The sequence below is a fragment of the Mustelus asterias genome, chromosome 27 (genome assembly GCF_964213995.1).
Source record: "Mustelus asterias chromosome 27, sMusAst1.hap1.1, whole genome shotgun sequence".
Classification (NCBI taxonomy): Eukaryota; Metazoa; Chordata; class Chondrichthyes; order Carcharhiniformes; family Triakidae; genus Mustelus; species Mustelus asterias.
In genome coordinates, this window is record NC_135827.1 from 18751044 (window position 1) to 18811991 (window position 60948).

The following is a 60948-nucleotide window of genomic DNA, read 5'->3' on the forward strand; positions in this document are numbered from 1 at the left end:
ACTTACCTAAATCACCTTGAGACCTCTTAACATCCTCCTCACCACTCACCTTCCCACCAGGTTTCATGTTGTCAGCAAACTTGGAGATATTTTACTTCCCTCATCCAAATCATTGATGTATATTGTGAATAGCTGGGGCCCAAACATTGATCCCCGTGGGACCTCACTAGTCACTGCCTGCCACTTTGAAAAAGACCCATTTATTCCTACTCTCCCTTTCCTGTCTGCAACCAATTCTCAATCCATGCTAATATATTACCCCTAATCGCATGCACTTTAATTTTGCACACTAACCTCATAGGTGGAACTTTATCAAAAGCTTTCTGAAAATCCAAATCCACCACATCCATGTTTCACCCTTATCTATTCTACTTGTTACATGCTCAAGAAAGCTCCAGTAGGTTTTTCAAACAGGATTTCCCTTTCAGAAATCCATGTTGACTTTGTCTAATCCCATTGATATTTTCTAGGTGTCCTGTTATCATATCCTTTATAATTGACTCTAGAGCAAGCACTGTACATGGTGCTCCAGGTGTGGTCCCACCAAAACCCTATATAATTACATCAGAACTTCCTCTTATACTCCAACTCTTTTACAACAAATGCTAGCATATCATTTGTCTTGCTGGGCAGCATGGTGGGACAGTGGTTAGCACTGCTGCCTCACAGTGCCAGGAACCTGAGGTCAGGTGCGGCCTTGGGTGACTGGCTGTGTGGAGTTTGCACATTCTCCTCGTGTCTGCATGGGTTTCCTCCGGCTGCTCTGGTTTCCTCCCACATTTCAAAGATGTGCAGGTTAGGTTGATTGGCCATGCTAAGTTGCCTCTTAGTGTCAGGGAGGGTAAATAAGTAGGGCAATGGGGAAAAGTCCTGGATATCATTGTGGTTGGTGCAGACCCAATGGGTCGAATGGCCTCCTTCTGCATTGTAGGGATTCTATGATGTACTTAAATTTGTTCTTTGCTACTAATTATTTTCCTGGCATTTTTCATTCTCAGTCCACAATTTGCTATGGTTAGCCAAAAAGGAAGGAAATATAAGACTTAAAAACTGCAAGTTCGAGCATGTTCTGGAGATGACCCGATTGCTGTCAAAATAAATTCAAATTCTGAAAGTTGTAGGTTCAGATTGATGCTGTGAGCTACAGACTGCTAGCAGATTGAATCTCTTCATATAGCTAACTCTCACCAAGTAATGAAAGGGAGATGGTTATGATGGTAGATTTAGATGAGAAAAGGTGGGAGGAGGCTCAACTTGAGCATAACCACCAGTATAGACTGGTGGGGCTGAATGGCCTGTTCCTGTGCTGTATATCCTCTGGAACCTTCAGGAAGCTGAGAATCCCAACACCTAAGCTTTTTGGAGAGGTACCATAGAACGTTAGAGACATTTTAAATAAATTATGGACCTGATCGTTGTCTGGATTGATTTTGGGCCCAAATGTGACACTGTGCAGACATCGAGTCCACTTGAGGTTTGGGGTCACCTGAAATTCAATCTTGTGGCCTCCATTGACAGACAAATCGGAGCAAAGATGGGATTAGAGTTGGAACGGGAGTGGATAATCCCAGCAATTGTGGAGTTAAGAAACACTCATGCTTTTCGTGCCTCCAGAGGTAGCTGTTTCTTTTTAAATTATTTGGATATTTCAAAAATGTACTTATTATTTGGGGCCACAGAAGAATTGAGCAGATCCAGAACTTGCTCCTTCTCAACTAATTTTACAGAGGGTCCTCATGAGCCTGCCACATGTGGATTTCTGCTTTATATTCAATTTGATTTTCAACTGATTCCCCAATAAAACTTGTTTTAACTAAAACCCTCCTTAATGGGACGTTCATGGAACACAATCATGGTTTAAAGCTGTAAAGACATTTATTTCACTGGAAAACACAATATAAAATACAGTAATACATCTTGTGAATCAGTATTAACTGTGACCATACAGAGAATCTGAAAAGCAGCATTGTGCCAGGACAGTGATCAGTATACTAATCACTGGCTAGTGTCAAAATGTAAAAAAACCCTGTAAAAATGCATTTTTTGAATCAACAATGACCCATTTTTAATGGGTTATATTTTGTAAATTATCCAGTTTCTTGCCAGTTGTTCTTATTAATGTCCACATAGATGCTTGCATTTCAACTAAATAATTTTCTGTAAAAAATTAGATAATTTACTCAACCAAACAGCAAGTCCTTCTGCGTAGCTAGCTAATTTCAAATCATATAAACCTGCTTCGAATCATTTATCTGCAACTACATTTGGCTCAAAAGTGCCTAAGATGATGACCATAGACATCATTTTCCAGTGGGTGTTTGACTGACTTATACTGGCATCAAAATTCAATTTAAAAAAGTAATGGAAGAGGAATTGGCCCCAAGTTGTATCTATTACTCCACAATAGTCCCTTGCTGGCATAATTTGCAAAAGCCCAGAATGGTGATACAGACCAGTGAAAGGCTAATTCTAAAAATGTTCCTGTGTCATTATTGCACTTGTGAGCCACTCCTTTATTGTTGCAGTTGAACGCAAGTTTGCTATCAGTGGGGACAGACAATGGAACAGTGAAACCGTAAGACTTTTATCAGTACACACTGCTGCTGTGGACAGACTCTCAGTATAATTTCCAAACAATTACATTTGGATAGTCCACAACAAATTAAGAATTAGAAAAAGTAGGCAGCAAAGTCATTTCAAATATTACATTTGTTCTTGCTTTGTAATTCAATTTGATACGGTTGACATAATTAAGTGGTTGGTGTCCCAAAGTCATTTTTTGGTAGGACAATGTATTCCAGAGAATAGGTGATAACTTTTCATGGAGAGCTATCAATTCTTTCAAAGACCTTCCATGTTCAGAACTCTATTGTAGGCAGGATAAAATCCAGGTGGATTGAATTAGGCTGATATTGATGCAATAAACCTGGATTTTACAATGTAAACTCCACCTCATTTATAACAGCATTCAGAAGCCAGGCAGCTTGTGTTTTATTAAAAAATTGTAGCGAGTTTCTCAGAACACCGCATAAAATGGAACCTGAAAAAGTCAGGATCAGTACTTTAAACACACAAAACAAGAATTGAGAACCTTATAGAGTCAGGGTTTTATTATTAAAGCTTTTCATACTTCATCACCTTTTACTCTGAACAAGCTGGCAAGTAAGGGATTTAAATCAATTGCTTATCAGAGTCATTTCCTCAAGTTAATACTTCTGTAAATAACCTGAATCTAAAATTCATAAACTATTTTCTACTTGTACTACTCAATTTTTTTGTTCCGTGGATTAAAATAATTTGACCACGTTTACAGCTCTATATGTGTATATATATATATATTATATATATACACTTTCATCCATGTAACACATTACAAAACACCTGTTTTTTCCTATGATATTTCAAAGCACATGGTAAATTAAAACGCATAACAACAAGGAGCAGTTTACATTTTAAAATCATTATCCAGTTAAATATACCACAACCTCAATGCAATTAGCACAACTGGTATGACAGAAATCCTTAATATTTAGGGAAAATTAGTTCCAGAAGAAAACAATCAATTTAGAATCATAGAGCAATAGAACAAATATGTGATTGTAACAATTATTTATCCTTTAATTTTTGTGGTTGTTTTGATTTCATACTCAATGTCCGCCACGATTCCTAACATTGTCAGTGAAGAACTGAAATAATGTTGTCGCTACCAACCATAAATATTATATGTCCAAATAAATTCCTGGTGGTGACTTCAAGACAGTAATCTCATCGATGCTGATGACCATAAGCTGCTCAAGCTCCACCTTCATGGCTCATTGATATCAATGTTGTGAAGTTCCTGATTCCTCATCAATCTTCACTTAAAATGGATTTGCCATTTAAAATTGGATCAGGTGGAGGAAACTCATTATCAACAACTTTCTCTGGAGCTTCTTCCAACACCACACTGTAACTTTGATCTTCCAGGGAAGATCCAAGTAAATTTACTCCAGCTGCCCTTAGATCCGCAGCCATGGTAAATAGTTACATAGATCATGTATCAATCCAAATGAGAGAAGACGACCAAGAATGAGTCTCTGTCACAGAACACAAATCACCTGACTATGGAACTGGCATCACTTAGCTCATTGCTGTAGTCACCATGGATTTGTTTTCTTTCAATGTCTCATTTTTGTTTAGGTAAAATTAAGTTTGTTTCAAATATTAATCCACAGTGAGGAGCCTTGCCAATGACCCTGATGGGTCTCTTGAAAATGATACCATCATTCCTCCAGCTGACACACCTCGATGAGTGGCTCTTGGAATGTGCAGCATCATGTCTTGTAAACTACAATCACAATGCTACCAGATCCCACGTAAATACAATCACATGCAGACACAAACACACTATATACAAAAATGGGCTAGTTTCCAAAAATGGGCTAGATTCCAACTTGCTATGCTTCAGTGGGGGAGAAAAGGGATCGTTTTTATTTCCCCCCCCCCCAAAAAAAAATCATCTCATGATTTTTAGCGTTGTCCAGAAATAATATCTGACTTGCACAGAAAACTTCATGAACAGCAACATTGGAGTGTTTATTCCATTGAATGTTTAGACATTTGAGTGTAGATAATTTCCACAATTAATTAAAGTTTATTGGGCGGCACGGTAGCACAGTGGTTAGCACTGCTGCTTCACAGCTCCAGGGTCCTGGGTTCGATTCCCGGCTCGGGTCACTGTCTGTGTGGAGTTTGCACATTCTCCTCGTGTCTGCGTGGGTTTTCTCCGGGTGCTCCGGTTTCCTCCCACAGTCCAAAGATGTGCGGGTTAGGTTGATTGGCCAGGTTAAAAAGAAATTGCCCCTTAGAGTCCTGGGATGCGTACGTTAGAGGGATTAGTGGGCAAAATATGTGGGGGTAGGGCCTGGGTGGGATTGTGGTCGGTGCAGACTCGATGGGCCGAATGGCCTCCTTCTGCACTGTAGGGTTTCTATGACTAGAAGTTAGTGCTTCAAATCAGAGTTAGTGATAACTTATGTCGTGTTAAATGAAATTAGCTAAAAAGGAAATTGCTGATACCAACTTAATGTCTTGTTCATCAAAGCGAAGATTGGGAGCACTGAGTAATGAGATACCTCCACCAATTTTTCTTTGCATGGTTGGCCTCAAGGAATCCTATTGTTTTAATTGCCTGTGTGCAAATGATAGAGCGTGAGAGTTATTTACTTGTAGTTTGTGAATTTTCCGGTGACACAATCAGAGATGCATTTTGTGAAGGAGGTTACTGACCCCTTAGTCCGTCTGATTTCGGTATACTTTAATATGACGTGGGCGCTCTTAAATAACTTTATTATTGGCGAGTGCTACCGAGGGAATGGTTAATCTCAATAGAAAGTTCTGCAACGTGGAGTACCAATGACAGCGAAGACAGAGCTGGTATAGTCTGCTTTACCTGCAACCAAATAATTATTTCCATTACGCCTCCACTCCGAAATGGGGGTTAGTGCAGTTGCTAGAAATGTAAGATTTCAGGGTTACCTGATCTCAGCTATAATTTTCTGATAGTAAAATGCAAATTCCAAGAAAAGTCAATTGGAAAAAGAATAGTTATCTTTCCAGGAACATTTATGTTCACGAATCAAGACACAACAGTCTATTTCAAAATTAAGTTTGCCACTAAAGATGGATGGCAAGCTGGGTTAACTAAATGAGCACGTGGTTAGCTTGGTGCCAGCATATGTTTCGGGAGCACCTATAGATTAAAGCAAAATGGTGGGCATTCTAACATCTGTCAGTTGGAAGTCTTGGCATCAATGGATGCACCTTTCTCATTTAGTATTATGGGCTTTGAAAATACTCTTAGATCTGTGCCTTGAGCAAGGTGCAATATGAATGGGATATTGTTCTAGCTACATATGTCGCTTCATTCTAGCTTCTGCATTGGAGAACTCCCAACACATCCTTTAGTGCACCTGCTATTTAAACAATTGGGTCTCTATGGACTCATTCCCTCTATGGTTGATTGGGATTATGAATAACAAGTTTTCTTGGCTTATGTTTGAGGGAATTGCTTGATTTTCTTTCACCTGTACACCAGTAACAGATCCTAAACTCCTGTTGAACACAAAACATTAACTTGACACCGAGTTCTAGCACTTTTTCTTATTATTCCTGGATATCTAGTGTCCAGCCGCACCTGTCAAAAAGCACTTGCTGGATCCTGAAACCGTAGCTGATGGTTTGGGAGGGGGGCGGGGAGGATGGTGGCGAGTATGCGATAACTACCTTCAGAAGAGTCTTCTGGCAACCCTAGGTTTCAGTCGAGGGTGGGGAGAAACAACAAGCTGTTCAGAAAGCAAGAAAACCTAGAATAAGAAGGCTCTCAGTTTTAGTCTTTGAAAATGCTAAACAAAGTTCCACTTTCTCAGCATTATAAAACTACCGGTATGTCTCACGCTGGGATAATATTGCAGAGAATGTACGTACTTAGCAGACCACAAAATTAGAAATTTAAATGGCAGCCATTTACACCAGTGACATGAGATCTCCTGAGTGTAATTGCATTATTCCTTTTGGTTGACATTTAGTTGCCATGGCATTCCTTCAGTAATGCTGACTCTTAAAGTCACCAGAGAATCTAAATATAGGATGGACTGCAAACATAAAGTTGATCTGAATTAGAAGCTGTTGAGGAATGCTATAAATATTATGCTTACCTCATTCTCTGGGGGCAGATGCAGTAGGTCAGCTCACAGGAGTAGATTCAACAAACTTTCAAATGTTGACAATGACATTAATTAGAATATTTTAATTGTTCAAATTAATACCAAGATTTCCACAAGGTTTTGTTCTAAAACAAGTTGTGTTTTTGCTGTAATTTCTGCTCTGTTTAGCAATTTCCGTTGTTTGTACTCCCTTCAGATCCATGTTATTATTGACGAGGAAGCTGGAAGGGGCCAGCATGTGGTTAATACTGGGTAAAGCACACTGTTGACAAGTGCGGCCACAATGCACACTTCAGTTTAGGAAAGGACTATCCTGTCTGTTCTTCTTTCCCTCATTGCACTTGTGTCTAAGTTTGATCAACTCTTTGCCTGGAGAAGCTTGGATACTACTGTGAATCATGACTAGAACCAGAGGGCACAGGGACAGGCTAAAGGGACAATCCTTTAAAACAGAGATGAGAAGGAATTTCTTCAGCCAGAGAGGTGTGAATCTGTGGAACTCTTTGCCGCAGAAGGTTGTGGCGGCCAGGTCATTGAGTGTCTTTAAGACAGAGATAGATAGGTTCTTGATTAATAAGGGGATCAGGGGTTATAGGGAAAAAGCAGGAGAAAGGGGATGAGAAAACAATCAGTCATGATTGAATGGGGGAGCAGACTCAATGGGCCGAATGGCCTAATTCTGCTCCTCTGTGTTATGGTCTTATGGACTATAATTGAAAACCAGCTCCAACTTGGCAATCTACAACATAATGTACAACTTTTATAGATAGAAAATATTAATTATGTCCTCCAATAAACATACAATTCTAAACCACAGTATTTATTCAAACCAATCCATTTATTTCTGCCTTCCTATCTTCTGTTCTTGATATCAATATAATGGAACTCTTTCTCCCTGAAAAGGCAGTGAAAACAGAGTCTTTGAATATTAAGGCGGAGGTGGATAGATTCTTGGTAATAGGTTATTGGGAGTAGGCTGGATGCAGATTTGAGGTTACTATCAGATCAGCAGTGATCTTATTAAATGGCGGAGCAGGCTCGTGGGGCTGAATGGCCTACTCCTTGTTTGTATATATGAACATTGATAGGTACATATTTGACAAAGTCCCACATGGCAGGTTGGTTAAGAAGGTTAAGGCTCATGGGATACAAGGAGAAGTGGCTAGATGGGTGGAGAACTGGCTTGGCCATAGGAGACAGAGGGTAGTGGTCGAAGGGTCTTTTTCCGGCTGGAGGTCTGTGACCAGTGGTGTTCCGCAGGGCTCTGTACTGGGACCTCTGCTATTTGTGATATATATAAATGATTTGGAAGAAGGTGTAACTGGTGTAATCAGCAAGTTTGCGGATGACACGAAGATGGCTGGACTTGCGGATAGCGAAGAGCATTGTCGGGCAATACAGCAGGATATAAATAGGCTGGAAAATTGGGCGGAGAGGTGGCAGATGGAGTTTAATCCGGATAAATGCAAAGTGATGCATTTTGGAAGAAATAATGTAGGGAGGAGTTATACAATAAATGGCAGAGTCATCAGGAGTATAGAAACACAGAGGGACCTAGGTGTGCAAGTCCACAAATCCTTGAAGGTGGCAACACAGGTGGAGAAGGTGGTGAAGAAGGCATATGGTATGCTTGCCTTTATAGGACGGGGTATAGAGTATAAAAGCTGGAGTCTAATGATGCAGCTGTATAGAACGCTGGTTAGGCCACATTTGGAGTACTGCGTCCAGTTCTGGTCGCCGCACTACCAGAAGGACGTGGAGGCGTTAGAGAGAGTGCAGAGAAGGTTTACCAGGATGTTGCCTGGTATGGAGGGTCTTAGCTATGAGGAGAGATTGGGTAGACTGGGGTTGTTCTCCTTGGAAAGACGGAGAATGAGGGGAGATCTAATAGAGGTGTACAAGATTATGAAGGGTATAGATAGGGTGAACAGTGGGAAGCTTTTTCCCAGGTCGGAGGTGACGATCACGAGGGGTCACGGGCTCAAGCTGAGAGGGGCGAAGTATAACTCCGATATCAGAGGGACGTTTTTTACACAGAGGGTGGTGGGGGCCTGGAATGCGCTGCCAAGTAGGGTGGTGGAGGCAGGCACGCTGACATCGTTTAAGACTTACCTGGATAGTCACATGAGCAGCCTGGGAATGGAGGGATACAAACGATTGGTCTAGTTGGACCAAGGAGCGGCACAGGCTTGGAGGGCCGAAGGGCCTGTTTCCTGTGCTGTACTGTTCTTTGTTCTTTGTACAGCCTCTGTGAAAGCTCGGTGTACAACTGAAATATTTAAATGAACTTTAACATTTGATTTTGGGAATGAATGAATATGCAATCTGTTTTTCTACATTGTAAAAGCCTCAATAAATTTGCAGTTGAATCTAGTCTCAATTTAATTTCAGTATCCAGTTAAAGTGGAACAGGCCCTTAGTGAGCATAAAAACCGAAACAAAAACTCCAAACTGCTACTAATAGCTTGCAAGATGCACATTACTGCAATCTAATAACAATCATGAGCTACAAATATTGAAAATTAAATATTTTAATTTTGTTTTCACCTCTCCTGTACATTATTTGACAGACATTGAGGCCACAAGATCGCCTGTAGGTCTACACCTAGATTGCATTGAGATCAGATAGTTGGAAGTGTATAAGGAATGAACTTGGTTGACTTATTCACTGATCTTACCTTCTCTTGTTATTTAGATGCAATTATCCTCTGGTTAAGTATCTCTTCTAATATATTGCACAGGAATATGAGAAGGGAAAGAGAGAAATGAGCATTATCTGATCATTCTATGTCCCAGCATGTTTGAAAACCTGGCAATCTGCCAAAGAAAGTTTGGAATAAAATTGTAAAGATCTCTGCAGAACAGAGTTCGGAAACAAAAACACAAAATGCTGGAAAATCTCAGCAAGGTCTGACCGCATCTGTGGAGAGAGAATAGAGCCAACATTTCGATGACCACAGTCATCCAGATGACCAGACTTGAAATGTTGGCTCTATTCTCTCTCCACAGATGCTGTCAGACTGGCTGAGATTTTCCAGCATTTTGTATTTCTGTTTCAGATTCCAGCATCTGCAGTATTTAGCTTTTTTCTGAGTTCGGATCAAGGCATCCTTTTGGGGACACAGAGAATAATCTTTTTATGCTTATAGTTATGTAATACTTTGTTTTTAATAAATATGATGTGGGTGTCACTGGTAAGGCCAGCATTTATTTCCCATCGCTAATTGCCCTTGAGAAGCTGGCAGTGAGTCACCTCCTTAAACTTGCTGCAGTCTGTGCAGTGACCGTACTCCCACAGTGCTGTTGTAATGTGGAGATGCCAGCGTTGGACTGGGGTGGGCACAGTTAGAAGTCTCACATCAGGTTAAAGTCCAACAGGTTTGTTAGGAATCACGAGCTTTCGGAGCGCTGCTCCTTAACCTCCACTCACCTGATGAAGGAGCAGCGCTCTGAAAGCTCGTGATGCCAAATAAACCTGTTGGACTTTAACCTAGTGTTGTGAGACTTCTTACAGTGCTGTTAGGTAGGGAGTTCCAAGATTTTGACCCAGCGGCAATGAAGGAACAGCAGTAAATGTCCAAGTCAGGATGGTATGGCCTGAATGGAAATTTGGATCTCCCTATACGCCTTCCACCTTTGTCTTTTTCGGTGGTGGGGAGTTACGGGTTCTGGGAACTCAGTCTGCTTGATGCTAATATTTGGTGCTCAAAGCTCCCTTGCTCGGCACTGACATACCTTTTCTTAATGAAGACAAAATTCCCAATGTTAAATTGGCACCTCTTCCTGTTTGTTTTTAATTGGCTGTTTCTTTTCCACTTTAAATTCACCAAAACTCGAGCTTCAGTAAAATATTTTTGTACATTATGAGGAAACAACTTGTAAACTCTGTACATCTAATTCTGTGAGCTGATCTAATGAATTTTCAAATTGTGGATAAGCTTGACCTTAAAAACAAACAAAACAGTGAAACTGATTAGAGGCGAACAAAAAAAACAGCATCACTGAGAAGAGAGTAAGTGAAAAGGTACACTTATCTTTTTATGAGTAGACAATGGTTTTCATATCCCTTTGTCACATCTCAAACATTATATTTCAAATATCCAATAATCCCAGTAAGGCATAGCTGAACCCAAAATGTTAAATTTAGGTTTATTTAGTATCACAAGTAGACTTACATTAACACTGCAATGAAATTAGTGACAAATCTCCTAGTCACCACACTCTGGCGCCTGTTCGGGAACACTGAGGGAAAATTTAGCATGACCTAACCAGCACGTCTTTTGGACTGTGGAAGGAAACCAGAGCACCTGGAGGAAATACTGGGAGAACATGCAGACTCCACGCAGACAGTGATCCAAGCCGGGAATCGAACCCGGGTCCCTGGCGTTGTGAGGCAGCAGTGCTAACCACTGTGCCACCCGTATCATACTCAGAGTGGCGTGGCATGCCATGCAAAAATGACCTGATCAGCACCAATCTTGACGCAGTAAAATTATATCAATTTACAGTTGAATAAATCAACCATAGAATTTTCAAGTCAAGAACAACTAAATTGCATCTTTAATTTTATTTGAAGCTATATTGTTAATATTAAATGTACGATTTACACATTTAATTACTAAATATTTTTATTTCATTACTATTTTGAAGTGAGTTAATTTCAGAATAATATTTTTATGTCAGTCTGCTTATCTCGATTTGAGGGAAAAAAGTCTACCATCCTTGTTAATGCATGGCAGAATTTAATCAATGCCCCTGAATTGCAATAATTGGCACCAATTGCTGACCGTCTTTAACTTTGGGTGAAGGTATTTGGTTTGATCAAAATAAGCAATTTTGGGCAGCGTTCATCATTTACCTATCAGTCATTGTCTGTGGAGTGCTTTGGGTTAGGTGACAATGTGAAAGGTGCTGTAAAAATGCAAGGTCTTTCTTTACCGTCTTTAACAGTATTACTAGCAAGATTTTACTTCGAGTAAGTTTAGCCTAGAAGTTTAATAATTAACTCTCAAATCCTAAATATCATTTGCTCTGGTTTTCCGAATCATGATAGTATTTTACTGAGATTTATAAGCATTTTCTGATCAACATACTTGAGAATACTTTTCACTGTGACAGTTCTACACAAGGGGACATGTCAATAATGATGAGGATCCTCAGCCAGGTGTTCACAAAACCAGAAGTCTGACACTGATTTCTTTAAAGACTGCTGCTACAACATTCAGCAATCTGTGTCAATTACCTTGTTTAATAGCCAATTTTTAATGATCAAGGAATTATTAAAAAATTCTATTAGATTTAAGCATAACCTGCCATCTCTGTGGAATTGATATATAACTGTTGCTATCGAAAATCAGACAATACACCTTGTACTGTCTCTGAAATTATTTTAGGATATGAAAATGTGTGCTCTTCCGCAATATCTTTAAGTATTTCCAGATGAAGAGCTCCTTCACTCTAAGGCCCGAATGTTACCACTGTTCACGTCGGTTGGTGGAATTTTCCCATCCCGCCGCACTAAACACAGATTTGGCTGGCCCACCAAATTCTCTGACCTCGCTGCAGTGGGAGTGTGTCATGAACGGCAGGCAAGATCGTGCCCATTGTGTTCTATACAATTTGTTACATTTTATTTCTATAGCTATACAAATCTTTCAAAGTTGGATTATACTTTGTATGCTACATCCATCTTCGGTAAATACACCATGGACGGCGGTTAGCACTGCTGCCTCACAGCGCCAGGGACTCGGCCTTCAATTCTGACTGTGTGGAGTTTGCACAGTCTCTCCGTGTCTGCATGGGTTTCCTTCGGGTGCTCAGGTTTCCTCCCATGTGCGGGTTAAGTTGATTGGCCAAGCTAAATTGCCCCTTAGTGTCAGGGGGATTAGCAGGCTAAATGTATGGGGTTAGGGAATAGGGCCTGGGTAGGATTGTGGTCAGTATAGACTCAATGGGCCGAATGGCCTCGTGCTGTACTTAGGGATTCTATGAAACTACATCTATGAAACTACATCTCCAAATGCATGCTGTTGCATTGAGACAATATAAAGAAAGATGCTTTTTTTAGATGTTACTTATCACTTTACAAGATTAGCCTCACAATGTTTAGACTACTAACAATATTTGAAAAAGTGCATAAATGGGAAACTTGAGTGGTTAAGGTAATCGAAGTAATTAATAAGTTGGAGGCTCTTTATATTGAATCAAAGACAAAGGAATAATAGGTGTGAGTACAATTTTAAAACATTAGAAAAATATGAATTGTTTTAACAAGAGCTAGTTTTTTGATTCAAAACATTATGAAGGAATTGCAGTCTACTGAACTGGTGTGGAAAAGTGATTTAATGTGAAACAAATTGGATTAAATCTCACTCCTTTGCCTCTTATTTACTTCACTGTTGCTTACCGTAGTATTGCTGTTAGCTATCCTAGCTATTTAATTAGACACATATGTAAATGATAACACTAACAAATGTCATATTTTAGGAAATGCAGCAATTGGATGTACCAGCCCATAGAATAGAACCAATCATGCGATGTGATTTCCACACTTGCAATTTGAAACATCATACTCACAAATAACACTTGATTAGCAATGTGTCCAAATACCATAAAGGAACTACTGAGAGTAACTGATTCTTATAAAAATTTTCAGCAATTAGCTCTTTTAACACTTTTCTACAAAAGAAGTATTGATGGCTAAAAGATGATGGTCCTTAATAGGCCTCAAAATTACACAGACGATCAAAAAATTGGAACTGACCTTAAATTGTTCATCACAATACAATACAACCCCCCCTCCTCTTTCGCCACTAGTTTGATAATTGAAATATTCTAGCAATTTCAGTAGACCGCCCGTCTTTAAATGTGGCCAAATGCACGCGATTTGGAGCAGAAAATGACGCAAAGAACTCGTGTCCCATTCTCTCGTGGACAAAATAAAATTATTTGTCAATGATGTGAACTGAAAATTCTAATAAAACTCAGAAAAGCCAATGGACTTTCGGTGAGCCTACGCACCATTTGCAAACATACTCACATGTAGGCTATCAACTGGGAATTAAAGCTATCCAAATACCTCCTTTGGCCATTAAATTTGGAGGTTGGCTAATCCAAAAAAGTTAGAAATTAAAAAGTTCGAATGATGCATAAAGACCTCTTTGTAAGAGATACCTCAGACTTTAGGTGATAACTTGCCTATGGATTATAAATTGTGAGGAAGTTAGTGAAGGCTGCATGGAATCCAAACCAAAGAATTCTATAAACTTGTTTTTCTCTGCTTCACAACCTTTCAGTTGATCGCAATGCTAGTGGCTGATCTTCCTGGGGGTTGCAGAACCTAAACAAAGGAAAGTCAGTCATTGACTTTGAGAAGAGAAAGAAGTTGGACAAGGTACCAAATCTACATTCTACCCATATTTCGCAGCAAGGAAACTGCCAGAAGCATTTCATAATTCCATGGCAAGAGCCCATTAGGTACACAATAACAACTTGTATTAATATCGCACCTTTAACATAATAAACATTCCCAAGAAGTTTCACAGGAGTATTATCATATGAACTTTAACACCAAGCCTCCTTAAATAGTAGGACAGATGACCAAAGGCTCTTAGTCAAAGAGAGGTTTTGAGGAGCATCCTAAAGATGGATGGAGAGGTAGAGCGGAAAAGAGGCTTAGGAAAAGGAAGTACAGAGTTTCAGGCCTTTGCAGCTGAAAGTAGAACCACAACGGGCAGAATTGATGAGGCACAGGAATCTCAGAGGACTGCAGGGCTGAAGAAGGTTACGAAATAAGGAGGGGCTTGGTCATGGAAACATTTGAAAACCAAGATGGGAAACTTAAAATTGAAGCATTGCTTAACCAGGAGCCAATATAGTTCAGCGTTTCTATTAAACTTTAACATAACAAAGTAAAAATCTTTACTTTTGTGATTAATTTCTCTCTAATGAATACAATTAAATGCTGCTTTTTCCTTAGAAACACGATGAACTGAAGAAATGCGAAGAACTACAAATGCTGAAAATTTAAGCCAACCAGTTCTTCACTGAGGCAATGATCACAAAAGATGAAAGGTAAGCGATTTAACAATTCACACGACCATGTTTGATGTGATATCCTGGTCTGATTACGACTATCTGAGGAGGGTTAGAGAAGAATTTTCTAATCCTGCTTGACCTTGAGTTTCATTTCATTTTTATTTCCTCGTTCTGTGTATTGCAAGGCTGCTAGCTGGGAGGGGAAGGGATAGTAGGAAGTTTCCTATCGGGGGTTTTAGCCAGGCATCATGAAGTTGGGCAGGTCTTTCCAGCCAACATTTTTGTACATTTGTAACACATCCATTAGTTCAGCAAATGTTTCCCAAAATACAAGGTTAGCTTAACTCTTTGAGATGAGGCTTTCTGATATGTAATTATCTCACTTCTTACTTGCTAGCACAAAGACAACAGGTCAGATTCTCCGACCTCGCCCCCGGGTGGGATTCTCCGGTCGCGCTACAGTGAATGAAGATTTGGCTGAGTGCCAAATTCTTATGGCCGCAGTGACAGGACGTGAATGGCTGGAGAATTCCAGCTTATATTGATATTGTTGATTTTTCTCTTAGTTAACGGTTGGGAAATTCTCTGCATTAAAGGTATAACCAGTCTGAACTGAAGGAAGCAATTTTCACCATTGGTATACTTGGTGTATACGTTTCTGAGGTTCACCAATTAAATATAAAAACAGAGAATTTTGCACTCAGCATTAATTCTATGGAAGCAAAACCATTTCTTTGCAATTGATTGTTTAATTCTGAAAAACAGAGAGGTCAATATAATAAATTTACCCTGATTTATCAACTAAATGTTCAAATCACTGATTTTTGATAGCTTTGCTAAATGCAGGTCCACGTATACAAACTGGAGCTGCAGCTTAATGGGGCGTATCATTTGCGTACTGGTAGTAGAGCCTGGAAACTGTGTTGAAAATTCACCAGGGTTGAACTTTGACAAACTAACAGTTCACCTTCCGCAGTGCAATTCAGAAATACTTTTGTCTGTTTTTAACTAGGTAGCGCAGATTTAATTGATGTCATTGTGCACGACACTCACATTGGTAATAAATGACTGGTAACACACTCTGTGACCAGAAGTAGTGCATTAATGCCATCTGTGTAGGCAAGAACACATTCAGAAAAGACCAATTATATCATGTAACTTTGCATTAACAGATTCACATTTCATGTACTGCATCCATTCTGAAAATTTTGTCGCACTAGTGAGATTGTAATTGATGACCTCTCTGAAGTGTTCCACTGGGTAACACATGAAGATCTAGGTCCAGCTCCCTCATACAACTATTCATACAAATTAGATCAGTACAAGGCATGCCGAGGTTGTAAAACAAAGTGAACATGAACCAGCATCTGTACTGGAATGATAATTGCTGCTGATTTTCAAAACCCAAGGTGTATTTTCATATTCTAGAAACCTCATGAATACATCCTGGTGTAAGTTACCTTCCTCTGATGTGAAATAGACTCTTCGTTAAGATATTGGGGAAAATGTCAAATTGGTTCAGATGTTGAAAACCTGGTGAAGGCCGATCAGAGCGAAGTCTAGTGAATGGGAGATGCTATCAATTCTGGAAAGATTTATCACACATGCTGTCATTTTTTTAAAAAGTGTATTCGCAGACAGCAGTACACTTTTTGTCACTTTCCAAATTGAGTTCATATCTATATTTTTTCTCGCGTGGATGTTTTGTGGCTGGAGACAAGGACACAACTAAATGTGGAAAAAGGAGAGGGCATTTGGCTTTCCAAGCTCACTTCTTCCAACAGGTCATATACAATTTACACTTGTCGTCTTCCCAGACTGATCTGAGACATGGAAAACTTTGAAGAGAAGATCTGGAATTTCCTTCTTTCACCCCTGAAGCAGAAGTCTCAATCTAATATTAATTGTCTTTAACCAGTTATGTTCTACAGGTGGTATTCAGATCCACAACAGATTGCAATCTGATCTATGATCTGCAATCATAGCGTTCAGTGCAATGCTGGATCCCTCATTTATTCTGCATGCTCATTTTGAAACCTTTATTCCTCTGAGCATTACTTTAAAATTGTCTAACATGACATGAACTACATTTGATAGGGGCTAGTTGCAAATGTGTGTAGCTCTGTTGGAAAATAGTTTACTTTTCCTGCATTTAATTGGAGTGCTGCTGTGTGAAAATAAGCTTAACGTGTAAAATGTGAGAGTGGGATTATTTTAAATGTAGACTGTTTCAACAACATAGCTGCTGCTGGTGTGTACCTGAATCCCTGATCTGGTTTTCTCAGAAATTAAATAATCACCAGGTAAATAATTTAAACGGGTTTTAGAGTTCCCCTCAACGTACCCTGTGATAAAATATCATGTGTCAACTGGCAATTCTCCAGCTTTCTTTTCTCACTTTTCAGATTTAAATTCTTTATTTTGTTTTAGAAAAACCTCATTTCAGCCGCTTGTGTTCTTACCAAATGATCCACTGTCCAAAGTGAATGCGTTCCTACTCTTCCACAGGAACTGTGGAGTGATTCTCTTTGTTTCCAGATGGTATTGCCAGGTAGTCTATCCTGTAATGATAATTGAATTGGAAATCAATTTGAATCTTCAGAATGTTGTGAACAGAATATATATATATATATATGTGTGTGTGTATATATTTAACCACTGCCTTGATAACAGCTAAGTGCACACTTAGTTTTCATTATTGCCCAGTCAACTCCATGAAGTATCTTTCCTCATCTCTTTTATATAATATGATTTCAAAGAATCAGAGAATTCTTACAGTGCAGGAGAAGGACATTTGGCCCATCGAGCCAGCACCGACAACAATCCCACCCAGGCCCTACGCATTTACCCTGTTAATTTATTCTGACACTAAGGGGCAATTTAGCATGGCCAATCAACCAAACCTGCGCATCTTTGGACTGTGGGAGGAAACCTGAGCACCCAGAGGAAACCCACGCAGACCCAGAGAGACACAGACCCAGACACACAGTCACCCGAGGCCGGAATCGAACCCGGGTCCCTGGCGCTGTGAGGCAGCAGTGCTAACCACTTGTGCCACCATGCCGCCTGAAAGGAACCAAGAATATTGAAACTGAGCAATAACAAGGAGAATAACCGAGGGGATTTTCACAATAACTTCATTGCAGTGTTAACGTAAGCCTACTTGTGACACCAAAAAAAAACCCATTTATGTTATTGAACAAACTACAGCAAGAGGGAAATGAAATAATTTAAAAGAATAACTTTAAGTGCCTGACTCTAATGAGCAGACTAGATCCTGTGGCCTAGAAATTAAAGCATGCCTGAGGAATCTATCCCTGTGCCTGAATGGATAGGTCCGAGATGCATGTGATACTGGGCTCAGGCCTCATTATCATCGAGCCAGTGAGCAGAATCAAAGACAGGCTATTGCAATGATATTAAAGGATCAAATTTCTCAGCCTTTGTTTCCTGGGCTACTGGTTTTTATGCTGGATATTCACCCACAATCATGAAATTTGGTCGGAGATGTCTTTCTTTTAAGCTATATTTTTATGTCAAAAAATGAAAATTCGAATGTCAATAGAACAGCCTCTCTAAAATTGTCTGAACTTGATTATTTTGAACAGAAGTTGTTTCCTCCCCATTGATTGAGAGACCCAGGCTGCTGCCAACCCCTTAACAGATTCAATAGGAGTAGAACAAATGTCAATTCTCATTCTTCTCCCCTACTGAGCTCCTCGCAGGCCCCCAGCACAGTTAAAACATTGGCTATGAAACACGTGACTTTTAAAAATGTCATTAAATGATGTTTTGCCACGATTATTAAATTCATGCACAGCACCGGGATTCCAACAGCAATGTAACCTATGATTAACATACGGTAAAAGAAAACTGTAACTATTCACTTCCTTTCAAATGAGATTGTGAAACTACAAGTTTGAAAAAGACAATAGAGAGGCTTGATTTAGCTGGAGATGCAGTTGGTTCTGAATATCTGAATATAAATTATACTCATTGTGCCTGTGTTCTGCTGCCATTGAATAACAATGAACAAATATGGTCTAACTCTATTCTGTCCATAGAAATATAGTCCATATCTGAGTTAGCTGAAGGTGATGATGGTAAATGTTCGTCGATCCTTAGCTTCCCAGAATACTGTAGTGCAGAAGAGGCCCTTCGGCCCATCAAGTCTACACCGAAGCATGAAATGCCCTGACTTGCCCACCTAATCCCACTTACCAGCACTTGCCCCATAGCCTTGAATGTTATGGCGTGCCAAGTATTCATCCAGGTACTTTTTAAAGAAAGAGGCATCCTGCCTCCACCACCCTTCCAGGCAGTGCATTCCAGACCGTCACCACTATCTGAGTAAAAAATTCTTTCCTCAAATCCTCCTAAACCTCCCACCCCGTCTGAATCTATTGGATATCAGACGTGACATTAAAAAATTACATTTTCTTAGCTGTATCTTAAAAAACTCATACTCAAAATATGTGTTTAAATAACATGTACAGTGTCCTAAGGTAACTTACGCATTTTCCTGTACAGCTTCTTCTGATTTCAGTATCTTCCTATAGCAATAGATCATTTCTATAACAAGCCACAAAGTGAGGAAAACAAGGAGAAGATACATCATGATTTCTGAAATGTATGAAGTAAAATCTTCAAGGGCTAGAAAGAAATGGAAGCAAAGCAAGTTAGCTTTAAAGCTTACTCAATGTGAAATCCTCTCCTTTATTCAGCTAGACATGCCTCAGAATCAAAGCTCTATATCCCAACTTTCTGGGAAGCCTGTTTTCCCACTTTGTCTGGTGGGGATAGGTCCTGTTCAAGTTGAAAGCATGAAATGTAATTGAATGCTAGATGAATTATACACTGGGTGCAAGACACACGTTTCATTACTAAACTTTTGTCCTATTTAGTCTGAGATATCTCTGTTACTGGGATTATGATGTCTAAAACTCAATGGCTACTGGCAAATTATTTGACACTTAATGCCTCTGATTTACTTGAGGTGTTTCAACCAAGAGAGATTTTAATTTGAGGAATTTTTTGTGTGTGGTTGTTATGTAGGACATCAGCTCGAGAATTTTGCAACTTCACAGCTGCAACTGTTCTCATTTTCCTTCTCAATACGTGCGTTATTGCACCATTGTTGGCAGCACTCCCAACACTTTCCACTTAATCTGCCTGATCCCATTCCCATCCAACATCTCTTCCTCCTTCAGGTTCCATGCTCTAAGAGGGCATTGGCGATTGTTGACTTCCGTTGGATGGGTCAATGATTGCACTTGGCAAAGTATTGCAGTGGTTTGCCGTTTCCTTCTGCAGTATGGCTGAACCAGGAAACTCTCCCGTTCTTGCCCACTGCCGTTGGAAGGACTTACAGGCTGATAATCAACCTGTTTGGCCACATTATGAATGTACATTCCATGGCCATCAATGAGGCAGTCACTTTATGGCGGCATGAAGGCACAGCGATTAGCACTGCTGCCTCATAGAGCCAGGGACCCAGGTTCGATTCCCGGCTTGGGTCACTGTGTGGAGTTTGCACATTCTCCCCGTGCCTGCATGGATTTCCTCCGGGTGCTCCGGTTTCCTCCCACAATCTGAAAGACATGCTGATTAGGTGCATTGACCCGAACAGGTGCCAGAATGTGGCGACTAAGGGAATTTCACAGTAACTTCATTGCAGTGTTAATGTAAGCCTTACTTGTAACTAATAAATAAATAAACTTTTTTAAAAAACCTTTCACTGTTTTCCCTTTTCTCCTCTCGGGCACCGGGACTGCTGCAGCAGTTTTTTTTGATTAATCCATGGGATGTAGACGTTGCTGGCTAGGGCACCTCATTTCCCATTACGAATTGTCCTTGAGAAGGTAGTGGTGAGCTGCCTTCTTAAACCACTACAATTCATGTGGTGTAGGGACACCCAGGGCGCTGTTAAAGGAGTGAGTTCCCTGATTCTGACCCAGTGACAGTGAAGGAACAGCAATATATTTCCAAGTCAGGATCTTCAGTGGCTTGGAGGGGAACTTCCAGGTGGTAGTGTTCCCATGTGTTTGCTCCCCTTGTCCTTCTAGTAGGTAGTGGTCATGGGTTTGGAAGGGCTGTTTAAGGTCTCTGGGTGAGTTGCTGCCATGCATCTTGTAGATTGTACTCACTACTGCTACTATGCATCAGTGGTGGAAGGATTGAATGTTTGTGGAAGAGATGCTAATCAAGAGGGCTTTGTCCTGGATGGTATTGAGTGTCCTGAGCGTTGTTGGAGCTGCACTCAGCCAGGCATGTGGGGAATATTCCATCACACTCCTGACTTGTACCATGTAGTTGGGGAGTCAGGAGGCGAGTTACTCACCACAGTATTCCTAGCCTCTGAGCTGCTCTTGTAGCCACTGTGTTTCTTGTGGCTCATTCAGTTCAATTTTTGGACAGTAATCACCAGGGCATAAACTGTGGAGGATTCAATGATGGTAATACCATTGAATGCCAAGGGTGATGGTTAGCTTCTCTCTTGTTGGAGATGGCATTTGTGAGGCACAAATGTTACTTGCCTCTTGCCAGCCCAAGGCTGGGTATTGTCCAGGCCTCCTTGCATTTTGACATGGATTGCTTCAGGATTTGAGAAGCCATGATTAGTGCTGAATATATCATCAGCGAACTTCCTCACGTCTGACCTTATGATGGAAGGAATGTCATTGATGAAGTAGCTGAAGATGGTTAGGCCCTAGGATGTCTCAATGGCTGCTTAGCTGAACTCATCAAGCATAGCAAAGGCCTAAGGTCAAACATGGGACTTCCCTTGTCTATATGACTCACCATAGTTCTTGGGGCGAAAGGGATCAAAGGATATGGGGGGAAGGTGGGAACAGGCTATTGAGTTGGGTGATCAGCCATGATCATAATGAATGGCATAGCAGGAAAAAATGGCCTACTCCTGCTCCTATTTTCTATGTTTCATGTTGCAGTAGCTTGACATCTAATGGCATCCACCATAATGACATAATTATGGTATAGCTTGGCATCTAATGGCATCGCCATTATTTAATCTTGCTCCTCCATCCTTTATCTCAATAATGTTTTACCCACAAAGTTATTGAAGGTGTGAGTTGATCGTGGCAGATCAATGCAAGCAGGGTATCTTGGACCTGAGTGAACAAGGAAAATAACCTGGGATCCCCTTAAAAATGAGATTTAAAGATTGGGAAATAAATAGTGGAAGAACTGAGAAGAAAGGTAAAGGGTGTGAATTCAACATCAAATCAGGTTGAGAAAGAGAGGGGGAAATATATTAGATAAAGAAAAGGAGGGGGAAAGGAAAGTTTAAAAAAACAACTTAATATTGTACATTTTTAAACTTCCCCAAAACGTTCAAAATATTTGAAGGTACGAGATCGCTACACTTGTATTAGTTACTGTTCTGTGTCGGAGAGGTAGTTAGGTAGCTATTACAGCTTCAAAAGGTATTTACACTTGAAATTATTATCTCTAAATATCTGCAGCACATTTAGTTCTTATCTACTGTGCAAACACAGCTATTTCACAATAGTCATTACATGTCAATAGTGAGGCAGACGGCAAAATGCCACTTCCACAAGTTGATGGTGCAACTGTGATAGTAGCGTTTGGATATTTTTTGTTAACCATATTCCTCACCTGATGTTGCTGCACCATTTCTATATGAATACCAGCGGTGCCATTCGCCCCATCAATATTTTGACAGCAGAATCTAGCCCTATTCTCAAACACAGTTTCTCTTAAATTTAATCGGAGATGGCTTGGCATTTCCTAGCTTTCCCTCTCGTTTCTGCCCAAGTTGTGTGTCACAGAGATGTACTTTGCCCCTGTATTTATTTTTAACCTTACAAGTGAACAGCTTCTGACTTGAAGAAAGGAATCTGACCCTCCAAACAAATATATGTGCCGGAATTTTACCGCCTTGCCCACCTGAGACTCTTAAGATGCTGCCCAAGGCCAATGGAGAATGCCGTTCTGCAAGCATCGCCCGCCCTGATTCTGGGGCAGGCGAGGCGGTAAAATTCCAGCCATGTTCTGTGAATGAATCCAAATTTTTCTTGGATAATGTAATTTCTTTTCCTTAGGGGTATTAATGCCTGTGCAAAAACTCCTTTTGAGACAATGCTTCTTTGGCTGTTGCTTAGTTTTACTTATTTGTTCTTATTCTTAATTATCTTTGCTTACTGACTTCTTTAAGACTTCATATAATCTTATTCTGATTATCTTCTAACTGTCCCGTTTTTGCACAATCTTTCCTTTTATTTAAATTCTAAATAAATAAGAAATTATAGAATATTTACTCTCTGTTTCCAATGTTGTTTGTTGAGTGTAAGTCACAGGGTCTTGATGATAGCATGATGGAAAAAGTTAATATGAATATCTGGCAATAATGATTCACTATTAAATTATAATAGCTCAGTTTAGCCATTCAGAAATTAACAGTAAATCATCTTTATTGCCCTGTAATTATAATTTGATCAAAGAATTTCAATGTAATTTTCTGTTAGACGAATATTCACAATAACAGATAATCCACTTAATTGAATGATATCATTGCTATATCCAGGTGAAAGATAGAACGTACTCTTTTCCGTGTTGCATGTATGTTCGTGTCGCATCGTCTTTCCTGGAAATAAAAACTGTGGTGGCGTTCCCAAATTTTTAATGACGGTACTTCCTTTCCGTATACACCCTCCCCTGAAGATGCTGTTCTTGCCAAAGCACCATTCACGGCATTGTAACCTTTCGGTCTCTAGTAAAAGTGGTTATGCTTAAGCCTAAATAGTGCGGCAAATTTTAATTCCAGAAAACTGTTGGGTTTGGATTGAGTTGGGGGAGGGAATTAAATTTTTAATAGTCTGTTCCCTGACCCAACCCACGTCTAATCTGCCCATTGCTTGGTTTAACAGAACAGGAAGGAGAGCCTACCTTCTCCTAGGAGGGGGTTGACAATTTAAATATTGTAATGAGCTCTCGGCCCTATTTTTATTCATCATTTCAAATTTAACCTGGCTGCCTGTGTTTCCCATACCTTGGGGGAGAATAAAACCTGCTGTTAAACCAAAGTGCGGGTCTGCTGGGTCGGCAGGTAAGTGTCTTTAAATTTGCCAGCTGCATCACTCTCACCTTCGTACTAGCAATTGGATACCTCATCCTCCACACTTCCTTTTCCCTTCTCATTCTCCCATCAAGACCTTCAATTTGATTCCCCTCCACCCAGCCCCATCATCTAGCCGGAATTCTTTGATGCCATATGACCCGTCACTGCTGCCAGAGAAAATGGAGAATTTGGCACTCAGCAAAGGGACTGGAGAATCCCAGCTGTGGACAAGGTCAGAGAATCAAGCTCTAATCTCTGATCTCCATTGGCTAAGGCTACTGGTGAGACTTTAAACTAGAAAGGTTGGGGGGAGGGAATCGAAATGAGGGGACTGAGAGCGAGGAGGTTAGCTCGCAAATAGATAAGGAATGTAGACAGGGTAAGAGGGAGGTTAGACGAGTGAGGGAGAAGGGAAGTGCTCAGGCTGAAGGTCTGAGATGTGTCTATTTTAATGCCAGGAGTGTAGTGAATAAAGTGGATGAGCTTGGAGCGTGGATTGCTGCTTCGAATTGTGATGTGGTGGCCATTACGGAGACTTGGATGTCTCAGGGACAGGACTGGGTGCTTCAGGTGCCGGGTTTTAGATGTTTCAGGAAGGACAGGGAGGGAGGCAAGAGAGGGGGGGGAGTGGCACTGTTGATCAGGGATAGTGTCACGGCTGTAGAGAAGGTGGACGCCGTGGAGGGACTGACTACGGAATCTCTGTGGGTGGAGGTTAGGAACAGGAAGGGGTCGGTAACTTTGCTGGGTGTTTTCTATAGGCCGCCCAATAGTAACAGAGATGTTGAGGAGCAGATGGGGAAACAGATCCTGGAGAGATGTAGGAATAACAGAGTTGTCGTGATGGGAGATTTTAATTTCCCAAACATAGATTGGAATATCCCTAGGGCTAGGGGTTTGGATGGAGAGGAGTTTGTTAGGTGTGTCCAGGAGAGTTTCCTGACACAGTATGTGGATAAGCCTACTAGAGGAGAGGCTGTTCTTGATCTGGTGCTGGCTAATGAACCTGGACAGGTGGAGGATCTCTCGGTGGGTGAGCATCTTGGGGATAGCGATCATAATTCTATCTCCTTCACGATAGCATTGGAAAGAGATAGGGTCAGGCAGGCTAGGAAAGTGTTTCTCTGGAGTAAAGGGAAATACAGTGTCATCAGGGAGGAAATTAGACGGGTAAATTGGAAGGAGGCATTCTTGGGGAAAAGTACCGAAGGAAAGTGGAGGATTTTCAAGGAATGTTTGTCTGGAGCTCTGCATGACAACGTTCCGATGAGACAGGGGGGTGTTGGTAGGGTACGGGAACCGTGGTGCACGAAGGTTGTGATGAACCTGGTAAATAAGAAAAGAGAGGCGTACAGAAGGTTCAGAGAGCTAGGAGGTGTTAAGGATTTAGAGGAGTATACGCGATGTAGGAAGGAGCTTAAGAAGGAAATTAGGAGAGCGAGAAGGGGTCATGAGAAGACCTTGGCGGGTAAGATTAAGGAGAATCCCAAGGCTTTCTACAAATATGTCAAGAGTAAAAGGATGAGATGTGAAGGCATAGGACCCTTAAAAGGTGAAGGGGGAAAAGTTTGTGCGGAACCGTTAGAAATGGCGGAGGTGCTTAATGAATACTTTACCTCGGTATTCACGGTGGAAAGGGATCTGGGTGGTTGTACTGCTGGATTGCGGAGGACAGAAAGGATCGAGCATGTGGACATAAAGAAAGAGGATGTGTTGGAACTATTGAATGGCATCAAGGTTGGTAAGTCGCCGGGACCGGATGGGATGTACCCCAGGTTACTGTGGGAGGCGAGGGAGGAGATTGCGGAGCCTTTGGCGATGATCTTTGCATCGTCGATGGAGACGGGAGAGGTTCCGGAGGATTGGAGGATTGCGGATGTGGTCCCTATATTCAAGAAAGGGAACAGGGACAGCCCGGGAAATTACCGACCGGTGAGTCTAACCTCAGTGGTTGGTAAGTTGATGGAGAGGATCCTGAGAGACAGGATTTATGATCATCTAGAGAAGTTTAGTATGATCAAAAGTAGTCAGCACGGCTTTGTCAGGGGCAGGTCGTGCCTTACGAGCCTGGTTGAGTTCTTTGAAAATGTGACCAAGCACATTGACGAAGGAAGAGCGGTGGATGTGGTTTATATGGACTTCAGCAAAGCGTTCGATAAGGTCCCCCATGCAAGACTTCTTGAGAAAGTAAGAGGGCATGGGATCCAAGGGGCTGTTGCCTTGTGGATCCAGAACTGGCTTGCCTGCAGAAGGCAGAGAGTGGCTGTGGAGGGGTCTTTCTCTGCGTGGAGGTCAGTGACCAGTGGAGTGCCCCAGGGATCTGTTCTGGGACCCTTGCTGTTTGTCATTTTCATAAATGACCTGGATGAGGAAGTGGAGGGATGGGTTGGTAAGTTTGCTGACGACACCAAGGTAGGTGGTGTTGTGGATAGTTTGGAGGGATGTCAGAAGTTGCAGCGAGACATAGATAGAATGCAAGACTGGGCGGAGAAGTGGCAGATGGACTTCAACCCGGATAAGTGTGTAGTGATCCATTTTGGCAGATCCAATGGGATGAAGCAGCAGTATAAAATGAAGGGTACCATTCTTAGCAGTGTAGAGGATCAGAAGGACCTTGGGGTCCGGGTCCATAGGACTCTTAAATCGGCCTCGCAGGTGGAGGATGCGGTCAAGAAGGCGTATGGCGTACTAGCCTTCATTAATCGAGGGATTGAGTTTAGGAGTCGGGAGATAATGCTGCAGCTTTATACGACCCTGGTTAGACCCCACTTGGAGTACTGCGCGCATTTCTGGTCACCTCATTACAGGAAAGATGTTGAAGCCATTGAAAGGGTGCAGAGGAGATTTACAAGGATGTTGCCTGGATTGGGGGGCATGCCTTATGAGGATAGGTTGAGGGAGCTTGGTCTCTTCTCCCTGGAGAGACGAAGGATGAGAGGTGACCTGATAGAGGTTTACAAGATGTTGAGGGGTCTGGATAGGGTGGACTCTCAGAGGCTATTTCCAAGGGCTGAAATGGTTGCTACGAGAGGACACAGGTTTAAGGTGCTGGGGGGTAGGTACAGGGGGGATGTCAGGGGTAAGTTTTTCACTCAGAGGGTGGTGGGTGAGTGGAATCGGCTGACGTCGGTGGTGGTGGAGGCAAACTCGTTGGGGTCTTTTAAGAGACTTCTGGATGAGTACATGGGATTTAATGGGATTGAGGGCTATAGATAGGCCTAGAGGTGGGGATGTGATCGGCGCAACTTGTGGGCCGAAGGGCCTGTTTGTGCTGTGACTTTCTATGTTCTATGTTCTATGTCCATATAGTTTCCTATCACATCCAGGTCTTTAGATTCAAGTTCAATTTGGGTTTCCAATGCTCGACTGGAAATCTCTTCCCTCGACTCTGCTTTTTTTTTCTATAGAACCGCTACTGTGCAGAAGGAGGCCATTTGACCCATTAAGGCTGCACCAATTCTTCGAAAGAGTATTACTCAGGTCCCTCCCCACCCCTCACCTTTTCCCCGTAACCCTGGACATTTTACTATGGTTAGTCCACCTAACCTACACACCTTGGGACACGAAGGGACAATTTAGCGTGGCCAATCCACCCAACCTGCAAATCTTTGAACTGTGGGAGGAAACCAGAGCACCCAGAGGAAACCCACGCAGACATGGGAAGAAGTTGAAAACTCCATACTGACAGCCACCGAAGGTCAAGGCTGGTAAAGAAGACCAAAACTACCGTCAGTGTATCACCATGGACAAAATGGAAGTCACTGGGTAGCAAACAAAAAGACCACCCTGCTTTATTTTTGTCTCAAAGGCATTGAACCCAATTGCAGCACCAAATTGCTACCTTAGTTGAGATCAGCACAGGACAGACATTGAGTTTTGAGCTTCCAAATGTGTAAAGCTGAGAACAGCGCCATGTAAGTGCCTTTCCCCATTACAGGGTGCTCAAAATTCATGTAGCTTTTAAAGGTTAAAACATTATCAGTGCTGTGAATTAAATTCTGCAATTCTCAGCGCACGGAACTTAATCTCCTCACCGTCTTCATGTACTGTTAGCTGCACCTCTTTCACGTCTGTCACAGAAGGTCTGTGCATCTCATAATTAAAATACCGTTTGATTGTGCACCGATACAGACCACTGTCGTTAAGTGTAACATTCACTATGGTTATGGATACATCTTGTAGATCTTTACTTCCATTCCACAGAAGTCTGCCCTGATAAGGTCCTTTTACCTCTCGTGGCTCTCCGTTGTACTCATAAATCTGTCACAAAGACACAGATTTCATCAGGTGATGAACTGCTGAAATGCCAACGTTATACATTAGAATTAAATAAAAACAGAAAGAACTCTTCAATTCTGAAGACGAGTCTTATTGGACTCAAAACATTAACTCTTTCTCTTACCATAGATATGCCAGACTTGCTGAGTTTTTCTCGAACTTTCTGTTTTTACTTCAAAATACCAAGTATCTGCTGTAATTTGCTTTGATTATACTTAAGAATTTTATTCCCCTCAGTATTACCCCCCCCCCCCCTTACTCTAAAGGTGCCAACTCTTGCTGAGATGCAGTTGTCTCAACCACAAATAAACCAAGATGGTGAATATAGGGAGACTGACCATGGAGTAAGGTTACAGTCGAGCCAGATCCCATTTCCACCTAACGTTCGCACACAGATACAACGCTCCTTCCATCAAGGACTGAGTTTAGTGATGAGGACCGGGGAAATCGACCTTATTATTCCCTAGCCCGGGGCCCTTGAAGTTGATTCCAGCATCCTCAACTATCACCACAATGAGATTATGTAACCGAGCACAAACCTGCCATCAGTCTGAATTCCACATCCAAGTAACTGAGCCATTGGGAAGCTCTGGAGACTTTGAACCAAAGGGCTGGCATGGTGAGTACAAGTTAATGCAATGATATAAGTGTGGACTTGCTGAATAAAACATCGATAAACTAATGGAGCTGGTCCTTAAATGTTCCTAAAGATCAACACTGAAGAAGACAGACCACCAAAATCCACATTAAAAGATGTGCAGGAATTAAAATACAGGCCACTTGAAACACCACTATAAGCTAAAGCAGTAATATATTTACAAATGATACCTACAGTAATTTAATAGACATCTTCAGTAACGTAACAAAATATATTCATGGGACACTGGATATTGCAATCAGTTAGGAGATTGTAATTTCATCTGAGACCTGATTGCATATCAAGTTTACTGTCTGAAGCAAATTTTCTCCCTATCGCTTCATCAGTTGACTCTAAATTGATCCGTCAGACATGAAGATTAAAAATGTAATCTGTGTCACAACTGGCTGGGGAGTGATCCATGCCGAGACCAGTGGTATATTGTCAGCAGTATGTATTCCTCTGTGACGAGCACTAACCCAACATCCCCATTAATTTATACATTTATATGCAGTGAAATGTTTAAGTTACACTGTAGATATTCATTAATATCCGACACAATAGAGTAAAAATATACAGTGACTAATCAGAACGGCCACTGCATTTACTCAGATATTTTTAAAATTTTGTTTGAGTAAATGATGTGTTCAGTGGATTCTGCCTCATTGTAAAAGCCTTAATGATCATCTTACATCACAATCAATTCACAAATTTTAATGTACCAAATTATGACCCACATAATTCTTCTCTTGTGGCCTTCAAATTTAATATATTCCCTTCAATATTTAATTGATGTTTCTAATTGTTAATAATTATAAGGATAATCTGTTTTATGAGCTCTATTTCCATTCGATAGGCAAATATTTTTTAATTCCGTTTTGATTTTTGGTGAGCTATTTGAAAAAAGGGGTTGTCACGATTTAACTTGCTCTTGATCTTATTCTTTCTCTGATAGCTGCATCCACTTTTCCTATCAGGAAATACTGGATACTGATTGGGATTAGGAATGCAGAGGCATTAAAGACAATTATATCACCACTTCTGCTGATACCAGATAATTCCGCTTGGACCTGTGATTTTAGCCTGGGATCTGCTCTATTTGTAAAGCTCAGAGCCATCATAATTCTCATTTACTCACTCACCAGAAGAGTCTGTCCCCCATGGGGCTAGAGATTTGGCTCCATAATATCCTAGTTTTTAGTGCCACAGGTGCTGTTCTGTTTCCAGCATTACGTTGCAGGCCATCCTGGCCGCCACTTTGGTAAAGATCAATCAAAAGACCATGTCCTTTGCCCATATCAGAAGGTGTTAAGTCATTAACATATGTAAGTAAGGGTCTTGGCTGCTTCTGCTCCCTTTCAACTTTGATCCACATCTATGACCTAAAGATAAGTACTTACCATAAACATCACTGCTGTCAATCCTAAAATCTTGGGCCTCACACCTGACTCTGATCTTGAGGCCCCTGCCTCTTCATCTCCCACACACACTGAACGAGATCCCCCCCCCCAACAACAATACTGCAGATACCTGCGATATTCTTTTGTGATCTCCTAACTCCAACCCGATCACAATGGTAAGCCCATCCTTCCCAAGCTGCCCACTTGTCAGCTGTTAGCGCCCAAGGTGCCTCAAAATGGGAGCTGATGAATTTCCAGGCTATGATGTTTTAAAAGGACGTGTTTTTTTTTAAAAATTGTGTTTACGACATTTTCCTTCATTGCTTAAGCAGGTGAAAGACCTCAGTGCTGGAAGATGGAATGTTTTTCTACTTTTAGTATTGAGGTCTGCCAGATCAGTAACATCAGACCCAGGTACAGAGTAATCCTCTCGCCTTCATTTAACCTACCCATTGACAGAAGAATAGCCCACCCTGAAATGGAATGTGATTGCCAATTTAATAACTTGTGCCAGCCATGGACAGCTTTTGAAATGATAGCATCCAAAATTATTTAATGTGGGGTCTTTACAATTGATTATAAAACTTTCATCCAATCAATTTGCTTGAATTAAAATAAAGTCTTACTAAGAATGTAATTAATTATTAAGTCAGAGCATAATTAATATCTTGGTTATTTTGTGGTGTCCAAAACAGTACATCTCTAAGAGACATACAGTTGATGTGTATTTGTATATGTCAACAGTATGTAACTTCATCTTCCAAAATACGCATTTCCTCAATATACTGAGGACAAAACGGATGATGCAGTCAGTGGCAAAGGCCTTGAACAGCCTTTTCCGAGCAGAGATTTGGAAATGAACTCATCAATGGGTCAGGTGTTTTGCCTGCTTGTCCTGTTAGAGTCGCCAGCCCCCAGCTCTAGTTTGTGGGTCAAATAAAATGGCTTCGTGACTTGGTTCCAAGATCACGTGTTGCAGAATGCCAGTCCAACTGCGCTGTAATGCAGTCATCATTCTCTCTGTCTTGGCAATGAGCTATCTAAAGTTTTTTAAGTTTATTTATTAGTGTCACAAGTAGGCTTACATTAACTGCAATGAAGTTATTGTGAAAATCCCCTAGTCGCCATGCTCCGGCACCTGTTTGGGTACACGGAGGGAGAATTTAGCATGGCCAATGCACCTAACCAGCACATCTTTTGGACTGTGGGAGGAAACCGGAGCACCCAGAGAAACCCATGCACACACGGGGAGAACGTGAAGACTCCGCACAGACAGTGGCCCAAACCGGGAATCGAACCCGGGTCCCTGGTGCTGTGAGGCAGCAGTGCTAACCACTGTGCCACCATGCCCAGTGGTTCCCATGAATTCATCAACTTGGGGTACAGAAGCGATTTACCAGGTTGTTGCCTGGTCTGGAGGGCATTAGCTATGAGGAGAGGTTGGATAATCTCGATTTGTTCTCACTGGAACGACGGAGATTGAGGGGCAACCTGGTAGAGGTTTACAAGATTATGAGTGGCATGGACAGAGTGGATGGTCAGATGCTCTTTCCTAGGATAGAAAAGTCAAGTACTATCATAGAAATCATAGAAACCCTACAGTGCAGAAGGAGGCCATTCGGCCCATCGAGTCTGCACCGACCACAATCCCATCCAGGCCCTACCCCCACATATTTACCCGCTAATCCCTCTAACCAACACATCTCAGGACTCTAAGGGGCAATTTATAACCTGGCCAATCAACCTAACTCGCACATCTTTGGACTAGGGGACATAGGTTTAAGATGCGTGGGGAAATGTTTAGAGGAGATGTGCGAGGCAAGTTTTTTTACACAGAGGGTGGTGAATGTCTGGAACGCACTGCCCAGGGAGGTGGTGGGAGCAGGTCTGATAGCGGCATTTAAGGGGCATTTAGACAAATACATGAATAGGATGGGAATGGAAGGATACAGACTCCGTAAGTGGATACGGTTTTAGTTTAGGCAGGCATCATGGTCGGCGCAGGCTTGGAGGGTCAAAGGACTTGTCCCTGTACTGTACTTTGTTCTTTATCACAAATCAGGGTTCATTAAATTATGATATGGAAAGAATCAGTGGTAAATGGTGTTTCCTCAATCTTATACTTTTAGCTGATCGATTGAATTTGGTCCAATCATTTTTTATGAAAAAACTCAATGTAAGCTACATGAACAAGATGTTTTCATTGGCCCATTGTATAACTACTAGTTATGAAAACTGACCAATGCATTTAATAGATTTCTTTGTTACAAATTGTTTTATAGCATACAATCTATTTGCATCAGAATAAACACATACGGATATTTCCTTCCCATCATTGCTGATGTAGGTCCATTCGACCATGGTGTCTGTATTCACTTCTTCTCTCTTCATACAGGAAATGCAGGTGAGTTTCATGTTGGTTCCATGCAGAGCTTCAGTGTCTGACGGAACCTCGACACAGACTAACCAACAACCGCGGACTGTAAGAGACAAAGGCACAAATCAGTCTGAATTCACCTCAAGATTACTCTGAGAACAAGTTGCAGCAGAGCAACCCTGATTGCATAGCATAAGTTATATACACCTTAAAACTCTCTAAAACTTTGCAGCAATAATGTTCCTCAGATCAGTCTCAATAGAGTAATCCCATTGCAGCATTCTGACATATCTTCCATGCCATCAGTCTGTCTTTGTTATAAAATGATTAATTTGGATGGAATTATGATCAGTTTTGTTCTATACTCAGGTGGCTACAGCTGGAAAGAAAGTTGCACACTAAAGCAGTACTGAAATTATTTTTAGATTAGCACTAGAAAGAAAAGGAGGCTATTTTTGTGGGAAAAAAATTCAATCTAATGGTTAAGAAACTTACTCTTGTCACTAGGTGTAGCAGGAACATTGTAAATGTTTTTGAGTATCAGCTGTGACTCAGTTGCTAGCTCTCTCATCCATGAATCATTAGGTTGTCCCATTCCAGAGACTCAGCACAAATATCTAGGCTGACACTCCAATGGAGTATTGAGGGTGGGCTTTAAACATCCATGGTGCCACATTCACATAAGATGTTAATCCAAGGGCTATCTGCCCTCACAGGTAGACGTAAAGATGCCATGGCATTATAATTGAAGGGGAGTTCTTGTTACTCAACAATAAGTGGCTGCGATGGAAGAATCAATCCAGACTGGTCTTTTCGGTTCAAGCCAGTTTATTGTGAGACACTTCCTCAGTGTTACTAACTTACAAGAAGCTCTCCACCCAAAGTGTTCCAGCCATCTCTATTTATAGGACAATCAATGTCACATGTTTACCAAGCAATTCCCTTAACGAGATCATTGCCATACGCTGTGATTAATAGTACATTGACAGATTCCCTCTGTTTAAATTAAAGTTTTGAAAGAAGAAAAGAACATTCTTTTGAATCTAAACACAAATAAATGATCTCTCATTTCCACATATCATGTAATTCCTTTACCAACTGTACATAAGCCATTATAAAACAGAAATTAGTTTTTAATTTCATTATTACATAAGTCATCCTTCTTTTAATACATTTGGTAATTTCACAGCAGGCAATTCTTTTTGTGAAACAGTCTGATAGCTGGTGACATTTGTATTTCAGAGATTTCCCTTCTCTCTTACACCGGCCTAACCTATTCAGCCTTTCCTCATTTACATTCTTTGTTGAATGAACATTGTCCCAAAGAGACCGGTTGTTACAATAACATTCTATGGGTGAACCAATTTTTGGTATTTACCAGAGGTTTTTCCTGCTCTCCCTGTTGTGGTGACATCCCTCCACACATTGGCCCCTTCTGATAAATATGTTACCTTTATGCCCACTTTAGGCAGTTGCCCTTTTTGCACAAATCACATTATCCTATGCCTCAGTATTACCTTGTTTTTTTAGTCAGTCAATCTCGTGTCTACCATCATCTGCTCCTCATATTGACCCAGTGTATGTATGTGAAGTGTCTTCTCACTTGCTATGTGCTGTTCAGGACCTGTGAATGTATCGTCTGTACCAATCAACCATGAAGAAGGGACCCGAGCAATCTGATTACCGTGTTGTGTAGTTACTATTTCCCTTTTACTCTCTATTACCTTGCGAGGCCTTTCCACTCTTTTTGGCCTTCTCTTTTATAATATACCATATCTCCTTGCCGAAACTGTATTCCCGATGGTCTAATGAGATGCCGTAGAGCTCATCGAATTCTCCTCAAAACCTCAGCTTTAATTAAAGCTTTTCTGCTAGCATATGGTCATTTTGGATGCTAATGATAATAATCTGTATCTTGCTTCATTTGGGGTATGGAAATAACCCGGGTCCACATTTCAACTTCAGCTTTCCATTGCTGATATGGTTCAGAGTCAGAAAAAAAATGGTGGACAGTCAAAACTTGAAATTTTGCACCAACCTTCCACCATTCCATAACTTAAATTGTCAGCAACAGTACACTTGTTTTCCCCCAGAGAATTGAGACAAAAGGCTTCATATTCCACAGTCAATCGCCAAGCTTAAAGCTCATCTTCTGCTACCATTGTTGCTACCAACAAGTGGCTGCGATGGAAGAATTAATCCAGACTGGGTCGTTTAGGTTCAAGCTGGTTTATTGTGAGACACTTCCTCAGTGCTACTAACTTTTACAAGGAGCTCTCCACCCAAAGATTTCCTGCTGTCTCTATTTATAGGACAATCAATGTCACACGTTTACCAAGCAATTCCCTGGATCCATCGATTATTACAGCCAATCCTTTTGAGTTCTGATCCAAAGGCTCTTTTAACTTAATAGAGCGAGCAGCTGACATGATTAGCCTTAATCGCAACCAAAATGTCAATTCACAATTTACCTTGTATGTACTGCAGAAGAAAATGGAATATAATAAGCTCAGGGAGACAAAACTGTGGTTGGTTATTTAGTGTGGGACAGAACAGCAAATATCATTGTACAATCCCATACTTGGAAATTTAACGATTAACCATTCTAAAAACTGCCACAGAAGTATTGCCTTACTTGATCCATGTCTAACTATACACATTTCATGGTATATGACTCTATGCCTTGTTCATTCTCTGATCCTCGGAGAGAGCCAGCTTTAGATGTAATAGATTATTCTTTGTTATATGGGTCAAAGACATCTTTATTTAGAATATGCATTTCTTTATTTTCCATTCATATGATAGACTGATGAACTACGGGTCTAAATAAAAACCTTCTTTGACCATTCTGAGTATGCAAGGATGACATGAAAAAACTATTGGAACTTTCATCCGAAGTGGGTTTCAGTACATGATTCCTGTCATCCCTTTTCCGCTGGGGAAATGCATTTGGACACTGATCAATGTTTCCATTGCAGTGTTTCTTTGGGTATTTTTATTTTTTTCGAACATCTTTATTTTTTCAGAAGCATTTTCCGGGATTTCTTTTTCCAAAATCTTGGTCAGCATTGCTTTTACCGAACCTTCAGTTCAATGAAAAGTAGCATAAGAAGATTTATGCATAATTAATTCCAATAATTTTTTTAAAAAACATGTTTAAGGACACGTGTGGACATGAGTAAACAATTAGGAATGTCTATTGATTCATTTTGACCAATAAAGACCCTAAACTCTCCCAGCATGGAATTACAACGTTGAATTATTCCCGAGTGTTTGCCTCCACTGCCTTTCACAGATAGCTAGATATACTAAACCAATCATTATTAAACATGTTTTTCTTTGATTTTAAAAAAAATGTTATCTTGTGTCTCACCACACCTTATTCTCTGGGCCGAAGGGCAGACCATCTCTTAGACCTGGATCTCTGCCAACATCACTTTTCAGTCATGGTTACATAAAGCATGTAAATGACCTGAGGGTAATTGCCCTCTTATTTTCCCTCCTCAATAGGAAAATAACTGTCTCTATTCCAGGCCTGTTGCAGACAGTCCAAACAAGGTCATGTGTGGATAACTCCAGATAGAAATCTGTACCATCCAGTACGCAGATCCACTAATTTGTGCCATTATCTTACTTCATTTAAAGATTACTAAAGGTAAGTATATTAAATTAACAACCGACAAAAAAAATTCGATTGCCTACTTGAAAATAGCAACGAATTTTAATCTTATTTGTCTTTAACTTTGGTATAACAAATCAAAGATCTTCAGAGCTTTCAGGGTATTGAACACCACTGGAGTTAAAGTCATAAGGGAAGTAAAACATCACTAAGTTTGGTCCCAACAGTTCATCACTTGTTTCTCTGCAGTCTACCCATTGATGTTCTTTGATTCATCCTGATCACAAAGGCTTATTTCCACTCCTTGATCCTTTACTTTAGTCTCTTAACCTTCCTTTCTTTTAATCCGAATAGATTTAATTTTCCTCAGCGTCTCTGTAGAACTGATGAAGCGAAAACCTGCAGTTTTTCATGTCATTCTTTCCTGAATCCTTTAGTGTTGTCTCTATTCCTCCACTTCAAGAATTGGCATGAAGGCTTTGAACATTGCTTATTGCACCTGGGAGAAACTAGCTGACAACAGAGGAAAATGGCTACACCTCCTATGGGCTGGCATTGACCATCACAAAATCCATTGGTGAAAAAGGCTTGGCAACAGATGCCAACCCAAAGACAACTGCCAATAATGACACGGTAGCTTCATGTGTGGCACTTATGGCAGAATCTGCCTCATACGGCCTCTTTTTTTTCTCAAGATGGTGCTGGAGCGAGACGACTTCTTGCAAGCTTTGCCCAGCATACCTTCTAATTCTATCTTTTACTCCTTTTACTCTCGTTCTATGCTTCCAGAACTTCATTCTAACTCTGTTAAACTCTCTAACAATGTACTAAGTTGATCTTTCTCTCGACCATAACTATGATTGCAACACTACATTTTGCACTCTCTCCTTTCCTTCTCTATGAATGGTATGCCTTGTCTGTATAGCATGCAAGAAATACTTATCACTGTATACTAATATGTATGACAATAATAAATCAAATCAAAAACCTGCCCCTTATGGCCTGGCCTCTTTATCAGCAAAGGTGTGCCAATTGGAAACATGCTTTATGAAATGGATTTGTTTGTTGCATGACTATATTATCTTTCATAAATGGAAGTTTGCCATGTCATCCTTCTCTAAAGTCTATTGTCCAGATTGTATAGAATATCCCAGGTATAGTCTCATTAAGGTATGTTGCAGTGTTTATTTTGATTACGGCTACCGACTGGAGGAGAGTTAATTTAAACAGCCCTGCTTTCTCCCCTCACTACCCATCCATGAACTTAGAGTTTTTTAAATTTCCCCCTTTTGTAAATGGTGGTGTATTTTCCTCAACCCTTGACCTTGGAGTGTACCAATCCTCGATTAAATAATTTGCCCAGCGAACCCGAGGTAAGTTAAAATAAAGGGGTTGGTTTATTTTTACACACACACGGGAGAGGGGTTTCACAACATTTCTCCCTTCAACACTCATACAATATAAAGAGGCATAAAGGACAGGAAAGGTTCAGGTCCAGACCATAATAAAATACAACATAATGTTTTAGATGTGTCCGGATTTCAGAATCAAAAGTCTTATAGAATGTTCCTTCAGAGGAGAGATTGACTGTTCAGGGTGATCCGTCTTTACAGAAGTGAGACTTCTCCCAGGGTAGAAAGCACATGGAGTTGAGTTTGTCTTGAAGACACAAGTTACAATCTTCTAATCCAGTAGTTTTCAGTTTTGATAAGAATCAGAGTTTTTTCTGCTGTCACCTACTTGGTCGTAAAATGATAGCACAAGCTGCTCGCTTGGAGCTACTGAACCTCTTCAAAGCATAACTACCCGAGTTCAGGTCTACAGGGCAGTATTACAAGTTCTAACAGTTTGGGGGAGGTCATGTGACTTACCACCCACCATTTTTCCTATATGTTGGACAAAGGCTGTATTTCCTCAGGGCTGGAATCTTGAGGGTTTTAATACGGAGTCAGGATTCCTTTTGTACTTGGAGACACAGGATTCAGGTTGTTGAATGAGACCCCTGGTCAAAAGCTATTGTGTGTTGGATCAGGTAACACTTGGGGCTTTAGCGCTAGATTGGAGACTGGAAGTTGCAAACAACCTCCTTTGTTCATACCTGGCTGGGGCAGACATCTTGTCTGTGAGACCATTGTGTTGGCTTGGCTGGACTGTTTTTTATGATGCAATGAGTGTTACATTCCAGGACGTGTGAGGTATTCACCTTTGTTTACTTTCTAACTGCTCAGAAACATGCAGAAGCTTGCATATGATCACTTGGAAACATTTTATCAGCCCAGCAATTATCCATTTTGACAAATAGATAAAAAGTAGAAATTTATAAAGCAGGCAGGTTGACTGTGATATGGATTTATTTTCCGTCACATCTCGACCAGGACAATTACACATGCATGGACATGGATTTATTTCTGTGAGTATTAGTCAGAGGCTGAGGAGATTTAAATGAACAGGACAACATGTAAATGCCTCAAACAAATTTCTGCCAATTTTGCTCGGTTGCCATTTAACAGACAGCATAAAGAGCATGTGTTAAATCTGATCTTGCAACTTCAACTAAAACCTGCAAAACAAAACTTCGAGAGGGATAGATTATGTATCTGTCCAAAGAGAATTAATGTCAGAACATTACAATTAGGACTGGGCTGTTGTGGAATGGGGAAGATTCTGCGGACCTTTAGAAATTATGGGCAGAACCCAGATGTGGAAGTTCCAGTATGATTCTGACAGAGCCAAATTTTGCTGGTGGGGCATGATTCACACAGGACAGAAACCTGATCTCAGCAGGATCATATGAGTTGAGTATTGAGTTCAAAAAGGCCCAATTTTGGATGTTCCAAGGGTCTATTTCTGCAGTGTAGATGTCATGAATTGATGGTAAATGCTCTTGAGTGAATGAGGTCTATTTAAGTGTAATGAAAAAGAGGTTGATGTTGTCAAAGTTTAAGTCTGCTGAACTTTTTAGATTGACAGGACATCTGGTGGAGGTTATAAAAAAAATTACCATCTGTTCATGATGTTTCAATAGAGCTCTTGTCGAAATTTCCCAGGGGTTATTATATTGTCATTTTGCATGCTTGGCTGAGTGTCAAAACTCAGCAGTGCATTCTGAGTTCACAGTTTGATAGTTTAAAATGGCTATTAAAATATTTGCTATCTTTGATGTGGGATCTGATTAGAAGTTTGTGTTCATTAGAGACCTGAGATTTAAAAGCTTTGAATGTGTTTCATAAAAGAGAGTTTTTTCATTATCAAGTTTGTATGACTGACAGATGTATTAGATTAGAGGTTTCACTACTGGGGGGCGATTGTCCCATTCCGTCCCGCTAATGTTTTGGTGGGTCGGGTTGGGATACGTGCATGTGTGCCGATTCGCACATGTGTTCCCGACGCATACGTGTCTCCCACCGCTGGAGAGCAGACGCGGTCGGGACCACACTGGAAACCAGCGGGAAGACCAGGTAAATGATTTAAATCTATTTGTAATGTGATTATCAGGCCGGGGACTGAATTCTCCAGGCCCGATAGCGTCTCCCACCTGACCAATACAATTTCACTCCGGCAGGGTTTAGAATAGCTCCCCAATTTTGGGGAACTAGCGGGAGGCCCCGCTGGAGTGAATGGGGGGCCTCAGGGTCGGGGCGATTGGTGGGGGTGGGAGGGGCCCGCTGCCACTCTGCATGGGGATCAATCAGGACTGGGGGGAGGCCAGTAATCGGGGTGGGCTGGGGGGAGTGGTCTGCCGGGGGAGTCTGCCTCCCTTTGGGGGGGGGGGTCTGCCGAGGTGGGGGTCGGGGGGAATCGTCACTGTTGAGAGAGGTGATGTTGGAGATCGGGGCGCTCCGGGCCTGGGGAGGGGGGGTGGTGCATCGGGGCTGGCCTGGGAATGGTCGAGGGAGCCATGATCAGACTCTGGGGGAGGTGGAGCGGCTGAAGTGCGAGGATCCTGTGCTGGCCAGCAAACGGGAGGCTGATAGTTCGGGGCCACTGTCCATGCGCAGAATTCCGGAACTGTCAGACTCGGGTGTCAATAGGCTCCGTCCCCCCATGAGCTTTTAATGATATTCACAATTGTGACCTCTGCACAGAGTGTGGGAGATTCGAGTCTGAGCTCCCACTAACAAAACAATCATGAAATACACCATTTTTCCCGCCAATTCAGCACTTAGAATTTTTTTGGAAGAATCGCCCCCCCGATATCTCCCCATGATGAAAACTGGGTGAGTGGCTTTAACATTGGCATGAGAGCATGAGGAGAAATTGAGGTTCGGGTGGGGGGGTCATGAGTTGGCATGAAGGGATCTTGGGGGTTATAAAGAGGGATGGGAGCAGCTGGGGACCATGGGGATTAGGTGGGGGCCTGAAGGGGTGTCAGGAGTAAGGGCTGGAGGGCCGAACAGCTACTAAAACAACCGGAGCAAAGTCCCTGAAACCTAAGCTGCCATCTTGGCACTCAACAGCCCTTGTGACTGCCTAGATGGCTCTTGCAGGTTGGGAAAACGCAATGGATACTCTGAAGAAATAATGACCTTTAACAGGTTGCTCAGAGGTGCGAGAGTGTCAACCACATTGTTCCTTCTTTGTCTGTGAAATTCTGCTTCAATTTCTATGTCCCTTCAATGTGTTTGACTGAAGGGTGGCACAATGGCACAGTGTTTAGCACTGCTGCCTCATAGCACCAGGGACCCGGTTTCAATTCCCAGCTTGCGTACTGTCTATGTGGAGTTTGCACATTCTCCTCGTGTCTGTGTGGGTTTCCTCCGGGTGCTGTGGTTTCCTCCCACAGTTTCAAAGATGTGCGGGTTAGGTGGATTGGCCATGCTAAATTGCTCCTTAGTATCAGGAGGACTAGCTAGGGTAAATACATGGGGTTGTGGGAATAGGGCCTGGGTGGGATTGTGATCAGTGCAGACTTGATGGGCCGAATGGCCTCCTTCTGCACTGTAGAATTCTATGATTCCATGAAACCATGATGGATTGACTAAGGTCAGAAGATCGCTGAATGGGAAACAGTGAGATGAGTTCATGGTTTGGTGCTCTGTATTACAGTGCTGCTCTGTGTAATAGAGAATTTTACAGGGAAGAGTATTATTATGGAAAGGATTGGTAAGTTAATTAGGTTTGCAGTGCCTGCTTTCGTAGGCATCAAGGTAAGTCAACTGAGAAAACACCTATGTTTGTGTTAAACAAAAGCCATGCTAGGCTTGACAGCTTTGATTCAATGATATAAATAAGTCAAATGTCTTTACACTTGCAGAGCTAAAAAGATTATCATTCTCACTTAATTAGACACAACATTTTACCTGTGATATGTCATTCAGAAGTGCAGATCTGTGAAAGTGCAAGAGATGTGGATAGTAAATATTGTAAAGTAAACTAAATCAGGAATAAATAATGCCATTTGTAACATTAGAAGACGCAATTGGATCAAAGCTTGAATAGAAAAAAGGATAAAAACAGGAAAAGATGGTCAGAATCAGAGTATAAAAAATGCAAGCCAGAGCAAAAATATGTTTAAATGTTTATTTAATAATTGAATAATTAATTACTATTTTCATGATTTTTTTTCCTTTCTTTTATTTAAGCTTTGATCCGCTAGCTTCTCCTAATGTCACAAATGGCATTGTTCTAATACTGTGATAATCAACATCTTTTTGATGTCTAGGGGGATGTATCAATTTGTCCATATACCAATTTGTCAAAATCACAGCGTGACTTCAGAGGGTGGAAAGAATAAATCATTTGCTCAGGAAAGACAAAAGTTTCCAAGACTGGTTAAAACATAATTAAAAGGTCATAAGACCAGGACCACCTGTTAGTAATTAGTTCTGAAACCCATCCAAACGTTGGATAAGCTCTCCTATATTTAAGGAAAATTCTACCTATCATTACCAGAATTAATCAGACAATAACAAATATTGAGAGCGTTATAGAATTATACAATAGTTACAGAACAGGAGGAGGCCATTTGGCCTGCTGTATCTGTGCTGACTCTTGCAGGGACAACTTAATCCCATTCCTCCACCTTTTTTCCATAACCTTGTATCTTATTTCTATTTAGGCAATTATTCCATCTCCTTTCGAAAAGCATGATTGAACTTACAAATTAGGAACAGGAGTAGGCCATTTGGCCTCATCAGCCTGTTCAGCCCTTCAATAAGATCATGGCTGATCTGATTGTGCTCTCAGCCCCACTTTCAGAGACCCCAAATAACCTTTGACTCTTGTGCTCGTCAAGAATCTTCTACCTCTGCCCTTGACTCCTACCCACCCTGTCCATATCCGTCATAATCATATACACCTCAATCATGTCCCCTCCCCCCCCCCCCCCCCCCCTCCTCAATCTTCTCTGCTCTTAAGAAATCAATCCAAGCCTATATACAGTCTCTCCTAAAAGCTCAAATGCTCCATCCCAGGCAACACAGACTTTTTAAATGGCAGTCGGAACCCAATTCTTGGACTTCTGGCCCCATTCCCAGTGCCCCCAGTTTTCATCAGTGTAGGATAAGAGTATGGGTTGGTGCGTGTCAGGACCTGCATTCTGCACTCGTGACCTGGCTAGCTCCATTGCAGGGATCAGCCTCTCCTAGCCGCCCACAATTTTTGGAGAGATTGTTGGCTCTGTTTATAAGTGTAGAGAAATCATAATGGCAGTCTTTATAAATGCTTTGCTGGCTGTCAATAGAAAGGTTCTGCTCCTGTTTTCTGAATAGGAAGCTAAAGTTGCTGAATCAAATCATAAAATAGGTCAGGTTGCTGCTAATTGGCTTACTCAACAATTTAATAAGAATCAATTTTAGACATTCAGCATTAATTTATGCATTGAATCTATAAATAAATGCCCGAGAGGATCTTGAAATTTTGTTGCGGGATTTATGCCATTTGCTTTGGGTACCATAAGTTCATAGAACCAGTTTGAGCCTGCAAAGCAGGAAGAGGCTACGAGGTAATTGGCAAAAAACCAATTTCCCCATTTCTGTGCTCAAATCCATGAAATTGACATATAAAAAGAGACATGACATAACCAATTTGGCAGTAATTTGATAAAACATTCCATTTGTTATCTTACTATTGTATAGCACTTCCCAAACTTGACCCTAAACCTAAACTACCATTGAATACAATTTGTAACAAAAAGCAAAATGTTAACATTGACAATTTCCTGTGCTTGTCTGCAGTTTATCAATGTGGAGAAACTTGATGTTGTTTTCGGTGTAGAACTACATCCAGTGGAAATGGGCTTAAGACTATCCAAATGTGATTTGTATCACACCCTTCACACATCAGTAGAAGACTTTTGTCCTACCATTTTGTGTTCAGTTTTAATCACAAGGTCACAGAATTGTTATGACGTAGTAGGAGGCCATTCGACCCATCGTATCTGCACTGGCACTCCAAATAACATTGTGACTTAGTGCCATTCCTCTGCCTTCCTCTGTATTTTTTCTATTCAAATAATCATCGAATGCCCCCTTAATGCATTGAATCTGCCTCCACCATACTCCCAGGCAGTGCATACCAGACCCGAAGCCCTCGCTGTGTGAAAAAGTTTCTCTCGCTTTACATTTGCTTCTTTTGCAAATCACTTTAAATCTGTGCCCCCTCGTTCTCAGGCCTTTTACAAATGGGAACAGTTTCTCCCTATCTACTCTGTCCAGCCCCCTCATGATTTTGAACATCTCTATCAAATTTCCTCTTAGTCTTCTCTCCAAAGAGAACAGTCCCAACCTCCTCAATCTATCCTCATAACTGAAGATTATCACCCCGAAACTATTCTCGTAAATCTTATCTGCACTGTCTCCACATCCTATAGTGTGATACCCAGAACTGTACACAATACACCAGCTGAGGTCTAACTTGTGTCTTGTATAAGTTCAGCATAACTTCCTTGCTCTTGTATTCTATGCCCTTATGAATAAAGCCCAGATACTATATGCTTTATTAACTGCTCTCTCCACCTGTTCTGCCACCTTCAATGATCGATACACATTCACACCCAGGTCCTTCTGCTTCTGCTCCCCCTTTAGAAAATAAGGGGTAAAATTCTTTTGTCTCTGCATGTTCCTCCTACCAAAACGCATCATCTCACTTCGCTGCATTGAACTTCGCTTGCCATCTCTCTGCCCACTCCACCAACTTAGAACATAGAACATAGAACATTACAGCGCAGAACAGGCCCTTCGGCCCACGATGTTGCACCGACCAGTTAAAAAAAAAACTGTGACCCTCCAACCTAAACCAATTTCTTTTCGTCCATGAACCTATCTACGGATCTCTTAAACGCCCCCAAACTAGGCGCATTTACTACTGATGCTGGCAGGGCATTCCAATCCCTCACCACCCTCTGGGTAAAGAACCTACCCCTGACATCGGTTCTATAACTACCCCCCCTCAATTTAAAGCCATGCCCCCTCGTGCTGGATTTCTCCATCAGAGGAAAAAGGCTATCACTATCCACCCTATCTAAACCTCTAATCATCTTATATGTTTCAATAAGATCCCCTCTTAGCCGCCGCCTTTCCAGCGAAAACAATCCCAAATCCCTCAGCCTCTCCTCATAGGATCTCCCCTCCATACCAGGCAACATCCTGGTAAACCTCCTCTGCACCCTCTCCAAAGCCTCCACATCCTTCCTGTAATGTGGGGACCAGAACTGCACACAGTACTCCAAGTGCGGCCGCACCAGAGTTGTGTACAGTTGCAACATAACGCTACGACTCCTAAATTCAATCCCCCTACCAATAAACGCCAAGACACCATATGCCTTCTTAACAACCTTATCTACTTGATTCCCAACTTTCAGGGATCTATGCACACATACACCTAGATCCCTCTGCTCCTCCACACTATTCAAAGTCCTCCCGTTAGCCCTATACTCAACACATCTGTTATTCCTACCAAAGTGAATTACCTCACACTTCTCCGCATTAAACTCCATCCGCCACCTCTCGGCCCAACTTTGCAACCTGTCTAAGTCTTCCTGCAAACTACGACACCCTTCCTCACTGTCTACCACACCACCGACTTTGGTGTCATCAGCAAATTTGCTAATCCACCCAACTATACCCTCATCCAGATCATTAATAAATATTACAAACAGCAGTGGCCCCAAAACAGATCCCTGAGGTACACCACTTGTAACCGCACTCCATGATGAATATTTACTATCAACCACCACCCTCTGTTTCCTATCCGCTAGCCAATTCCTGATCCAATTTCCTAGATCACCCCCAATCCCATACATCTGCATTTTCTGCAGAAGCCTACCATGGTGAACCTTATCAAACGCCTTACTAAAATCCATATATACCACGTCCACTGCCTTGCCCCCATCCACCTCCTTGGTCACTTTCTCAAAAAACTCAATAAGGTTAGTAAGGCACGACCTACCTGCCACAAAACCATGCTGACTATCACCTATCAATTCATTACTCTCCAAATAACTATAAATCCTATCCCTTATAATTTTTTCCAACATCTTGCCGACAACAGAAGTGAGACTCACCGGTCTATAATTCCCGGGGAAGTCTCTGTTCCCCTTCTTAAACAATGTCTATGTCTTTTTTATAGAACATAGAAAAAATACAGCACAAACAGGCTCTTCGGCCCACAAGTTGCACCGGTCATGTCCCTACCTACCTAGGCTTTATATATAGGCTTACCTATAACCCTCAATCCTATTAAGTCCCATGTACTCATCCAGAAGTCTCTTAAAAGACCCTATCGAGTTTGCCTCCACCACCACTGACGGCAGCCGATTCCACTCACCCACCACCCTCTGAGTGAAAAACTTACCACTGACATCACCTCTGTACCTACTCCCCAGCACCTTAAACCTGTGTCCTCTTGTAGCAGCCATTTCAGCCCTGGGAAAAAGCCTCCGAGAATCCACCCGATCTATACCTCTCAACATCTTGTACACCTCTATCAGGTCACCTCTCATCCTTCGTCTCTCCAAGGAGAAAAGACCGAGCTCCCTCAGCCTATCCTCATAAGGCATGCCAACCAATCCAGGCAACATCCTTGTAAATCTTCTCTGCACCCTTTCAATCATTTCCACATCCCTCCTGTAATGAGCACAGTACTCCAAGTGGGGTCTGACGAGGGTCTTATAAAGCTGCATCATTATCTCCCGACTCCTAAACTCAATCCTTCGATTGATGAAGGCCAGCACACCATATGCCTTCTTAACCACTTCCTCCACCTGCGAGGCTGATTTAAGAGTCCTATGGACCTGGACCCCAAGGTCCTTCTGATCCTCGACACTGCTAAGAGTCTTACCCTTGATATTATACTCCTTCATCCCATTTGACTTGCCAAAATGGACCACTACACATTTATCCGGGTTGAAGTCCATCTGCCACTTCTCCGCCCAGCCTTGCATCCTATCTATGTCACGCTGCAGTTTCTGACATCCCTCCAACCTACCCACAACACCACCAACCTTTGTGTCATCAGCAAACTTACCAACCCATCCCTCCATTCCTCATCCAGGTCATTTATGAAAATGACAAACAGCAAGGGTCCCAGAACAGATCCCTGGGGCACTCCACTGGTGACCGACCTCCATTCAGAAAAAGACCCGTCTACAACCACTCTCTGCCTTCTGCAGGCAAGCCAGTTCTGAATCCACAAGGCAACAGCCCCTTGGATCCCATGCCCTCTCACTTTCTCGAGAAGTCTTGCATGGGGGACCTATCGAACGCCTTGCTGAAGTCCATGTAAACCACATCTACCGCTTTTCCTTCGTCAATGTATTTAGTCATATTTTCAAAGAACTCCACCAGGCTCGTAGGGCATGATTTGCCTTTGACAAAGCCGTGCTGACTACTTTTGAGCATACTAAATGTTCTGTAAATGTTCATAAATCCTGTCCCTCAGGATCTTCTCCATCAACTTACCAACCACTGAGGTTAGACTCACCGGTCGGTAATTTCCTGGGCTATCCCTATTCTCTTTCTTGAATATAGGAACCACATCCGCAATCCTCCAATCCCCCGGAACCTCTCCCGTCTCCATCGACGACGCAAAGATCATCGCCAGAGGCTCTGCAATCTCTTCCCTTGCCTCCCACAGTAACCTGGGGTACATCCCATCCAGTCCTGGCGACTTATCTATCTTGACGCTATTCAAAATTTCCAACACATCCTCTTTCTTAATGTCCACATACTCAATCTTTTCAGTCCGCCTCAATCCTGTAGTACAGCCACCTAGGTCTTTTTCCACCGTGAATACCGAGGTAAAATATTCATTAAGCACCTCTGCTATTTCTTCTGGTTCTGTACAGACTTTCTCACCTTCACCTTTTATAGGTCCTATTCCTTCACATCTCATCCTTTTACTCTTCACATATTTATAGAACGCCTTAGGGTTCTCCTTAATCTTAGCAGCCAAGGCCTTCTCGTGACCCCTTCTGGCTCTCCTAATTTCTTTCTTAAGTCCCTTCCTACAAGCCGTATACTCATCCAGATCCCTATCATCGCCTAGCTCTCTGAACCTTTTGTACACTTTCCTTTTCTTTCTCACTAGGTTCAGCACAGCTTTCGTGCACCACGGTTCCCGTAACCTACCAACACCTCCCTGTCTCATCGGAACGTTGTCATGCAGAACTCCAGACAAACATTCCTTGAAAATCTGCCACCTTACTTCAGTACTTTTCCTCGAGAATGCCTCCTTCCAATTTACGTCTCTAATCTCCTGCCTGATGGCTTCATATTTCCCCTTACTCCAGATAAACACTTTCCTAGCTTGCCTGATCCTATCTCTTTCCAATGCTAGCATAAAGGAGATAGAGTTATGATCACTATCCCCAAGATGCTCCCCCACTGAGAGATTCGACACCTGTCCAGGCTCATTAGCCAGTACCAGATCGAGTACAGCCTCTCCTCTTGTAGGCTTATCCACATGCTGTGTCAGGAAACCCTCCTGAACACACCTAACAAACTCCTCCTCATCCAAACCCCTTACCCTAGGGATATTCCAATCGATGTTTGGGAAATTAAAGTCTCCCATCACGACAACCCTGTTATCTCCAGGATCTGTTTCCCTATCTGCTCCTCAACATCCCTGTTACTATTGGGCGGCCTGTAGAAAACACCCAGCAAAGTTATCGACCCCTTCCCGCTCCGAACTTCCACCCACAGAGACTCCGTAGACAATCCCTCCACGGCTTCCACCTTCTCTACAGCTGTGACACTATCCCTGATCAGCAGTGCCACTCTCCCCCCCCACCCTCTTTTGCCTCCCTCTCTGTCCTTTCTGAAACATCTGAAACCCGGCACCCGAAGTATCCAGTCCTGTCCCTGTCCCCAAGTCTCCGTAATGGCCACCACATCACACTTCCAAGCATCGATCCACACTCTAAACTCATCCACTTTATTCACTACACTCCTGGCATTAAAATAGACACATCTCAAACCTTTGATCTGAGCTCTCCCCTTCTCCATCACCCGTCTATTCTCCCTCTTACACTGTGTACAATCCTTCTCTATTTGCGGGCTAACCTCCTCGCTCTCAGTCACCTCATCATGATTCCCTCCCCACAACCTTTCTAGTTTGTTCTACATTGTCCTTCTCACAGTTTTTGATATGCCCAGGTATTGTATCGTTCGCAAACTTTGAAATTGTCTCCGCACACCAAGATCTAGATCATTAAGATATATTAATTTCAAACTAGATTTCAGATGTGAAAAGGCAATTTGTAGCCAATTTGGTTCCCCTTAAATTGTGTATTTTTTAACTTAATATTTCTACATAAAATTGGCATACAATTGATTTAATTTTGCCTTCTAATTATAATTTTAATTTATATATTGATATTACACTGTAACATATATATCTTTTCATAACCTATAGTCCAGATCAAAAAACGTATCTTAAGCTGGGTACAAATTAGTTTTGTTAAAGTAATATGATGTTTAGATAAATGCAGTAAATATCATGTTACAGAGCTCAAGAAATATTAATTGGATGTTGTCTAAAAATAGATATGAGGCAAACGTTCTCAAAAGTTTCTAGAATATTAATTGCTGAAGTTAAACGTGACATTCTGTAGCTCTTATCATGGTGAAAGAAAATGCTAGAAAATAAATTAATTGTAGCTCATTATCTTGGTTCTGAGAATCTGTCAGTCTGCTATGTGAATCAATAATATTTTTGTAGACAGAAATATTAATGAGATGAAGTTTTTTGCCAAGTTGATGGTGAAACCTTAATTGCAATATGTACATGTGTTGAATTCCACAAAATGGATGCTTTTTAATGAACCACAATCTTTTAAAATGATTGTTGAAAATATGGTAAATTCTCTGCATGGCCTGAATGTTGGCAGTTCATGAGGAAGAGGATTTTGTTCTCTTTTGAATCTTAATCAGGCAACAAGTTCCAACTCTTACCAGCTTCGTGAAAGAAAACTGTTTGGATGTTAAATCTAATGTCACTTTTATCCTCCCACCCCTTTTTTGCTTTGTCATTTATTTTGCAATTTGTTTTTTAATTCATTCAAGGGGTGTGGGCATCATTAGCTCAGCGAGCATTTATTACCCATCCCTAATGGCTCTTGAGACGATGGTGGTGAGCTGGTTTCTTGAACTGCTGCAGTCCATATATGAGGGAGTCCCAGGATTTTGACCCAATGACAGTGAAGGAATGACAATATATTTCAAAGTCAAGATGGCAAGTGGCTTCTGATGAAGTGTATACATCCCAAATCTCAAACCAGTTTTTTCTCCTCACACCTGGGGATGAGTATTGTCTATTTTCAATGTCTTTGAAAGGTTTCTTCTGCCTTTCTCTTTCTGAATCATTTGGAAAATGTGACTGAGAACTAAGATGTAGGCTCAAGCGGCACAGTGGTTAGCACTGCTGCTTCACAGCGCCAGGGACCCGGGTCAATTCCGGCCTTGGGTTGTTGGCTGTTGCAACTACGCAAGGCATTGGTGAGGTCGCACCTGGAGTATTGTGCATAGTTTTGGTCCCCTTATTTTAGGAAAGATGTAGTGGCATTGGAGGCAGTTCAGAGGAGGTTCACTAGATTGATTCCAGAGATGAGGGGTTTGTCGCATGAAGAGAGATTGAACAGTTTAGGCCTATACTCTCTGAAATTTAGAAGAATGAGGGGAGATCAAATTGAAGTATATAAGATGATAAAAGGTCTGGATAAAGTGCACGTGGAGCAGATGCTTCCTCTTGTGGGGCATTCTAGGATGAGAGGTCATAGTCTTAGGATAAGGGGTAGCAAATTTACAACAGAGCTGAGGAGAAACTACTTCTCCCAAAGGGTTGTGAATCTGTGGAATTCGCTACCCCAAAGTGCGGTGGATGCTGAGACAGTGAGTAAATTTAAGGAGGAGTTAGACAGATTCTTAATTGGTAATGGGTTGAAGGGTTATGGGAGAAGGCAGGAAAATGGGGATGAGGAGCATATCAACCACGATCAAATAGCAGAGCGGACTCGATGGGCCGAATGGCCTAATTCTGCTCCTATATCTTATGAACTTGTGAACTTGGATGACTGTGTGGAGTTTGTACATTCTCCCTGTGTCTGGATGGGTTTCCTCCGGGTGCTCCGGTTTCCTCCCACACTCCAAAGATGTGCAGGTTAGGTGGATTGGCCATAAATTGCTCCTTAGGGTCAGGGGATTAGCAGGGTTAATACGTGGGATTACGGGGATAGGGCCAGGGTGAGATTATTGTTGGTGCAGGCTCAATGGGCCAAGTGGCCTCCTCCTGCACTGTAGGGATTCTATGATTCGCATAGAATCACGAATCGCAAAAACTCAGTCTGCAGGTGCAGCAGGTGATCAAGACGGCGAATGGAATGTTGGCCTTTATCGCGAGGGAGATAGAATATAAAAGCAGGGAGGTCTTGCTGCAACTGTACAAGGCACTGGTGAGGCCGCAACTGGAGTACTGTGTGCAGTTTTGGTCCCCTTATTTGCAAAAGGATATATTGGCCTTGGAGGGAGTGCAGAGAAGGTTCACCAGGTTGATACCGGAGATGAGGGGTGTAGCTTATGAGGAGAGATTAAACAGATTGGGTCTGTACTCGTTGGAGTTTAGAAGGATGAGGGGTGATCTTATAGAGACATATAAGATAATGAAGGGGCTGGATAGGGTAGAGGTGGAGAGATTCTTTCCACTTAGAAGGGAAACCAGAACTAGAAGGCACAGCCTCAAAATAAGGGGGGGTCGGTTCAGAACAGAGTTGAGGGGGAACTTCTTCTCTCAGAGGGTAGTGAATCTCTGGAATTCTCTGCCCATTGAAGTGGTGGAGGCTTCCTCGTTGAATATGTTTAAATCACGGGTAGATAGTTTTCTGATCGATAAGGGAATTAGGGGATATGGGGAGCAGGCGGGTAAGTGGAACTGATTCGCTTCAGATCAGCCATGATCTTGTTGAATGGCGGGGCAGGCTCGAAGGGCCAGATGGCCTACTCCTGCTCCTATTTCTTATGTTCTTATGATTCTATCATATCCACATTAAACACTTAATTTAATAAGTACTGTAACTTAAGACATTACTGAATCAGAAATTAAAGTAATTATTTAGTCCATTTTGCCGTACTGAGCTGCATCATCCCATCCAGAAAACTCGCTGTGGAGGTTCATAGAATCACTATGATGCAGAAGGAGGCCATTCGGCCCATCGACCCTGCGCCAACAACAATCCCACTCAGGCCCTATCTCCACAACCCAATGTATTTACCCTGCTATTCCCCCGACACGAAGGGGTAATTTAACATGGCCAATCAGCCTAATCCACACGTCTTTGGAGTGTGGGAGGAAACCAGAGCACCCAGAGAAAACCCACGCAGACACAGGGAGAACGTGCAAACTCCACACAGACAGTTGGTCTTATTTAAATTGCTGGGGTCGCTCAGAATATGGCACAGTCCTATATGTTGCCTTATAAACTGCTTTTCCCTTGTAGTCAATTATGTACTTTACCCCCGTATGTGAATATGGCATTTCAGAAAAGGATTCGCCAGCAGAAATTCAGGCTTAGAGGCTACTGAATTTGCATTAAATTCTTGTGTATGTAAAAAAGTCCAGTTTTACACTGAAAAGTGTCAAAATATCGGTATTGTATTTCAGCCAGTTTTAGTAATGACATGGAGTGTTCATGAGATGGTATCACTGTGCTGGCTTTTTTATTTGGAAACACTCTGAGATTATTTGAATAACACAAAATCTGGGATAACGGGTTTATATTTTTAAAATTCAGAAAATTGTGGTTCAGAGTATCGCAATAGAATAAATGAAATGTCTCCTCCGTTACTCAAATAAGTTTTAAATCATGCGAATATTTTTCTTTTCCTAGCAATTACTTCCAGCTCATCTTTTGTGAAGCACCAAAATGAATTCAGAGACCACTAGCTCCTATGTTAAGCAGAGTTATCAGTAATGTGGCGATGTCAGGCTGTCCGTCTAATTCTGAATAGCCACCAGCATTGGAAAAGTAGTGAGCTGGAATTCTCAGACAGTTTAAAAATCCAAATGCTGGTTTGGAGAATTACACACCCTCAACTGCCAGTGCCTGCCAATATGTCTATAATTTGAATATAACGCTAATCTATTGTACACTATTCATTGGTAAGCATTAGATTTTATTTAATGCTTACATAGCAGACATTAAAAATATGATTTGTGTTGAGGAGGAGTGGAAGAGCAACAGGTGGCAGGTCAGACAGAGGGAGTCATTGTATTCCTTCAGAATCTGTAGGAATCACTGGGTTGTCTATGTTATTAAACCAAGAAGTCTAAACGTGTCTGAAGCAAACCCAAATCATAAAACAATCTCACCCAATCCCTATTCCCATAACCCCACATATTTACCCTGCTAATGCCCCTGATACCAAGGGGCAATTTATCATGGCCAATCAACCTAACCTGTACATCTTTGGAGTGTGGGAGGAAACCGGAGCACCCGGAGAAAACCCATGCAGACATGGGGAGAACGTGCAAACTTGACACAGACCCATGGCCGGAATTGAACTCGGGTCCTCGGTGCTGTGAGGCAGCAGTGCTAGCCACTGGGCCACTGTGCCAATTTGATCTGTGTATTCTTGAAACTTAGGCCTGAATTTTCAAGATGGTGAGTGCCTCCCCACTGGCCACACCAGCTCACTGCCATTTCACACTCTGAAGAGCATTGATTAGCAGCAAGTGAGACTTCTGTCCATCCATGGAGATGTTTCAGCCAGTCGGATCTCCGTTTCAGGGGTGGGGAGGGCACCACAAATCTTGCTGCCTGAGATTGAGGTTGTCCTGATCCAATTAGTGCCCTCCAGTTTAAACATTAAGGCTGGGTGGGACAAGGCCCTTAAGTAGCTACTTAAGGTCCTTCATTGATTGGGGCACCCAAGCCCCTGCCTGCCCTACTGTGAAATTGCATCTTGGTCCAGGTGGGCTGAATCCTGGAGGGAATCTCGTCCATGCAATTTTACACTTCCCCACCCCTTCCCCAGAACCCATCTAGGGTGCAGTGTAAAATTGTGACCTGAAGTATTTTTACTGGATTTCACCCTCACTACTTCCCCCCCCCCCCCCCAAAAAAAATATTTCCAAGGAATTGACACATGTTTATTCTGTCTGCTCTTTTGGTTAAGTTCTGCTGTTCGTTCATGGGGGTTAGTGAGTGCTAATGGGGTGGGGTTGGGGGGAGATAGGGGTGAGGAGATGGGAAATACCAGATCCCAGCACTGGCAGAATGCTCCAGTAAACATTACGAAGAGCTGCACTCCTGTCACACAAGCGCAGTTTCCACCTCTTATTGAACCCTGAATGGGGAGACTGACAGCAGGCGCAGAATTCCCCAAAATCTGGGTCCACAATGTGATCCGAGATTAAGGTAATTTGTTCTACAAACGTACTTGTGGTATCTTGCTAAATTTTCATAGGAGTCAGACTTTTATATCTGATTTGCTAATTTATTAAAAAAATGATTATGTGGTGTTTGATGCGGGTGTCTCAAGTTCAAGGCCAAACTCAATGTTTGCTATTATGGATATTATGGAGAGTTGCTTTTCCCCTCGACACTTTCTGAAACTTCATTGGACAAGCCTTTGGCCAAGTTGTTTCAAATCACACAAGTTGTTGACCTGGACACACAGCGGGGCGGGGCGCGGCACCTAATATTAAACCGGAACAAGGAGGTCCTTTCCAAACGGGGACAGGAATGAATCTGGTAAACGCGAAAGCAAATGTAGATGAAATTAGGTGGGGTTAATGGCTGCTTCAGAAACTGGTGTTCCTCTTACACGGAGCACACCAGCGCTGCTTCCCCACTCCCATTAAGCCAACAGTACTCACTATTTAAAACATTAAATGATGGCAAACAGTAGTAAAAATCGATATTGGAGGCACTTAGCATCATCTTTGAAAGTTTAATTGTTTGAGGATCTGAACCTATACTATATTGGATTAATTATGCAATCACACTAATACTTATCGTAAGAAAAAGAGGCATTGCTTTGTCCTATTTACAATACATTAAAAAAAATAATGTACCTAATTTTCCACCATGACCTCTTGTTCTTCATTGACAAATCCTCTAAATTTCTCCCGTCTCCTAATGCTTTAATGAAACCAAATGCAATGGACGGTAATATAAAGAAAGATTAATATTTCATTAAAAAGAAACTTACCGAACAGCATAATGAGCAATGGAACAGAATAAAGAGAGGTGTGCCACCAACTCCTCATGGTGAGGGACAGTCAGACCGCGAGTACAGCTGAATTTGAAAGCTTGCTCGGAATCCACTTGTAGCTGTGTTATTGGAAACTCTTTCCCCGTCTGTCGATGCGCTAAAAACTCATGGAATGATGTCGGTTCGAGCTGTCGAACGGGGGTTGCAACACAATGGCCCCTGGTGGTGGTTTAAAGCTGCCCTCTCCAACAGGTTTCCCCATCCACCGGCGTCTGATCCCTTTGTGTTGAGTTTCCCCCGAGTCGCTGTCCTTTCACTGGGGATTTCAGCACCACAGACAGCGCCAAGCGAAGCGCACAACGAGACTCCAAATTGATCACCGCTGGGCACAGGGAAGCCCCAGAAACAAACCACTATTTATTCATTACTTCTTCAGCGGATGCTCAGGTGAGAACAAAGGATGTCTTCCCTTTTGTTTCTGCGACCTGGATGTTAGCAGATTTGATGAATTGAAGGAGGCAGCGAGTGAGCGTCGCCTGGTTGGCTTGCCTGTGACTCCTGTTTCATTCAGTGCCGCCTGTCTGTCTCGCTTTCTCTGTTAACATTCCCACGCTTACTCCACCTTCCTTCTGGAATGGGCAACAACACAAACACGCATGCGTTGGCAAATTGTGGCCAGCTAAAGTGGGTGTCTGTGTCTGAACTGGTATTTACAAGGCAGAATGGAACAAACACCGCCTTTGGAAATAGTATGAAATGGAATAAAATGCCAACCTGTTTTTTTAAAGCCAGACAACATTTTATTTTTCAGTGTGTGAATTGGAAGGCTAAACAATAGTGGTGGATTTATCAGTCTTTTGAATTAGTCCTGCTGTATTGTCGATAATATTGAATCCACACCAACCAATATGATATTTGTCAGTGATGCTGCACCCTATTCCAGAGTTAATGGAGTTCCCCAGGGGGAGACGAGCAAAACAACAGCAAGCATGGTCTCAGCTGTTTGTCAGTGGAAGCCACAGGCTTTGCTCTCAGACATCAACTGCCTTATTCATATTGACACTTGCTTGCAAAATAGGAATTACGTTGCACTGGCTATGAACCGAGGTCTAATAGGACTAAGTCATGCCCACTTTTGTACTGTGTACTGGAAACCAGTTAGATTTATTTAGAGTGGATAGGAAGGACTTATGTTACACTGTAATATTATTCGTAAAGAGGTGGGAACTAATTGTTACAGGGATGTATATCCTGGGGTGCCACATTCATTGTCGTACTACAGTCATGTGCCAAGTAATAATGTATCATTTGCCCGTCCACCAGCCTGCAAGAAATACACTTTTTTTGAGTCTAAAGTGGGCTTGTCCACTTTGTAGGATTGGCCTGGATTCTCCAGGAACTGGAAGATAAATCTTTATCTTGTGGTGACAGCCACAACTGAAAAAGTGAATCCCAAACTCCAGTCTTCAGCCAGCTGACCTCGAATGCCTGTAAAATAATTTCTTACTGGACTCTGACTTTGGACTCTGAAGCCCACTTGAACTAATGTTTATTTTCTGTGGTTCTTGTACTGTGAAACTCATTTTCTCTATCCAGCGCCCCCCACCACCTTTACAGTCTGTGTGTGCAGAGAGGTTCGGGTGTGCAACCTTGGAGAAAAATCAACGTGTTTTTGCCGTTTTGCTTTGAACATTTTTCTTTACCAGATATAGAAATATTGAAAAAAAGCTTGGTTGAAGGTAAAGCTTTATCCAACTGAACAATTAGTATATTTGATTTCTGGTTGGTGGTGGATGGATGGATGGATGGATGGATTGGCTGATTAATGGCTGGAGTCTGAGTGCAAATCAGGTGATTAAATCTTTGGGAACACATTCAAGCATGGTTAGATGCATTGGCCATGCTAAATTCTCCCTCAGTGTACCCGAACAGGCGCCGGAGTGTGACGACCAGGGGATTTTTCACAGCAATTTCATTGCAGTGTTAATGTAAGCCTACTTGTGACACTAATAAATAAACTTAAACTGAAGCACAGCTGTCAACCCTAGTCCAATTATTATTGAGAACCAGAAGATGTAACAAGCCATTTCTGTTAGCAGAGGGCAAGGAACATAGATTTAAAGTAATTAGTGAAAGAATTGGAGTAGTTATTTGACCCAAAGGGTGACTGAGGCTGGAATCCACTGCCCAAAAAGGTGGTAGAGACAGAAACCTTTACTGCATTTAAAAAACACTTGCATACGCATTTGGTCTGTAGTAACCTACAGGGATACAGACAAAACATTGAACAGTGGAATTAAGTTGGATAGCACTGTTTTGGCTGTCAAGGACATGATGGACTGAACAGTCTCCTTTGCTGAAATTCTTCCAAGTTTCTAGATTTGCCTTCACTATTAAAGAGATGTCGGTAGATTTATTGATACACTAAGATTTTGGATAGAATTTACCACTCTAGTTGAATATAGCTTTGATAGATGTTCTGGGGGTTATTTACAAAATGTTTTGCATTTAAAAAACAGAAATGGGATATAAATGCAATTAGTTATGCAGTCATATTATTTATCACTTCATTCAAATCTATGGCAGTCACGTTAAACACACAACTAACTTTGTAAAGGACCATGCTGCAGGGGATACCCGTATAGTTACCTCCTCAGCTAAACCCATATTGCCCTAGTGCCCAGTGTTATGGACTGGAGAGAGACTGTCAAACTGCACTGATTTCCTCTTAACCACCTGTCTGTAACCAGAAGGTGTTTTGAATGAGCTTCTTTTAAAGGATAGGTGGTGATGTGCTTTGCCGATCCTCGGGTTTTAGTGATCCAATTTTTACTAATAATCCACAGCAAACCCAGGTTAGGATTAACTCAGAAGGTTAGTTTATTTTCCACATTCAAAACCTGTGAAAGGTGTGTTAGCAATGTCCCACTCTGCACACACAGGCATAGGTGGTGGGTAGAGAAAATGAGTTTTACAGTATGAGGACCATGGAAAATGAATATTAGTTCAAGTGGATTCCAGAGTCCAAAGCCAGAGTCAAATAAGAAATTATTTTACAAGGTCAGCTGGCTGAAGACCGGAGTTCAGGATTTTCAATTGGGGTTGATACCTCAAGATGAAGTATGTATGCAGAGATTGAGTCAGTTCTGTCGGCAGTGGTACAAAATCTTCCAGCAGAGTGAGCTCGATGAGCATGTTGTTATGTCCGGAAGAGTGACGTCTTTGTGGCTTATCAGTTGGATGTTAAAATAGCACACTGATTGTGGAATCCAAAGATGTAATGTCAAAACTGTCCAAAGGACAAGAGACTTGAGTCATGTGACATGACCTATTCATGGTTAATAGAGCTTAACAATCAGTTTCTGTGCTTTTGGCCAGAATGCTATTGTTCTTCCTTAGGAAAAAGAGATGAGCTGGTTATTGGCATCTCTTACAGTATAACGAGTTTCCGTCTCCTGCATTTAAGACCATATGATGTCATAGAATCCCTACAGTACAGAAGGAGGCCATTCGGCCCATCAAGCCTGCAACACCGAGGCCCTATCCCCAGAACCCCACATATTTACCTTGTTAATCCCCTTGACACTAATGACATTTTTTTAGCATGGCCAATCCACTTAACCCGCACATCTTTGGACTATGGGAGGACCAGAGCACTTGGAGAAAACCCATGCAGACACGGGGAGAACGTGCAAACTCCACACAGACAGTGACCAGAGGACGGAGTTGAACCCGGGCAGCAATCCCTGCTTTTGTGACAGTTCAGGATGGAGAATCCCGTTCATATGCACTTTGTCTTCTTTCATTGATTACAAGGGGTTTGTACAATGGAATGTGACATTCCAAAAGCTAAGAAAATAATAATTTTGTTCTTTTGTCGGGGATAACTCCGAGACAAAGGGCCAACCTTTTGGCAGCAGCCATCTTTATTCAGCAGGAAAATCCACTCAAAATAGGAATAAGGATAATGTTTGGAACACGTACTGTGTTTCTTTTAGTGTCATTGGAACCCAACACTAGAGAATCAGAGATACTAATTTAATATTTATTATGCTATTGGTATTAAGGCTTGCCATCCCAGAGACCTTCAGCATGATATTTAAAAAATGTTTCATTTGTTTCTCCAATTCTACTTCTATTCACCTCTTGAAATATATTTTATTATTTGAGCAGACATAGGCAATAATTTTACAGCTGTGACTCTTGGCAAGGCTGATGACATGGGAGGACATCAGTAATGACAAGATAATATTGGAATATGTGATGGAAAGTGCCTCAGTGAAAGCTTCAAATGAAATATACCTACAGCGGTTAGTAATTTGTTTTATCATTTTGTGAAATGTGACGATAATGTTCAATTATATTCTCACACTTTTTAAAGATTTTTGTTAACTTATCTTTCTCTCCCCCCACCCTGTTTGCTAATGGTGTCAGTTTCTAATCAAAGCCAAGATCAATATATTTTTGAACTCTAATGGAATCAAGGAATAGAAGGATCAGGCAAGAAAGTGGCATTAGTGTTGGGGCGGCACGGTAGCGCAGTGGTTAGCACTGCTGCTTCACAGCGCCAGGGAACTGGGTTCGATTCCCGGCTTGGGTCACTGTCTGTGTGGAGTTTGCATGTCCTCCCCCTCTGTGTCTGCGTGGGTTTTCTCCGGGTGCTCCGGTTTCCTCCCACATTCTGAAAGACGTGCTGGTTAGATGCATTGACCCGAAAAGCACTGGACTGTGGCAACTTGGGGAATTTCACAGAACTTCATTGCAGTGTTAATGTAAGTCTTACTTGTGACTAATAAATAAACTTTAACTTTTAGCCTTGTTCCTATTGATAGGTCGAGCAGGCTGAGGGGCATATGGCCTAATCCTTCTATTTCCTATGATGTTCTGACAAGCCGTGACTCCATAGCCACTAGCTAGCTGCCAAACTCTAGTCTAGGTCTGTTTTTGACATGAATATGTCCAGACAGTAAATGGCTGCAAGGTGTTGGATAATGGGTGTATGTCAGATGAACCCAACCCGGTCCTTACTTCTCATTCCCATTGGTGCACTTTCTGGAATAAGTAACACTTACTTAAGCTGGAAACCCTGACTAATGTCATAGTTCAGAGACACTGAGACTCACTGTAACAGTTTTACTGAGCACAAAATTAAAACTACTGTGTATGATTCAACTAAATTCTGACTTTGCCAACTGTGCAACCAAGGGTGTTCCATTTATTCTCATTGATTTGTATAGGCACTAAATTATATTGGCTAGATTGTAGTTTGCACATATCTGAAGCAAAACCAAGTTACTTTTTCTTAATGGACAGGAGAGATAATTGCAAACCTTGTTTCTTTCTTTTGTTACCATTCAAATAATTCCATCCTAACAATTTGAACCAGTTTCAATCACCCTAATAGGAGATGAGCTTTACTCTTTTTTTAAACCTTTGCATCTCCACAGCTACAAAGCCTGGTCTTATGAGATTATCCAATATTATCTTGTCATTATTGAAAAACGTGCTGGTTAGGTGCATTGACCTGAACAGGTGGTGACTCAGGGAATTTCACAGTAACTTCATTTCAGTGTTAATGTAAGCCTTACTTGAAACTAATAGATAAACTTTATTTTTCTAAGTTTTAATCAGGAGCTACCTTTGACTAAAATAATTGACAAGCGCAATAAAGTCTTCAATATTAAACAATTCCCACTTTTCAGTGTTCTGCCCAATGCCAGACCATTGGATTTATTAGGTAGATTCCCCTGTAGTAAATCAGAATACATTGCAGTCAGCTTGCAACAGTATAAGCTTGATGTTAGTGTCTTCACTCCGATAGATATGAGATACATCTGAGTTATTAGTCTATTAAGAGGAAGTATGGACAGATAGGACAGAAGTGGTGACAAGTCTATAATCAATTCATGGATCATTGCTGCAAGTAATGATAGCAATTTTCTATGGCTGAAATCTTAAAAGACATTAATGAGAAACCCCAATTGACAAAGAATCCGAATCTGTGCATCAAAGAATTTTCTTCTGAGTGAAATATGTATCCATTATGCTGGGTTCAAACTTCCATTATTGCTTTTTTCTTATATGTTGCTAGGATGTGGTTGAATCTGCTGAGATTGCATTTATTAACTGTCCATCTATATTTGTTTTCA

The 60948-nt window shown here is 41.7% G+C and overlaps 1 protein-coding gene across 1 annotated transcript; it reads right to left on the reverse strand.

The window, feature by feature from the left end:
• Positions 1-12988: 12988 nt before the first annotated feature.
• scn3b (sodium channel, voltage-gated, type III, beta) lies at positions 12989-55364 on the reverse strand. The gene is made up of 6 exons (XM_078199176.1): positions 54797-55364; positions 32473-32636; positions 27876-28101; positions 19256-19394; positions 17204-17302; positions 12989-14043 (listed from the first exon to the last, which is right to left on the reverse strand). Exons 1-5 carry the CDS (start codon positions 54852-54854, stop codon positions 17236-17238), a joined length of 654 nt encoding a protein of 217 aa, XP_078055302.1. The 5' UTR covers positions 54855-55364; the 3' UTR covers positions 12989-14043; positions 17204-17235.
• Positions 55365-60948: the final 5584 nt, after the last annotated feature.

Coding starts and splice junctions, on each gene's coding strand:
- scn3b (XM_078199176.1), bottom strand. CDS start 54,854: ATGAGGAGTTGGTGGCACACCTCTCTTTATTCTGTTCCATTGCTCATT. Junction 32,637..54,796: donor ATTGCTCATTATGCTGTTCG/GTAAGTTTCTTT, acceptor TGTCTCTTACAG/TCCGCGGTTGTTGGTTAGTC. Junction 19,395..27,875: donor GCTAACAGTACATGAAGACG/GTGAGGAGATTA, acceptor ATTTCTTTCTAG/CCCTTGAAGATTTTACTTCA.